Source organism: Pygocentrus nattereri, chromosome 23, assembly GCF_015220715.1.
Source record: "Pygocentrus nattereri isolate fPygNat1 chromosome 23, fPygNat1.pri, whole genome shotgun sequence".
In the NCBI taxonomy this organism is placed as follows: domain Eukaryota; kingdom Metazoa; phylum Chordata; class Actinopteri; order Characiformes; family Serrasalmidae; genus Pygocentrus; species Pygocentrus nattereri.
The window spans coordinates 25,633,224-25,705,312 of NC_051233.1; the positions used below are offsets into that span (position 1 = coordinate 25,633,224).

Genomic DNA, 72,089 nt, shown 5'->3' on the forward strand with positions numbered 1-72,089 from the left:
TATATATTCATTATTTATTTTTAGTTATTCCCTAATGACTGCCTGAGATGGTTGCCACATTTTATATACAAAATATTCTGTATGTTTATTTTATTACAGCTTCATTCTCAATGCTCTACAGCTTGCTCTGTTATGAAGGAGTCATCTACAGCCCTGTTCATCAACCTGCACACATCTAAAACTGATTTCTGAATTTTTTACAGCATCACAAAAATGAGAAATATGGAAGAAATTATTTCATTTGCATTTATTTGCAACATTTTAAAAATGATTACTTGAAAAAGTGATCTTAAATCTTTGCTCTGTGATTCCAAACTTTGAGATTCTCTTGTGCTTTTAAAGGGCCTACATCATACAAAAGCAACATTCCCTTGTTTATTTATTTATTCACTGGAATAAAACAGTAACTATAACATGTAAACACTGTTGAAGGATCAAAACATGCCTTTCACTGTCCAGACCATACAGAACATACATTTGGAAGCTAAGCTGCACAAACAGCCCATTATGAATTTTTCATTCGCAAAAATGATAAAGAGTGTTTCAGCTTGGACTGTTTTTCGAAAGAAGGGCCATACGGGGCAGCCGATACAGTACAATGTAACAGAAACAGTAATAACAATTCTAAAGCATAGAGAGAGATTGGGCATTTTAAAATGAATTCTGACTGTTTTTTTTTCGTAAATAAACCCACACATATGTCATAAATGGGCCTCAGGTGAAAAGAAATAAAGGAATAACGCAGGACAGAAACACATACACAAATCCAGGGAGTGACAGCAGACAAGTTTGGATTCACTAGCCATTTAAGCAACCGTTGTTATTTTATATAGAGTAATAATAATATAGATTGATTTTTATTATCAATGCAGATTGTTAATTTATGCAGATTTAAACATTACAGACTATTTAACAAGAGTTTTTTAATTGAATTATTTCAAGAAGTTTGTGAACAAGTTATTAATTATAAACACACACACACACACATTTTCTATATATATCTGGATAATATATATATATATATATATATATATATATATATATATATATATATATGGATAATATATATATATCTGGATAATAAGATATGTATTATTTATATATATCAGAAATCTCCTGTTAAAAGAAATGTGACATTTTTCGGCTTTGTGAATACCCCGTGTAGGCCCATGAGCCTAAGAACTGTCTCTTTTTTAGGTGTTATAATCCCTTGTGATGACCCATCTCTGTTCCATTAGCTATTTGTGTTACTGTCTCCAGCTTATACATTTATGTATGGGCATGAATCAACACAAGGACCGTTCGCTCCCTGTACAATGCTTGCTCTCAGCGCCTGTGTCCACTCACAACAAGAGGCCTTCTGTCCCTTTGGTATGATTCAGCAAGCACATTCTCACAGAGACAGAACAGCATGAACTGTATTTCCCAGCAAAGTTACATAATGCTCAGTGTGCTGTGGGGAACAACACTGCAGATGACACTGTATGTTTGCAAAATCAAATCATTTATTTCCTTCCTATCTCTAGATATACAAACCCAATTTCAAAAGTCAGGACAGGTAAAATGTAAGTAAACATAGAAAGCTGTGATTTAAGCATGTACATTGACCTGTATTTAAATTGAAAACAATACAACGACAAGACATGTAATATTTTACCTTATTCCAAAAAAAAGTTGGGAAAGGGCCATTTAAGACTAAGGAATCTGTGAAATGTTCAAAAAAGCATCTTTAATATGTGATGCAATCATGCATGGACATAAAACGAACATCCGGGAATGGCAGAGTCCTTTATCAGTGAGGACGGGTTGAGGCTCGCCACTTTGCCAAAAATGCATCAGCAAAAAATCTAGCAGTTTAAGAATAAAGTTCATTAGCTACGGACTTTAGGTATCTCACCCTGAACAGTGCATAATATCATCAAAATATTCAGCAAATGCAGAAATATCTGTATGTAAGAACAAGGCTGAAAACCACAAATGAGTGCCTACAAAATTTGACCACTTACTTTATTAAACCAGGCATGTTTCTGTGATGATCTCACCACATGGGCTCAGGATTACATTGTCAATAAACACCATCCATCGCTGCCTCCACAAATGCAAAGATGTACGGTGTGCAGTAGAAGCCATTTGTCTACAATGTCCAGAAATGCTGCCTATTTCTTTGGTCTCAAGCTCATCTGAAATTGACTAATGCACAACAGAAACATGTTTCGTAGTCTGACAAGTCAATCTTTCAGATTATTTTTGAAACAATGGACATCATGTTCTCTGGGCCAAAGAAGAAAAAGCCAATCAAAATTGGGATGGTAAGCTCAAAAGCCGGGTAAGCTCGAAAGCCAGTGTCGCTCATGGTATGGGGGAGTAGTTGTAGATAACCTGCACATCAAGGCATCATTAACACGGTGAACACATTTTGGAGCAACTTATGTTGCCTTCTAGATGACGTCTTTTTCACGGATGTCCATGCTTATTTCAACATGACAACACCAAGCGACATGCTGCACAAGTTACAAACAGAGAGTGCAGGCGCTAGACTGGCCTGTAGTTCAGACCTGTCTTCCGCTGAAAATGTGTGTTTTACTAATCGCAAGTTACGATAACAAAGGCCTGTAAAGTTGCACAGCAGATGACTAAGTAAAATTTCCGCTTTCAAAACCGGATCAGTTGGTGTTTTCAGCCCACAAAATATTATTAAGTGCTGTTAAAAGGCCAGAACTGTTTTAGAACGTGTTGCAGGAATCAAATTTGGAATGACCGAATATTTTACAAAAAAAAGCTTACATGGTAAAACAAAATATATGTGTTTTTATACCATTTTCAATTCAATACATGTCAAACCGAATGTATGAATCACTGCTTTGTGCTTTTAAGAGCACTTCACATACTAGCCTTTTTGATTAGAGTAAACAGATAAAGAGAACAAACCATGTTGTGGGTCTGAAGGATTAAAGAAGACAGAATGCAATTAAAAGTCTATTTATCAAGCATCCAGTCAAAGCAGCCATTAAGTACAAGTGATATTTTTTTCAGCATATATTTTCCATTCAAATGGCCATAAACCCCTTTTTCACAGTAGTCATTAAATGCCATTTCTGCATATTTTCTCTTTAAGAACATTGGTAGAATATATTGTGTTGTAAATGTGTATAATATACAGCACAAAACCACGAGTGAAGTGAACCTTTGTCTTCATAGGTGAGCAACCAAGTGAATAAATATAAAAGTGTGTAATTATGTTTGAATGCCTTTTTTGGCTGCAGTTAAAGCTGCAGTTGTGCTGTTTTATCTTGGTACAGGTGCCTTTGTGGAGATGTATGAACTGTTTTTTACAGCAGGGGGTTCTCTTTCACCCTTCAACACAAAGTCACATTTACAGCATTTGGCAGACGCTCTTATCCAGAGCAACTTATAATTTGATCAATTTACACAGGTAGCTGAAGGTGGTGTTAGGAGTCTTGCCCAAGGACTCTTATTGGTATAGTGCAGGGTGCTTGTCCAGGCAGGGGATTGAACCCCAGTCTACAGCATAGAAGACAGAGGTGTTACCCACTACACTAACCAACCATCAAGCACATAATTTCACACACACAGAGCCAACAGTGTCCTACTCAGTCAGATAGCATGAAAAAAAAACTATTAATTTGATTGTTGAATGCTTGTTAAAAATAAAACAATTTCCATTCCACCACTGGAATGGCCACTAGGGGGCCTGCAGAAAAAGTTTGAGTAAAAGTCAGTCATTTTTCTTTAGCATATTTAACAGATGTGTAAGAACATCTGGAGTTGGTGACTGGATTTTGATTAAAGGGAAATCATTCAACACCTTATGGAAAATGGTCGATTCAGGAAAATCTCATTTTACACCAAGCACACTGGTGAGAAGATCTAGACATTCTTATTGAACAAAGAAGCTGTTGGTGTTTTCAGAACAATGGACTGACCACTGCAGAGTCCAGGCATTCCTAAATGTGCTGATTGTTTGGACTGTGAAAGGCAGAAAATGCAACCAACTTCTAAGACTGAACTTTGGAGGTGTGCAAAAATGATAAGCATGTATCTTGAAAAGAACTGAAGCTGTGATAAAGGTAAAGTGGAGACACTTTCATGTGTGGTGTGTCATTTTCATGTTTTTCATGTGTGTCATTTTCAAATGAATGTCTTGTATTAAAGGCCACGTGGACTGGAATAAGTAAATGATGGCCGGTCTTTGACTTTTGCCCAGTGTTGTATCATTTTGATGGTAAATGAATAATGAAAATAATTACCATTTGATGGTAAATATTAGATAAACACTGTGTACTTTATAGGAAAAGGAAAACACATTCTTATAAAAACTAATAATGTAACAAGATTTCCAAGCATTTTTTCATCATTTCTATTGGTCCATTCATAATGAAATGTGCACACAGTATAAAGACCTGCGTTTAAAGTAACAAAACAGGGAGTTACAAGGTTTTGATATAATAGTGACAATAAGAATAACCTAAAATAAAAGGTACATTAAACATAAACAGAAGTTTAGTTTTTTTCTATACAGTTCCTTATTCTCTTCTTTCAATATGTGAACAAGTAAGAAAGAAAATAAAGAAACTGGCATGCAAAGGACAAAGCTTCAAAAGTTTTTTGTATATTTACATATTTACATCACATTACTTATCCCATAAACAAGTACAGACCTTGGAATAAACTAATGTATGTCACCGAATGATCATAAATAAATGAGCTAATTGGCAGCTGTTCTAACACATACATGGTGTATTTACAAATTTACATCTGTCCCATAAACTCAACTTGCCATTGGCAAAGTGCACTAAAACAAAAGAAGTATTTCTCACAGCCTACAGTTCATTATATTGCAGCAATTCTTTATAGAGCCTATTATTTCAATATGTGTGAAAAAAATGAAAAGAAATAAAGACATTGATGTGCGACTCAAGTATTTTTTGTATTTCCATATTTACATCTGTCCTGTAAATGAGTACTGAACTTGTTGCTAGCTCATTTTTGTCATCGTAGTCTTAAATAAACGAGCTACTCAACAAATGAAAGGGCCCATATGCGGGATAACCAATTACTACATTTCCTTCACTTTTTGTCCCATACATCCATACAGACCTCATACAGACACTGCACTGCAAAAACGGCTTGGTTTAGATTCACTGTTTTTGTGATGCCACAAAAATCACTACATTTACATTTACATCTACCCATTGGTTCAACTTGCAGCAGTTTCGCTCCATCCATTCGTGTTGATGTTAGAAGGAGCGTTTCAGCCCAGTGTACTTTTTAAACAAGGCACAATACAAGGCTCCCAATCAGAACAGAGGTCATTTACATACACAAGCTTTAAAGGCACAGTAACAAAAACAGCCTGTTCAATTTGAACAGTCATGCAAATGAATTATGACTCTTGTTCATGTATAAACCCACATGAATGTCCTCACTGGATCTCAGGTTAAAAAAAATACATCTAAGAAAAACGTAGGACATGGACCCTTTAAAGACGCTGTTGTGCATCTGAATGAAAACCCTATTTTTATTTTGTGTATCTACCTATCTACATCTGTAAAGTACCGAACTTGCTGCCAGCTCATTTATGTCACTATGGTCTTGAATAAATGAACTAATGAGGAACAGTTTGTACAACTCTCAATATTTCAATATGTGGAAAACATGAATGGGTCCATATCATGGAAAAGCAATTGTCCTTCACTTTCTTGTGCTACAATGACCTACGTAATTTAATAACATCCATATGATCCACACATGGGCCCTCCATGGTAAAGATGGCCTGTTTTGAATGAGCTGCTTTTGTGATGTCACAAAAATCAACGATTTTATGCATACCTGTCTAATTAGCCTACAGCACTTCAGCTTTGTCTCATTGACGTTGAATCTGTTTCAGCCTGTACTACTTTTTGAACCAGACACAACACAAAGCAGCCAATTAGGATAGAGGGCATTTACATATACCTGTTTAACAAGTGCAGTATTAAAAACTACCCCTTTAATTCTGAGGAAGACAGAAAGGTCAGAAAAGGGTCATGTGCAAATTAATTATGACTCTTGTTGGTAAATAAATCCACACAAGCGTCCTAAGTGGATCTCAGGTAAGCAAATAACATATAAGAAAAATGTGGATATAGGCCGGTCGTGTAAATAAAGATACTGCTCTGCGTCTGAAGGAAAAATCAATTTGTGTCTTGTGTATTTACATATTTACATCTGTCCTGTAAACAAGTCATTAGTTCATATGAAGGCTCTGTATCCTTATGAGCCTCGGCGGAGGTGGTCGGGATCAGAGGTTGTTCAGGTTTTAGGCGAGCCGCTGCTGCTGCGCTCTGATTCGGGGGTGGGCGGCCGCCGGAGGCTGGGAGGCGAGGGTGCAGGTGGTCGTGGGGAGGGACGACCGTTGCTGCGACTACGAGGTGGGGAGGGGGTGCTGGGGCTGCGGCTGCGGCTGCGGCCCTGCCTGCGGTGGTAATGGTGTACAGGTGGAGAGTTGGTGGGGGTGCGGGGGTAGCGGCGTGAAGAACGGGATGGAGGGTCTGGAGAGCGGGATGGAGGGGGAGCCGTGGAGCTGCTGTAGCTTGGGGGGCTTACACTGCTGCCACCGCCGCCGTTGGAGGTGCATGTTTTGCATATTGAAGCTCGTTCTTCGTCAGGAGGGTCCTAAGGGCAGACAGGACCACATTCACTCCCACAGCAAACACAGTCCATCCTTTAGGCTATTTTCATACAGTTGCTGCTTATGAGGAACAGCACTTGCAGGCTGAAGTTTATTCAATCACACAAAAATATACAATATCAATATTATGTGGGCATATTGCGTGTTCCCCGGTCGATGTTGCTTTTCAATGTCTATCAGCAGTATCTGTGTGGTTATTACTCAACCCTTAGGACCTTCTAGGCCTTACAGAAGATGTAAGGATTTGTGTGAAATACAAAAAATATATATGTGTAATTAATATAGTCTTCATGCTTTTTGCATTTAAATTCTTCATGTATTGTAGTGCTACTCTTATTTCATGATTGAAGCTGCACTATATAAGTTTTTATGATTGAGAGACCTCTCTGGTGGAATGTGTAATTGCCAAATCATGTGGAAGAGCAATTTATAATATCAGTTGTGCTTTGTACCCTTACCCGAACAGTGCATTGAAGGAGTATTCAAAGAAATGAACTTGATTAAAATAGAATTGATTACTATTAGACCATTATACCATTATACACTAATATACCATTAAAAATGACCATTTCAGGTTTTACAGGCGACTCACAGCTGCTTTTGCACCATATTTTAGCATGTTTTTTTCCTGACTCAGCAAAGCTACTTCTTTCAAATTTAAAAACAACAAAAAGCTTATATAGTGCAGCTTGAATTTTGGCTGAAAAAAAAAAGTTAATTTCTCAAAACATTTGCATTTCTGGCAAAGAACCACAGCAGGATGTAAACAGCTTTTCGTATAGAATTGGTTCTACCTAGCCCAAATGCAGATGTTCAGCCAAGACATCTTTGGTGTTTCAATTTTGCTTCTTAGATTAGCGCTGAGATTAGCTGCAAGGCATTCAAGCTACACAGTGAACACAGTTTTGTTCATTTTTATAGTTCACAGTGAGACATACTGTGCACTAAACTACACTGTCAAGTCTGCAAGACCTTAAAGAAAACCTGGATGTGGATGGTGAAAAATCTAGAGGATGTATTTATCTGTTGACGTCTAGCATTAACAATGTTAGCCTCATAGCATCAGAATCAAAGTAAAGGTGCAAAATGTTGACACCAAAAAGTCTTGGCTGAACAACTAAATCTGGGGTACGTGGACAACGGTGCAAAGGTGATTTTTCATTAACCATTGGTGGAAAGTGAAAAAGAAAACACACCCACATAAAAATGCTTTGAATTGTAACATATGATGCTGTGTCTTGGCTCGGAAGTGGAAGTTGGAGCCCAGACTTATGTCATTATTGACCTCTGCATGCTTGAGCCACAAAGCGGGGAAAAAACAAAACCCTCCATGAAAGCAAGTATTATTAGCAACAAGCTAGCCAGGTACCATTCGTGATATGAATGATCATTTTAATTTTAACAGTGTATGTCTTCTCAAATCAGTGAACTTTATAGTTAATGTTATAGATGTAACTAACTTCTGCGTCTGTATGTTGGTGGACCTATGACAAATTCTACAATGATCTACATCTATAATCCCATTTAAAAGAGGAATTGTGGCTCTTTATTCCTTCTGAATAACATAAGCAGCCACGCTAAATTGACATCGTATGCAAAGTTTGACAACAGCCCAACATTCTGAGAAGGAATTCCCAGTTAAGGGGGCAGTTTCTTTGGTTTTCCTAGCCAGAGAATTAAAATTCCGAGCTACAAGCTTCAGTCAAATGCAGTGTAAAACCTGTAAAACAATATGTATTAGCATCCATACCAGATGCATAAATGTGAAGTGAAAGCTCCTTTGTGAGAAATATGGTCCTCTACAGTTACAGAGATGCTGGCTGAATCACTAGCTGAATCATAAGTAGCCACCAGCAGCATTGAGGTAATGTGCCACTTATCCACTCCACCGGCTATTTCTGGACATAAGTGTGTTAAACTGAGAGGTGTTGACTTAATGAGTTTCATGGTGATGTCACAGTACCTTTTCTTTCAGGATGTAAAGTGATACTGGATTTCTGCGCTCATGGTCGGTCATTATTGGGATGACATCATCTAAAAAACATAATTGCACATCAATATATCTCAGAACAGTCTCAGTTCTTTGTGGCATGGATTCCACAAGATGTTGGACACATTGCTTCGAATTCTGATCCAAGTTCACATGATGCATCATGCATTATGCCGTTCCTGCAGATTTTTCAATTGTACTTTCATGCTGGAAATCTCCCATTTTACTGCATCTCAAAGATATTCTGTTGGATTCAGCTCTGGTGTGTGGAAAGGCCACCAATTACAATTAACCAGTTTGAGACGACTTCAGTTTTGTGGCATATCAAGCTGGAGGTGACCATTAAAAGATGGGTAAATTGTGGCCATGATAGGATCCTTGATTGGTATTAATGAGCCCAAAGCTTGCCAAGAAAACATCCCCCAGACCATTACACCACCCCACCAGCCAGGTTCATGCTGTTGGCACCAAACCAGACCAGGCTATGTTTTTCCAGTCTTCAACTGTCCAGTTTTGGTGAGCCTGTGCCCACCAAAGCCTCAGTTTTCTGTTCTTGGCTGACGGAAATAAGAGCTGACATGGTCTTCTGCTGTTGAAGCCCATCTGCCTCTAGATTTTGTATTCAGAGATGATTTTCTGCTCATCATAGTTGCACGCAGTGGCTTTGTGAGTTACTGTAGCCTTTCTGTCAGCTCGAAACAGTCTGGCCGTTCTCAGCTGACCTCTCTCATCAGCTCTCATTCCGTCTGCAGAACTGCTGCTCACTGGATGTTTTTTCTTTATTGCATTCTGAATAAACTCAGACCAGCCCGTCTGGCATCAACAATCATGCCAGGGTCAAAACCACTGAGATCACATTTTCCCCCCATTATTAGTTTATTAGTCATTTGCACAACATATCAGGACATTTACAGATCGAAATGCTTGTGGTAAGGCTCAGGTAATGGTTGTAATGGTCAATATGAACATCACCTGAAGCTTCCAGCTCATTTCTGCATTATTTTATACACTGCCACACGGTTGGCTGATTAGACTGAGTAGGTGTACAGAAGTTCCTAAGAAAGTGCCTGGTGAGCATATTTTAAAACATCACATTTATTGTGCATTACGCCTGCATGACAGGGCAAAGTAATTGGACATCATCAATGATGGTCAAGTAGCTCTTAATTTACTTTAGTGAATTGAATTGAAAGTAAATGTAGACATGCTTTGGAACTTCAGCCTCAAATTGACTCGTTGCAGTAAAAAACCTGAGTTAAAATGACTGATAGTTAGCACAGAGCAGCTAAGTTGACTAAGTAACGCTCAAAAGCACAGCTGGGGCGTATGAAAGGGCTTAGTTGATCTCTACATGCAATTCTTATGAGACTGTCAAAATAAAAGTCACAGATTAATTACTGCATCTAATAATGAACTGTTTTACATGAGCATATTAAAATGAGAGTGTGCTCTCACTCTAACTGCACCCCCACTAGCTTTCATTCATTTGTTAGCATTACTGGCTAAAGCATTTGTTTACATTTACGGCATTTGGCTGACACTCTTATCCAGAGCGACTTACAATTTGATTGTTTTATACAGGTAGGCGAAGGTGGTGTTAGGATTCTTGCCCAAGGACTCTTATTAGTATAGTGTAGGGTGTTTACCCAGGCGGGGGATTGAACCCCAGTCTACAGCGTAGAAGGCAAAGGTGTTAACCACTACACTACACCAACCACAATCTTTAATCTCCAGTTCATCTCTGTTACCTTCTGGCTTGTCCTCATGTATTATGTGATGGCTTTGAGGGACAGATCTCACGACTTTTGTTTTGGTCCTCTGTCTTTTCTGCCTGCAATATAGAACATATTCAGAATAATATTCTTAATATTAAATTCAGTTCATGACAACGCCCTGTAGACAAGGCAAACAAAGCCATGATTTCTTACTTTTTTTTTGTTGGTTTCCAGCATGCACACACAGTTACCAGTGTGATTAGGAGGAATATGCCCCCTGTGGATAGGATGATGTAAAGGGAGCTTCTTCCTGGAAACACATTGCAAGGATCTCAGTGAAGTCCCCAGTCAGATTCATGCATCAACCAAAGTAACTTCAAATTTTTGTTGTTTGGCGTTCATGGTGCCTTAAATCCACTTTATATTATGGACGAATGTTAACTTTTTACTTTTCTAAACTTCTGAAGTCATGCGTCATGACTGTCTGTATTAGGAACTCTGCGTCTGAACCTGATTTCTTAATGACAAAAATGAATGGGATTTTTGAAAATTCCCTATTGCACCCTGTGGTAAACAAAAAGGTACCAAACCTGAAACATTTGGCCTTTGCACATTTTTCCAGTGAATGATGCTGGATCCTTTGAATCACAGGAATGTTAAGGAGACTAAATGAATGATGCTGTGCATGAAAGTAAGTCTACTATTGAACTTCACCACAATTATATACTGACACCAGTCACTCCTAATGTGCTCTACTACTGCCAAAGCAAATGAACTATCAGTTCTGCTTTACTTGGTGTATGTTTTTGATGTCAATCTTATGGTGTCAAATCAATGTGCAGCAGTGTCAGCTTGCATATAGCAAAATTCATAATTTGGCTCCTTAATGACCTTGTTATTCAGATGGCTTTGAAGAAAAAATGAATCGAAGACAAAACAAATGGAGTTTGGAATCATTTTGTTAACCACAGATCCTGGTGGAGCCAACTTTCAAAAATACCTATCATTTTTACTGTCGAGAAATCCAATATGTACATGGCATTAAGTACAGAATGATGCACAACTTCAGTGATCTATTGCATTTGTTGCTTTGTTTAAGTTTGTCAGAGAGCCTGTTTAGCTGTTTCACCTTCAAACAGGTTTTTTAATTACGTATGAAGTGACTAGTATGATTACAAGAGGAATACATCCAGGTCTCGAGGGTCGCCGTGGCAGAAAGTCTATGATGTGACCTATATATTGATGCATACTATTTTCACAATATAGTTGACCTTTGGAGTTTACACTACAGACTTCTTATCTGTATAGTATAAATGATTATCAACACATTTGTCAAAAAAATGCCATAGCAGATCACAAATTGCATGGAAGTCACACTAAGTAAGAAAGTAAAGTATTTTCGATAAACAGATAAATATGTGCCCTGCGATGGACTGGCGACCTGTCCAGGGTGTATCCTGCCTTCTGCCTGATGACCACTGGGATAGGCTCCAGCACCCCCCCGCGACCCTGACAGAGAAGCGGCTTAGAAAATGGATGGATGGATGGATGGATGGATAAATATGTGTGGTCTGTTACCTCAGCCAAAGTAATAGGCTAGTCTTTTTAGTCAACAACTGACTGAAGTTATGATCAGGTAAATTTGGTGTGTCCCGTAAGATGTAAAACCAAGTTCACCACATGCATTCATTTTGTCAAAATAGGACCCTCAAGCTCCTTATGGGGACCCCAAGGACCCACAGTACCTCTTTAATTCAATCCCTGAATAAATCACAGTGTTGAAAATCAATCTGGATGAATTGCTCTTGTTGCTAATGATGGTCAACATGTACTATACGATGGGTATCAGATTGTATTCTGTGAATATAAAGGTAACTAAAGGTTGTCTTGGAAGGTTGGCACTTTTGGGGTTGTGATGAAAAATGAAATGCATCTCAGGATACGTGTGTAGACTCCCTTAAATCAAACTGAGGGTTAAAGTAGCTTCCTTCGACCCTTTTGAGAATTGGAATGCATTTCAAGATGGCGGTAAGGATTTCCCTCTCAGGAAGTGTAGGAGTCTCTTTCTTTTCTGAAATCATGCAGTGTTGTTCAACTTACTATAAACTGTGAGTTTGAGAGGGAGGCTCCTTATACTGCTAATAGGGTTCTCCACCAGGCAGTTGTAGACGTCATCATCCACCATTAGAACTCGCATAATAGTCAGGACCTTTTGGTCAGGAGAGAGCAGCAGGCGAGTGTCGTTTGTTAGTGGCTTGCCTCCTTTCGTCCAGCCGTAAGTGGTCTTGGTGCCCGAATCATGAGAGCAGTTCAGAGTGAAGTGCTCGGTCAGTTCCAGGACAGCAGAAGTGACTACGTCTATGTAGGGTCTGGATATTGGCTCTGGGGAAAAGTGAAAGGGAAAGTTTTGGCAGGGTCTGTGAAGTTGTAGCATATATTAAATGAAAACACAGAAAAAAGTACTGCTGGTTTACTCGTTAGCAGATTAATGCAGTACAGTAAAAACCCAGAGACCACCCTTCATCTATTCAATTTACAGTCAAAATAGCCATCAGGTACAAGTTGTTTGTTCAAAGGTCAAAGGAAAACAGAAGTTTCCTGAAGTAGAGTTTCAAAAATGATTAAAAGATACTAAGAAATGGGAGCCCTAACAAACACTTGCAAGACCTGGTAGACTGTGAGAAGACAACTCAACACCATGAATCTGAAAGGACGTGTAGCTGCCAAGAAGCCCTAATGAAAAAAAAGAAATAGATGGAGGCATGGAAAAATATCCTTGCAAATTTCTTCAAAAAACTGAAAGCAACACTGCTGAAATGAATGAAAACTGTAATAAAGCATATTTTCTGTAACGTGACAGTAGTGTATGCAAATGAACTCTGTTTTGATTGGCTGCCCTGTATTATACCTCATTCAAAAAGCAGCCTGGGCTGGAACACTCCTTACAGCATCAACATGATGGGGCGGAGCTGTAGGTTCAATAGGCAGCTCTATGGAAATGCACAGATTTTATGGCATCACAAACACAATGAATTCAAACCAACTTTTAAGACTGAACTTCGGAGGTGTGGAAAAATATCCCTGCAAATTACTTAGAAAAAAAAAAGCTCATAAAAGAAAACGGAAACTGGAATAAAAGGCAAAGTGTGTGAAGTACACACTAAAATGGAAAAAATTATATTCTATTTAGTTGTTGAGGCTTCTGTATAATTTTCGGTTAAATAAATGTTTTCAGGTTTTTTTTCCTGATGCTGAAAGATAAATAACATGTATATAATGGCTGTTTTGATGATAAATGAAATAGATGAAGGGTCTTTGACTTTTACACAGAACTATATTATCTTCAAAGAGATTACAATGCACTGTATGAAATACAATTAAGTTCAAGGACTTCACTCAAGATGCTATAATCCTAATTTTGCGCAAGTAGGGAATGGTTAGCATATGCAAATGAGGTTGTGATAACTGGTCCCTCTGCTTCCCTTGATTGTTTAACAACTTCAGGATTACTTGTGCAAGTAAGAGCAATCTAATCGGAGGCTTCTAAGCCTCATTCATCAATATCCATGTTAGGATCTTGGGGGAAACTATTAGTATAACCAAGCCGCAGTGTTACAGATGAGCAGAGTTATCCTTTTTGACAAGACATAAAATCCTACCATCCACAGTGAGGTCAATGCTGCCTTCTCCTGTGAAGGTATCATCAGTGATGGAGATCTCCACCTCATATGTTCCCTCATCGGAGAGCTTTAGGTTATGGAGCAGGAGTGTGCCATTCTCGAACACCAAGATGCGGTCTCGGTACTCTGGTCGCAGGTTACCGATGATCTCTGTGCCGATGGACTGAACCACAGTGACTGGTTTGTCTCTCTTCAGCTGCCATTTGATGACCGGTGGGTCCAGACTAGTGCTGGAGTATCGGACAGAGAGCAGGGCTTCCCCACCCACTGTTCCTCGGATCAGAGTCCCAAAAGTAGTGATGTTCACCCCTTTAACAAACCCTATACAAAAGACACAGTTAACTGTAGTGTGTTTTCAGTTGCTAATTAATTCTGATGCTATTTGTCAAATGCTTGGCAAAGGTTTAAAGGATCAGAGACCTCTTCAACAAAAGTGGTAAGGAGGCAAAGAACAGATCTGAAGGTGTTTCTACCATCGAACCTTTTCATTTACCCCTCTCATCTACCTCCCACACTGTGTGAAGACAGTACTTAACTTCTCTGTTTTAATAAGCATGCTGCTGACTCTGTCAAAGCCTCTCCTTGTCTACGCACAGGCTCAGCTGCAACCTTGGGCACTGCCACACTTATTAAGCCACAACAACGCTCGTGAGTTTGAACTGCGAGAGGCGGCCACAACGTTACCTTCAACATGAACTACATGTACATTCTAGTGTGCTACAGTGTAGAGAAATGGAAACAAAGGGGCTTCAAAACAAAGAGAACTGTCTGCTAAACATGTGGTACAACAGCATGTACGGTTAAGAGTGGGAAGAAATCTGTATAATACTAAATTGAGGGTTATATTCATAAATTTAAATGAAGAACAAGACAGAAATACAATAAAATATGGCTTAACTGTCTGGATGTGGTTCTAATTGCCTTCAGTCCAACACTCCTGGCCTGCTACACCACTGCAGCAGAACTAAACTGGGGAAATGAATGACATAGGCTCTATGTACGCAGGTGGCGCTGTAGACCCCAGGGTCCCAAGTTAAGTGCTGGCATCTTAAAGAAAGTAAGATTCTTATTCACTGTACTGGTTGAACAAACAAATGAACATACAGATGGACAACAGACTTAGACAGCACAGTTATACACGCTAGGTTAGCTTTCACTTGGTTGTTAGCTTTCTCTGGCCTTGTGCCTCAGCCTTGTGATTGTTGAGGGTAGTGCTTACGCATGAGGAACCGAAGATTACTGCCTAGTTTACACTGAAAGTGGACAATTTTGGCAAATACATTGGCCATTAAGTCTACACTGGGACATTATTTACAGGGCATATTTTGTGCATGTATGTTGTGTATCCACATACAACATTAACCGACTGGATTTGGGTTCTCTTTAAAAAGAGAACAGTCACAGTTGGTTATTATTTAATGTGGGAAGGTGCTGTGTCATGCCAGAGGTTTGGACACAATGTGGTCTTTATTGTCAAAGCCATTTCAGAGAACAAAAAAATGAGGAAAAACCGGACCATTTACATCACTGGTCCTGTATCAAACAGAGAGAGGGCTCAGCTCCCAAGAAACACCATGGCGGTATCACTTGGTTTGTCCACTCCCGTACATGATTTTAATCCCTTCAGATGCACTAACTATACACTCCCATCAGCTAGGTCATCATGTTTACAATCACAAGCAACACAACTGGCAGCCTGAACACTAAGCTGAAACAATGCAATGGAATTCTGGGAGATCTAGGTTCTAGAACAGTTTTTGTTCTGTATGTTTATTTAGAGTGCTGGAACATGGATCAAGACCTTGACAGCATGATTGGTCCCCCTTAATCATTAGAGGCTATTGAGGACCCCTACACTGACATTCCATAAACATCACAAATGCTTTGTGATGAACTGCAAAATGGGGACACCATCAAAACTATGTGCACAGTCCAAGTTCTGTGGAACACACTACGATTAAATGAAACAGAAGTTTCAAAACAAGGCAATTTGGCCGCTAACCACTTGGCAACAACAGCCTGTGCTGTCGAGACAAGGAGACCTTGGGACAAGCCCCCTTTCCTGAATTTGCCAAGTGAGTGAACTGTAAGGACTCTGAAGGTAATGAGAAACTTTACGCTGGTAATCTCTAAACATCATAACAGGGTTTAGTGTAGTAGACAAGGCCAGAGACATTGCCTCTTTTTCCTGTTGAAAGAACTTTTTGCGAGCCAGTGTGGAGGCTGCCCATCTCCCTGGCAACCACTCTTGGCGCGAGAGAGGACGATCTGGGATGTGGAGACAAAAGCTTGGATTGTTTGGCCTGGTTTCCTCCCTGGCCGCCCATGAAAAGCAGCCTCAGAGCGGAGCACAATCGGGGCGGCTGGAGGAACAGAAGCGCACAGGGGCTCCACTGATTCCACTAATGACAACACGGGACAACAATCCAACACAAACAGCTTCGGAAGCGGGCGCGGCATGGCATTTAGCAGGGGTCCGACCATGGACTACAAACTGTCACTGCTGTCTTAAGCAGGAATATGAAGTGCACTGTGAGAGCTGCTCTCTCTTCAGGCTTCTGTGGCATCGTCTCAGTGCTCAACTGTCCTCTGGTCATGTCTTGTTTACACAAAGCAAGGGCAACTCTGACTCCCCTCCAATGGTTAATTACAAAGGGGCAATTGAATGTTCACAAAATGGATTCTAGGTTCTTGTGGCTACAACGGGAACAGTCATAAAACAAGATAATAAATCTATTTGGCAAATTACATTTCTTTTGAAAAGCAAATTCATTTGAGCCTCATTCCTTTGAGCCTTATTCATCTTGTTTACAGATACTTACATTTAGATCTTTTTTAGATTAGCAAATAAGGCAATATAAGTAGATGGGTTGATTTACCACTGTCTTACAACTTGAAAGCCACAGAAATGAGCTTAAAATAAGATTAGACCACAAAATATGGTGCAATTCTATTCCTTAATAAACCAACAAAACGTATGAAAATTCTTATTTTTGATTTTTTTTTAAGTGACTTTTTTAAAATAGAAAAAATGGCAAATCACAATAGCAACAGAGGCTGAAGCATTATTTTTATGTAAAACAATATTTTAAATGCTTGTTTTTCATCTTAAATTGGAAAACTGCATTAAAGTGATGGTGATGCATTTAGATTATTTAAAATATATAAAGTCAGTGGTGTTATGCATACTTAAAATGTCATGAGAAAGGTCTTTTTAAGGTACTTCTTGTATTATTTTTTCAAAGGAAGATAGACTAATGGAAAGAAGCTGGTAAAATCTCTTTTCATATTTCTCCAAAGTTTGGCTAAAATACTGACAGTTTCATATGTCGCAGAAAGATTGTGTCAATGGTGTTACTGATAAATCATCAAGAGATTTTAAAACTGAAATCAAGTAATGTCCTACACACGTGATATTGAAACTAAGGTGGCAGTGCATTATATTTTGGAAAAGCTCAGATTTTGGTGATTTTGTCAGTCGTGTTACAGTCAGCGGTGTTTATTGACATTGTTCAGTAGAATAGCCTTCATTTTACACTTGAATTACATATCAACATTCAAATTCCATTTGCCACCACAACAGTACAATGACCCAGCTATTTCACATCCTACCAGGCCATTCTTTCTATAGCTAAATGGAAATCCAAGGAATATCCAATCACTCCACCAGTGTCAATGGTGTGACCATCTCTGTCAACCCTTAAAAAGGCCAGAGTTTTATTACACACTTCTATAACCTAAGAATAGCTTAATCAGCTTGCATTAAGTCCCTGTAGTTACTAAATAATAAGCCTTAGTATGTAATAAGACTGGAATTTTAAGGGGTTAAAGTATCTTCACCAAAATAACGTGAGAGGCTGGGAAAAGACTAAACTCACTAACGCTTTGTGCAACTTCTCACAATTCCAACTTCATAACTTCTGACTAAAATGTCTTGTTCTTGGCAGGAAAAAGGTGAGCTTTGCGCCTCTTACCTGATTGGAAAAGGAAGAGGAGGCAGCAGAGGTGCGGTAGAGCAGGAGAGGCTAGCGTCCTGGAACGAGCCTTCCTCCCTGCCTTCATCTTGGGTCTAACGCTCGCACTCTCCCCAAACAATTAGCATGATTTGTCCACTCTGAGCACGTCCCCCAAGCGAGAGCCCTGCCATTCCTCCTTAGGCTGGGCTATGCCAGGGCTTCACACGCCCACCCACCCATCCTCCCACATACCCTCATTGATGGAATGTGTGACTCATTGTATGTTTGTGTGCTGTGTGATTTAACACACACACACACTATAAATCAATCACATATGATGTGTGTGAATCACTGTACTGTACGTTTGTGTGCGCTTCTTTGTGCAAGGAAGGGGCAGTTGACCAGTAGTACTGACCATGGTCCATCAGAGGATTGGATAGTGTCAACAAATGGATTCAGTCTCAAAAACAAAAGCATGCCGTCCAGTGAATCAAATTAGATGGAAAACCTTCTGCCGGACAAACTGATTTAAAACGCCCCCAATCGTGAAAAGACTAATTTTCAAAAGTTTTGGGAAGCCCTTATGTAGAAATTCACCAAAACATGTCATTGTTTTTGTGATGTCACAAAACCAACATATTTACATACATCCAGCTATTCAGGTACAGCAGTTTTTTCTAAGGAAGCCAATTCCAGCAAGGTAGAGGAGAAAAAATGGCCACTTTTGGAAAATGACTTACTTATGCTTTTAAGCTCTTAAATATCCACTTTGACTCAGAAAGGGCTGCTAATTAGCTGCTTAGTTGGATCAGGTGTGTTGGGGCAGAGAAACTGCACGAAACTGTGCAGGGCAGGGGCACTCCAGGTATCTTGAAATAATTATTTCTTTAAATATTGACTAAGTAACTCTAAATAATGACTTTGGTATAAATATTGATTTATCAACTCTAAATAATGACATTTTCTTTAAATAATGACTTAGTAACTCTAATAATGAGTTACTTTCAAAGTAGTAAAACTCTAAATAATAACAATTTTTAAAAAAATATTGACTTAGTAACTCTAAGTGACCTATTTTCTTAAAATACCGACTTAGTAACACCAAATAATGACTTATACTCTTGAAATTTGGGGCAGTCGTGGGCTGGAGGTTAGGGATCTGGCCCTGTGACCGGAAGGTTGCCGGTTCAATCCCCAGGGCCGACAGTCCATGATTGAGGTGTCCTTGAGCAAGACACCTAACCCCCAACTGCTCCCCGGGCACCATGGATAGGGCTGCCCACCGCTCCGGGCAAGTGAGCTCACTGCCCCCTAGTGTGTGTGTTCACTAGTGTGTATGTGGTGTTTCACTTCATGGATGGGGTAAATGTGGAGGTGGGATTAGAAAAGTATCACTTAAATTTTGACTTACTGTCTCAAAATAATGACTTTTTCCAAATAACGACATACTTTCTCAAAATATTGACTTAGTAATTCTACGTAATGACTTCTGTTCAAAATATTGATTTGTGTCTTAAAATAATATATTAATAATACGTTGATATAATGAGAATTAACTAAGCCATTATTTTACACAGTAGGTCATCATTTCAACATAGTAACACAATATTTTGAGAAAATAGTTATTCATTTTAAGACGATGAGTCAATATTTTGAGATACTAAGTCAAAAAGTTTGACATACTGTAAGAAATGGAGAAGGAGAAAATGGATGTTTTTCATGAGAAAATGAATGTTTCCCCTACATGATGGGAATGAGCTTTCATATTAGCCGTTTTCACTGTTTTGAAATGAACGCATTTCATGTAGAAAGTAAACATAGCACTTTAACGTTTCATATAGTATTCAAAAACATCTCTGAACATCTCTGAAGACTCCCCTCCGCCCGAAAAAGTTTTGTTGATTTTCTAAGTGAAAATAAGCTGAAACATCCTCTACACAGAACACACTGCACATAGTAATGCATAATTTGCATTTATTTACTGAAGTTAACATATTGGACCAAACAAAAACGTAAAATATAATGTGCCATAAATATTGCACAAGCTGCATTTCATGCTCCCCCCACCTCAATATGTACGATTCAGCAAAAAGACAAACAAATTGCATTAAAATGTGCAGATGTGTGTACTCTGTAGAGGATCTGTTAAATTATTTACATTAAGAAAATGAACAAAACCTGTCATTTGACCAAGGGCGCCTAAACTTTTGCATTTGACTGTACCTTTAACCTCCCTGTCTGAACGACTGTAAACTAAGCTGCAAAAACAACTTTTCTCAGTGCACTGCTGCTTAGCTCTGCCCACTCATGCTGAGGGTATAAAGAGTATTTCAGTCTGGACTGAATTTGAAAGAAGCAGAATAGAGGACAGCCAATCAGAACAGAGGGTATTTATATACATCAGTCTTAAAGGCACAGTAACAAAGAGAGCCTGTTTAATTCTAAGGATTGAAGTGAATTCATGTAGACACGAATGACCAGGTAGATTTGAATTATGACTGCTTCCAATATATAAACCCATCTGAAAGTCATAAGTGGACCACAGGGGAAAAAATTTACAAGAAAAATGTAGGATATGGGATTTTACAAAATAAAGGTACTAAGCATGAGCATACACAGTAATAAAGCACAGTAATACAGGCACAACAGAGTGAAACAGATACTTTGGTTCCAACTAAAGAGGCTTAATAGCATGACATGAATTCCAAGGATACCACCAGCAGAAGTGCCTCCTTTCAGCCTTCATCCAGCTCTTCTCCAGCCCACTCATCCTATGTAAACAGTCCAATTTAGCAGACAATGCAGACAACGCCCGTTGGGCAGCACTTGAACCGTGGTTACTGTTGAGGACACTTGCTGCTGTTTCAGGAACCCCCCACTAGGCCATCATTCACAGCTTCAGCGGGAGGGGGAGATAAGCCAGGCCAAAAGAGGGGCCTGGGAAGATGATGTGTTTTAGTTCTGATCCCGATTCATCCTTCCTACCACCAAACCAATCCAAGATAGATGGCAAAACTGGTCTGAAAACAGCTTTTTATGACACTTTCTGCCCCCGTTGGTTGTTGTGACAAGGCCTGAATGGACTAATAGAATTTATTGCCGGCAGAATTCATTTGGAATGAAAGCCCAGTCATGCAAAAGAGGACGAAAGGGCCTGAACTTCCAAAAGAATCCAAACAACTCTCAACTTGGTTTGGAATTATTCACAAGGCTCTGGGCACCATGTATAAATACACTGTACATTAGTTGTGAAGGTTAATATTGCTCAAAAAGCCAGATGGAGACTAAAAAGAGTTTGCTTTTGGGTTCCTTTGGGCCTGAGTTACCCTCGTTCAACCTCTTACCAGGCCCATATCATAGAAAACTTCTTTTTTAAAAATAAAAGAGTTTAAAAGTTGTATTTTCTTTAAATAATGACTTAGTAACTCTAATAATACGTTATTTTTAAAAGATAGACTAAGTATAGAGCAAATAATGACTTATTCTCTTGAAATTATGACTTAGCATCTCAAAATGATGACTTATTTTCTCAAGATATTGACTCAGTAACTACATAATTATGTTTTCTGAAATATTGATTTGTGTCTTGAAATAATATATTAACAATATGTTGATATAATGAGAATTTCAAGAAAGTAAATCTTTTTTTTTCAGGATAATTAGACCATCCATCCATCCATCCATCCATCCATCCATCCATCATCTTCCGCTTCTCCGGGGTTCGGGTCGCGGGGGCAGCATCCTGAGCAACGAAGCCCAGACCTCCCTTTCACCAGCCACTTCCACTAGCTCCCTGGGAGGGATTCCGAGGCGCTCCCAGGCCAGCTGGGCGATACAGTCACGCCAGCGTGTCCTGGGTCTTCCCCGGGGTCTCCTCCCCGGTGGACTTGCCTGTGACACCTCCCAAGGGAGGCGTCCAGGAGGCATCCTAACAAGATGCCCGAACCACCTCAACTGGCTCCTCTCGACGTGAAGAAGCAGCGGCTCTACTCCGAGTCCCTCCCGGATGACCGAACTTCTCATCATTACTTAATTATTACGTAACTTAGCCATTATTTTAAACCGTAGTAGTCATCAATTCAACATACTAAGACAATATTTTGAGAAAATAGTCATTTAATTCAAGGCGATGAGTCAACATTTTCAGATACGAAGTCAAAACTCTGACATACTGTGAGAAACAGAGAAGGAGAAAATGAGTGTGGTTTTTTTCTCCTCTACTTGGTGGGAATGGACTTCCATATTAGCCGTTTTCACAGTTTTTAAATGATGTGTTTAATGTAGCAAGTAAACAATGTTTTAATGGTACATAATGTATGCAAAAACACCCCCAAAAACTCCAGAAAAATGATAAAAAAATATTTTTAAATTCATTTTTAGAGTCTATGTTTGTTATATGTATTTCTGCCTTAAAGGCCCAGTAAGAAAAACCAGCTTGCTCAGTTCTGAGTGATAAGGTTGGAAAATGATCATGTAAGAATGAATTAGAGCTGTTTTGATAATATCCAATGTAATGAATGTCACAAATACATCACACGGGCCTTTTAAGACCTTTTGTAATCAAACCCACTTTTATCAACAAGGCCTAAAGAGTGGTCAGAATCAACCCTTCCACCTCCCGCAGTCTTTCATGTTCTTGAAACAGCTCCTCTATTTTTGCACACAGAGAGAGAACGAGCAGCTGAGAGTGTGCTGTGTTTGTGGCAGAACTCCTGGGAGTGAACTGTCCCTTTAACTTCTGTCATCCATCCGCTGAAGCTGTCAGCTGAACACAGACTCAGCCTCCAGAGAATAACTGAGAATGCCACTTTTGTGGGCTTCATCTATTTATTGATGCAGTTATAAGGAAAAAAGGCCAGTGCCTGTTTGCGATGAGCTCCACCGCAGCTTGTTGTGAGTTGAAGATAAAAGCCCGGCATGTTTAATGTTCTCATGTTGCGTGATCCTGCGATTTTAAAGGGGATATGCGTCCTACACTGCCCCCTTCTGGGCTTTAGCTGTGGTCAAATGGCTTCTCAAGTGGACGGGTGTTGTTCAATAGGCAGACAAACTGTCATGGTCAAGCTCAGACACTAGAGACCACAAAAACAAAGGCAATGATATGCTTTAACCACAAACCACAAAGCTTGTTGTCTTGTAAAAGCCAAAGAAGCTGGAAAACAGTTGAATTCTTCTTCTTCCATGCTGTCGTAGCAGTCTGTGTAATGAATGGCTCAAGAGGGCTCAAATTCTATTAAATGAATTCTATGAATTTGGCCTGCCGATAGAAATGCGTAGTACAGTCCACATATACAGACATTTTATTGCTTTTTTGTTATTCCTCTGGCCCCACCACCAGGTCAGAGAACTCCAAGTTAAACAAGAACAAACAAAAAAACAGCAATGACAGCTGGAAAATTGGTAACACCTCAAACCAAGGGTACATGATCTGCCAGTAATTAAGGCATTAACTAATGAATAACTAATCAGAAAGTAATGAGCCATATATTAACAACCACAAGACTAAATTACTAACGCATGGACTAATGAATGAAGATGCCTAAATTTAATAGGAATTCATGTGTTAATTAATGTTCGTTGTCACAAGCTCCCCCTCAGACACAGCGCTCTGGATTATTAGTCAGCTGTGTTTTTCTGTAGCTCCATCCTCTCATCATCTTGACCTTCTTCATCATGCTGTAAGCATTTGCCTGTTTCTATCTGTCAGGTCTTAAGTTTATTGCTTTTGACTTCTTATGTTACCTCGTCTGTTTCTACCCACCGAGTGACTGTTCAATATCAATAAAAGCTTACACTGACATCATTTAGCAACGAGTCCTCATTTGTGACAGTTGCCATAGTTTTAATTCATCATGTTAATAATACGACATGTTTTATCTCCTATATTGATACACAGAGCCTCATGAGGGACTGGTTTACCCTGCAGTTACCACTGAGCTCAGAAATGAGCTCATTGTTGATAGGGAAAGTGCAGAGCCTTTCTCCTGGGGTCATAAGCATCCTTAAATGTATGCACACTTTTGTGCTTTCCCACATCTAGTACTCATGATTGAACTCAACCGCTAATTTACAGGCTCCTGTTGTGCTGGTTGAGGCGTGACAGAGCGAGAAAAATACAACACTATGCAGAGTCAATCCTCAATTCACTATGAAGAGAACATTACTGATAACTCATGATGAATTCATAATGTTTGTGCCCCTAAAGTGACCAACCAGTCACACTTTATTACATTACATTACATTTACATTACATTTATGGCATTTTGGCAGACGCTCTTACCCAGAGCCACTTACAATTTGATGATTTTACACAGGTAGGCGAAGGCAGTGTTAGGAGTCTTGCCCAAGTACTCTCATTGGTATAGTGTAGGGGGCTTACCAGGTGAGGACTGAACCCCAGTCTACAGAGTAGAAGGCAGAGGCGTTGCCCACTACACTAACCAACCATATTCAACCACATACCTACTTCAGTACAATTTAGCACACAACTATTATATTTGTATCCATGCACATTGCAAACAATTGCTGTAAGAACAAAACACTGTATTGCTGAAAAGACAACTTTATAGGAGAAGAAAAAACATTCTTCACTTTTTATTACTCATTAAATACCTCCGCTCCCGCACCAGCAGGCTTAGGAAAAGCTTTTTTCCTGAGGCGGTTATCCTGACGAACGCTACACAGTCACTTTAAAAAACTGCACTTCCTACACCTTCTGCACTGATGATATACTTCATTCATACAACTTTCATTTGTATTGCTGCTCCCTGATCTGTACAGTATCTATTACATCTACATGTCTATATTTGTATACGCATGTGTATATAATAACCTACATTCATATTACTGCATATCTCACTTTATGTATGTGTTATGTATATATGTATATTATATACTATATATTCAATATGTACATTCCTGTATATAAACTTAATACACAGATAGATAGATACATATAACACTGCATATATAACACTGTATATTTTATATTGTATGTCTCATATTTTATATTACATATTTCACATTTCACTTATACACACATGTATATAACAGTTATATTTATGCACTGGTCACTGTTACCACCGCACTTTATGTAAATAATGTTATATATTGCACTTCTGGTTAGATGCTAACTACATTTCATTGGCCCTGTACTTGTACTCTGCACAATGACAATAAAGTTGAATCTAATCTAATGTAATCTAATCTAATCTAATCTAATCTAATCTAATCTAATCTAATCTAATCTAATCTAATCTAATCTAATCTAATGTAATCTAATCTAATCTAAATACTGATCCTTCATGATGAATTCATGTTTGTGCCCCCTAAAGTAAAGTGATGAACCAGTCACACTTTATCACTCATTAAAAGCTGATAAAGTAGCAGAGGTTAACGTAATCAGTTTACTTTCCAAAATGACAGTCATTAGTTTGCCCATTTTGCCCTTTCGAGAACGCTAATGAAAGATAAGTACAATATGGCTCGTATAAAACATGACATGGACGGAACTCACATGAATGAAAAAGCAGATTTTATTATCTTATGACTTCTACACAATACAGAGAACCAGAGCATGTGAAGATGTCACTGTAGTACACAGAAAGGTTATTCATACTGCAGCGAGCGGTGTTTCCAAACAACTCAAGATCGAGTCTGTGACTCAGCTTTACTGAAAAACACAGAATGGCGAACAAAAGAAAAGGAGAATATCGCGCCAGGTCAGCGCTCATCTAAACACAGTTAGCCGCCTCTCTGTCTCAGCTCAGTCTCTTTACTGCCAGACCCTGGGAAGCTCTGCAAGCGCACACACAGCCCTTCAGAATAAGAGTCGCGTCAAAGGAGGAATAACAAGTGAACCAAGCAGCATAAAATCAACATGTGACATAATCGTGTCAGGGACGTGCCGGACGCCACATATTACTGCTAGAATCACACGGCGCTCGTGAGAAACACAAACACCTTAACACTACTGATAAAACCAAAATGGTTTACCGCAAATAAGTGAGCACCAAATCAAATATTTAAGCTACTTTACAACAAATTTACAAATAATAGCATCTGCAAATCCAGTCTATTTCATCACAGAAAAACAGCTGCATGTTTTACACGTTAGCACGGAGCCCTGCTGGTGACATCCTGTATAAATAAAAAAAATGCGTGGCCACACCTTATTAACACGTGGGAACAAGATCCTAATGTGTGGCCATGACTTAGTAAGGCATGGGAATGAAATGATCAAGTCATGGCCACGACTTAGTAAGGCGTGGGAACAGGATTGTGGCTTACTAAGTCGCGCCCACACGTTAGGATCTCGTTCCCACACGTTAATAAGGTGTGGCCACACGTTATTTTACTTATACAGGATGTTACCAGCGGGGCTCCATACGTTAGTCTAAAAAGACGTGAGGGATGAATATACATACTAGCACTCACAACAATCAGACAATACCACGTGTAAATATATCTGCGATGTAAATTGCGTATATAATATAGTACGCATATACATAACTCACCTTTAAAAGCAAAAAAAAAGCGAAATATTGCAAAAAGGCGAAAATAATTTTTTTAATTATTTCAATTATTTTCATTCGCGTCTCTTAAACAGTTTATGAGAGATGTTCACTCAAGACTCTGGCCGCTTGGCATATAGCATTTATCACAATTACTGCCATTTACTGGCGAAGAAAAATAGCAGTAATTTCCAGCTGCTGAAACAGTTGAAGTGTTACATTTCAGACTGTTGTGTTCCATTACTAAAACAATTAGATATAGCAATTTTTTAAAAAGAATAACAGAGGCATAATGGGAAACACATGTTCATTTTTCTAAATGTAGTATGTTTCAGAATAACTGTGGCCTATATTAAGATCATTCACAGTTGTAACAGCATGACATTGCGGTGCGACACAGGTAATAGGTAATAGAATGAAACTAACAGCTTCTAGCAGCTGTACTAACATTCTTTTTGTGTGATTACTTAACACATGAATTCCTAATAAAATCTGGCACTGAATAAAGCCTTTATTACCTTCATCCTCATTCATTAGTCCATGCGTTAGTAATTTAGTCTTGTGGTTGTTAATATATGGCTAATTCATTTGATCCTGATTAATGACTCATTACTTTCTGATTGGTTATTCCTCAGTAAATGCCTTAATTACTGGCAGATCATGTACCCTTAGTGTGGGGTGTTACCGGAAAGTTTATATGAACATGAAAAAACATGTAAATTGCACCTCGCAGAGGACTGTATATAGCGAGAATGACGCCGTATCAAAAATTATTTGGTTAATTAGAGGAGGACTTCATTGTGTTGGCCTCAGCTTTGATACTGAAATTGCTGTGTAACTGTCAAAGTATGTTTCACATGACTTACAACATGCAACTAGTTGCATGTAAGTTTTACCATGTAAAGCAAGGCATAGACCTCATTTTAATTCGTTTACATTTTAATTGAAAAGTGGAGATAATGTTAAAAACCAGCAGAATTCACCTTCAGTGCTTTTTATAGCATGGCCCAAATACTTTTTGGGGCCACTTTGTGTGGATGCACACCACTACAAGGCCAGAGGGCGCTGACCAGACAGACAAACGCTTACAGACACAAACAGAAACGTCCGATTGGTGTGCCATGGCTATGTTGGATTGCTAGGAGAAGTAGGATGTTCTCTCCTCCATTTGGCTTGCTGGTTCTTTTTCTTCATTTTTAAAACCGCTGCAAACAGAACGCCACTGACCAAATCTTCACTCATCAAGGTTCCCTGAAGTTTGTTGACCTTTTGCATGTGTTCTGGTTTTGATAGATGGCTATAATGTACATGCAGAACGTATAGAATGTGATGTGCTCACATAGCTGAAGGTCTGTTGAAGGTCATTGTTACTGTTCAGCATACCTGCTGTGATCAATCAGGGGTAACTTTACCAATCCCCTGATTTAGTCCTACAAGAAGATAAGAGGATTTACGGTGATTTAATTCTCCGAAGACCATTTATGATGATTTATTTTTCTCAAGCCAATGCAGAGCGCTGGCCACAATGCACGCTGTAATCTGACTGAAACTACAGCAGCGAAAAGGTTATTTTTGTGATTTTTGAGCTAAAAAGGGGGTATGTGGAAATTCCTCTTCATAGTGGGGTGTATAGAACCATTTTTATGAAGAACAATATGCAACAAGTTTTGATATGTATGATTATAATAAAAATCTATGATAATATTAGGCCTAATAATGTTTGGTGCAGTAGAAGATTTTGCAATAACTATCACTATCAACACTATCATGAGCTTCACTCCTAAAAATAAAGATGCTAAGAAGTGTTCTTTGCATGATGGCACATAATAACCATTGTTGGTTCCTTTGAAAGTCTTTTAGTGGATGGTTCTTTAGAGAAACATTTTTGTAGTGTGCTGTGCTTATGAGGAATGTTTTTATGTACTTTTATGTTTGTTTTGTTCTTTTTTTTGCCAGTGATGAAATCCTAGGAAAAAGAGCTTGAACAATTTGACTGACCACATTGGAACAGAGTATGGCCAAACCTCTCACATACATCCAGTATACCAACTAATCAATGATACATTATTCATATTCATGGACATTTACATGCTACACCTTACAGATGTGATAAAAGATGCTTAACTTTTAATTAGCATTGCCATTTCTGGTCTCTCAATGACCCTCAGTATATTTTCGCATATGTTTTGGGACTTTCCTTTTATTTCAGAATGATTTTTCAAATCTCTATCAGCTTTAAATGGGATCCAAATCCACACCAGGTGAATCGCCAAACTGTGCTGGACACCAGCCCTCCAGGACCGGAGTTGTGCACCCCTGTTCTAGAAACTGCTATGGAACCTTTACATTATGTGAAGGTTCTTGAAACTCTGCAAAGGTTCTTCACACTCACAAATCTCCTTTTTAAACATGGTACATTAGAGAAGTGGTTCCCCACCCTGGTCCTGGGGGGAACCCTGGCCCTGCACATTTTTTGTGTTTTCCTGCCAAAACAGACTCACTTCAACTCAGGAATGGCTTGTTAATTAGCAAAGTAGGGAAATAAAAGTGGTTCTACTTTGGAATTTCTCTAAGAACCCTTTGGGGCACCATGAGAAGCAAACATAAGAACCGTGTTCTGAGCCACATAGTATCAGTTAAGTATTTGAGCACATTTTTTGTTGTCATGGCTCTATGTAGAACCAATGACTTTACTAAAGAACCCCTAAAGCACTTATTTTTAAGAGTGCAGGACATCTGTTATAGCATTGGTTTTAAAAGCTCTACTGTTTAGCACTTGAACATATAATTCTGCTGGAAGTGTCATAACAGATGATGTTCCAAATTGGGTTTTTAAATAATCTAGCGCTGGCATAGCTCGCTGAACTTGGCATGAAGAAAAATATAAGATAGGAAAAGTGGTGAACGCTTGGGAATCAGACACGTTCCACTAGCTGAAGTTTATTGGACCCTTCTTATTTCCTCTTATCACTCTGACTGCGGGTTATGTATTATATCTTCCATTGTTCCTTATTGTATTTACTGTAGCCTTTATTGTTTCTTTTGATAAGACACTGTGTCTATTGAGGGCTGTCTCTTATTGTTTCTTTTGATAAGGCTTATTATTACTTTTATTGTATCCTTTATTATTTCTGTTACCCGTGTCTTGTTTGTCATTTTTTTGCAGAGAGGCTTTAGTTCCAGCTTATTGTCTGAAAGGTACAAAGCAAAGTTTTTTTTTAAACTGAGAGAGAGGGCAAGATTGATAGATGCCTAGACGTGTGCGGCTTACTCCAGCTGTCACTGAATATAATAATAATTTCATCATCCCGCCACATAAAAGGCAGCGTAGGAGTGGGTGGCTTGCTGATGGCGACCCCCCTCATATATGTCTCTCAATTAAAGCACGTTTTACAGTAGTGGAGCGCGAAAAAAAGCAGAGATTAAAGCCGACCAGCCTGGAGAGAGACACACATACAGGACCGAGAAAGCACAAGCAGCTCTGCCTTTCTGGTTGCTACGGGAGACGGAGTGAGTGAGATTCATATTTCATAACTCTCTCTCTCCCGCCCCCACCCGCGTCCCTGGGACGTGTCAGCGCGAGTGGGAGCCCGCGGAGGCGTAAAGTGGGCTCCGAGGCTCCACAGCAACTCAAGGCCCTCGTTTCACAGCCTGGTTCGGCTTAGCTCAGCTCAGAGCTGGAAAAAACAATGAAAAAGAGGACTTTAGCTCTGCTCGAGCTGGATTAAGCCCTATTTAACCTGGATTGGTTGGAGAGAAATTATAATTTAAGTGATTACCGATGAGATCCATGATTTTAATCCAGTAGCATCCAGAAAGACAATGGCCATAGTTTTTACACTCTAACAGTAATAATTTCGGAGCAGATTGCCTTCTGCATTTCGCCGAATCCCTTAGCAATAGCAGTCTTTTTATAATAGATGTTCTGTCTCAATATTGCTTTTAACATTTAGCCCCAATTTACGTACAGGCCATTACTGTATTAACTCAAGTAAAGTTTGTTAGAGGGAATGAGGCAACATAATCGCAGAACTTGCCCAGAAACCATTGTGATCTGATGTGATTTCCTTATCTGAAAAAACGGCAGATGAAGCCGATTATGACCAAGAAAAACAAACCACTCAAAGGTCAATGTGAATCAGAAGTTCTAACTCATTTTTTTTCCATACGATGATGTATTTCCGAGTGAAACATTAGGGAGGGTCTCTGAGCTCCCTCCTGAATACTGGTGCAGGTAGGGAGGGGAGGGGAAACTTTATATTATTTCTTGTAAATGGATTTTTAGTCACTCGCTTAACTATTTAGCTTCAATATTAGCCTAGACCTGAGATCTAGTGAACAACACATCTTCTCCTCTTGCTCCCTTGTATATTATAGCTGTAATGCTGTTCAAAGTTGTGAAGTAAAGTTGACAATGGTGTGTTGTTATTGTTATTGAATGTTATTGCATATTGCTCACAAGCACATCCAGGCTATGCGTGAATGCTGTCAATCTGTGGTAAAACTGATTTTATCCCAGTGAATTCCCTTTCAAATTACACTGAAGAACTAGTAAATACTTCAGCTCAAACAGTGCTTACAACAACCTTTGGGCTCCGAGTTGGGACATTCCTTGCGTTGTGTTTCACTTTGATTTGTGTGCTCAGACTCTGACTACAAGTCTATTTTTGAGCCTGGCTCTTGAAGAGTATTTTTAGGCCTTTAAATGCATCAGCTGACATGTTCTTAGGAGAAAAGCTGTAGGCAGAAGATGAGCAGAAATCAAATATGCAAGGCCCAGTCTATACTCAAACTAGAAATAAGTTACCATGAAACCACGTAGACACATCCTCACATCACATTGGTCTCTCGTATAGATAGTGACCTCGTGTTTTGTTGTATTTTTTCAACAGGAATGCTTTTTGCCAGCCACGGTTAAATATGATTACAAGGGAAAACAGAGTGGATGTGTTAAAAGTGTGTGGGGGAAAATGAAGGAAGGGCTAATTACTGTATGCTCTACTTTCTCCTGTCCATTGTGATTTAGTGTACTGTAATTAAAACATGAGCTGTGGAGCTCTTGTGGCCTGGTGAAAAAAGCACACCAGTGGGAAAGCGACGATGAAGATAACAAAGAATGAAGAAAACTGAGAAACAGAGGGAACTGCTAGGGAGGAAAGCGGTAACAAAGAGAGATGCCCACCCAAAGTGGTTTGTCAATAATTAATAAATAACTGGAGTGTGGTTTTCAAGACAGCTGCCGGCAAGATGTGTGTTGTCATACCTATGCAATCTTGACCTCAGTTTTTCTCCATTTTATGCGGAAGCGTAAGAGGCAGCTGAGTGGCACACGGGTTAAATTGACAATCCGTGTTCCCTGAACATTTGATCGGATCCAAGTGGATGAGCACCAACACGTGCGAGCGGCAAGAAAAGACATTTGTAGAGCCAAGGCTGGACTCGATGAGTGCATTCTACCCAATCCATTTTTAATGCAGATCTGTGCTAGTTGGGAGCCTGAGTCACTCCCTCTTCAAAGATTGATTAGGCAGTGGGAAAACCTCGCTACACGCAGACTGAGGAACCATCGTCTGCTCTCTTTGCACACTTGGCTTTATTATGGTGGCCTCTTTACTGGCATTAGCAAAGCAATATGAAACATAATTATTGCAAGTAGCTTACACTGGACCTACCTAAGCTCTGCCCATTTCTCTTTATGCTCTTTCTACTTTTGCAAGGTTGGGCAAGCTTTATGGAATACAGTTAAATATCCCTTTCAACCCAATGAGCAGTTGCGGGGAACAGGTTAGTTGTTGAAAGGCCTAAATTCGGAGTGTTTTCTTGATTTCAAATGACTTTTATTTTGAAAAGCTCAAGCTGAAATGTGTAACAAAACCATGCTGTAATAAATGCTTTTTAATGCAACAAAAAGTGCCATAGTTTTCAACTTTTTTCTCATATTTGTAAACCCCTGGCCATCAAATTCAAAACTTTCAGTATTATGTTTATTTCCCTACCAGCAGGACTTTTATTTTGTTTCAGAGGTCAAATATGACAATAGGGCAAATACGACAATGAGAAAGTTATTTGACAAGTCCCTTAGAGTAATTTAAGCTGTGCTGCAGTAGCTAGTGGTCTAGGCCACATATGCTAATATGTTAATAGATCACTTAACTTCACACAGCTGGTTAAGATGGTCTTTCGCCGCTGTTGAAGACGCTTAAGCGTTCACACTGTAATTGTTCTGTGATCATATGCGTCCCTGACCACCTCCAGAGCTGGTTTGAGTGATCAGATCACAATGCGTCTCCAAGACGCGCTGCACCTCGTTCACTCCAGCATTTAACGCTCTCCACTTATGTTTACTTCACCCAGGACACATGTTAATGCCAAATGTTGATAGGGCCTAATGTTTGTTTACTTGAGCTCAAACTGTCTTCACGTGCGAGCTACTAAGTATCGACACTTAGGAAAAGAGACAATTAAATTAGTAATTGCAATTATTTAATATGAGAATTGATCCTAAAATGTCATTATTGTCACTGAGTCCTATTAATAATGCAATCTAAACTGAGGTATTCTGTGAAGAAATGGGTTATAATCACAGTTTCTGAGGATAATTTATATTAGCTTGTACTGTTTATATCTGTTTAAAATGAATTTTATCTAAAATTCATTTTTTAAAAATATTTGTCTGGATTAATTCATGCTTGATGTGGATGTTTTTTTTGACGATAGAAAATTCTTGTGTTTCTTGTCTCAAAACGCACCTAAGAACATCTCTGGATGTAAGATTTCTTGGAAAGTAGCAGCAAATCTGAGCAAATCTGAAAATGCTGACTTATTCAGTGTCCTTGCTGGCCAGTAGGACTGAATGATTAATCTTTTTTCAAAATTGAAACCACGATGTGAGAACCACCTGTAGATGAGTGAGACCAATCAGAAGCCACCAAAAACATGTGATATGACATCACAACCACAACTAACTGGCAGTCTGGTGCAGCACGTTCAGCGTTCAAGCTTTAAGTCAGAAAAAGTTGGTATGCTAGGCTTTTCTGACATAATAACAGGTCTGGACATCAATTTCTACAAAATAACCGCAATTTAAATCATAATTAATGCAATTAGATATTTTCCCTAAATGATTCAGCCCTAATGTCCAGCTACTGAAACAGCGTGCCCTTGAATTAGAGTGGTCCAAGGAACTTTCAAACAAACAACACCTAAAAGCACTGAATCCAACCCATTTTGCTTTATTAAACAGGCAGAAACAAAGTCACACTAGAAAAGGCGATGGCCTGTCTTGTAATAAATGCACACTTCCACATTGTAAGAATACAGCCAGGGAAGTGAGCACAAAAACAGAAAAGAAAAGAATGAACAAATTCCCTCACTTTTTGGCTTGTTCTGCTAGCAGCCACAGAGAACATGCCTTTCACTACAAATAAACTGATTTATTGATTGATTGTCTAAAAAAAAGAAAAAAAATGAAACCGACTTTCCACAGAAGCTATATAACATGCTGAGAGGCTATTGTGTGCCACAGACTAACGTCCAGACTTTATCGGAAGCAGAGGAGGAGTGAAAGGCCGTTGATCTGAGGGCAGACTCCGGACCTAGTTTTTTTCTTCTAAGTTTACACTTGTATATATTTTACACTGAAGGTTTCTCTTCGACAAAAGACCTCTGGTTATTGCAGTGATGTGTGTGCTCCGCCATACTCAGGGAAAGTAAAACCGTCAGGGCTGTGGCGGCGGCGGGACGTCCTCTGAAGCTACTTCTGCTCTCGTTGTTTCTGCAACAGACAAAGGACCATACGAATGTGTGAATTCTTGCATAAAACTGTGCAAAAGAAAAGCTACAAATGAGCAAAGTAAATTCATATAATTACATTTTCTATGTTACTACATTGTGCTGTCATATCAAATCAGAAAACGCTGGCTGTTCTTTACATTGTGTGAAGATTTCATGGTGATTGGACCAACAGAAGTGGTCCCCTAGTGCCTGGAATGAAGTATGGATACATGAAAGGTTAAGAATATTTCTTCCTTCTTTAATACAATTACAATGTCAGAAAAACTCATTTTGTTACAACGGCAATGTTCTGTTCGAGCAGGCAAATAGCCCACATAATAGACCATAAGTAAACATGATGTGCAAATATTACTTTTAATTTTCAGTGTTTCCACCCTTTGCCCTTACCACAGCTTCTATTCTTTTCAGGAAACTTGCTTTCATTTTTTCAAAGAAATCTGGAGGGATATTTTTCCACAAATCCAAAGCTCAGTCTTATAAATTGGTTGCATGTTCTGCTTCTTACACTCCAAATAATCCCAGGCACATTCAGTGATGCTGAGGTCTGGACTCTGAGAACACCAGCAGCTTCTTTGTTTGTTTCACAGGTATCTTTTCTCAGTAATGGCTTCTTGCCGGCTCCACATCCTTTCAGACTCGTAGTGTTGAGTTGTTTTCTCTCAGTGGGAGGATGGACAGAAACACCGGATCTGAAGCAAGAGTGGAGCTCGATTTTCTCTCACAAAGATGAACACTGTAAATACTGTTTACCGCATGGTGACTCTTCTGGTGATTTACCAGGTCTTGCATGGTTGTTGCCCCATTTTCTCTGTAAGAATGATTTTTGACTTTCTTCTTCCTTACCCTTATCTAATCTAATCTGGAATAACTCCTGAAGGATGAACAACTTGTACTTAGTGGTCTTTTTGACTGGAAATTGAATAAATGTAGAGGGGAGGTCTCTGATTTTTGCACCATACTGTATATGTAATAAATTACATTAAAGCAAAGGCACATTGGAGTATTATAAACGCTAAGCATGGGTAAATAAAACAACATCATAAACCATAATCCATTCCAAATATCTGGAATTCCTATTAAATTTCAGATATTTGTCATTGAACATAATACATTTGATAAATTATTTTGAAGCAAAGATGTGATGGAGCATTAACAATATCTACAGTACAAAAAATAAGAACTGAGACTTTAACTGTGTTAGTAAACACTGTGTTAATATCAATTGGGTGGCATTTTTAGCAAGTAACACATAAAATACATGTAAAATACACAGAGTTAAGGAAAAGCTGCATTGTACGTATTTACAATGCATAAATAAAATGGGTGAGATGCTGCTCCCATGACATTAACTGGGTACCATCTGTATTATTGCCTAGCAACAAGTAATTAAGGCAGCATTGCTAGGATACCGTTTCAGCCACAGTGAGGTCCATGGGGGAGATATTGATTCCAGGCAGAATATTCTCTATAGAGTTTTATTAAAGCCTTTCCTAAAGAATCCCAAACGCCCCTCTTATAGAAATCTGTGTCACGGAGAAACTTTCTTCTGTCAGCTTTGTGTTCACCGCGAATGGAGCCGTCAGAAGTAAATGAGAAGAAAGCCTCAGTGTTCTTCAGCCATAGAGCACCTACGGTACCAAAGCTAATGTAGAACAAATGAACACTGCTCTGCCTCAATAAACCAACAGCAAACCATTCTGAAGGTCTCAGGAAGAAAATTACGCAAGTGTAAATGAGGTGACATTATGGACTGTAACTCATTTTCAAAGTGTGAAAATGTGACAAATGTTAGTTTTCTAAGTGCTTCAACACAGTTTTCTTAGAGTTGTCTACATTTCTAATTAACACCAATATAAACTTGCTCAATGATCACATTTGATGATGATATTTTATGTTTCTCAGGATGAATATTACAATATTCGAAAACCAAAACAGCAATTTTGCTCACACTATCACTCTAGCACACTAGGACAAGGTGTGGAATTAAGGCAGACTATATCATAATTACTGCGGTCGGAACAAAACCTCCCTGGTATCGATGTTTCTGCTGTTTTTTGTCTTTTTTGCATGATTTAAAATGCCAGCTGGCTTTCACTGTGTCTATTATGTCGAAATTTCAAAGCAAATGGACCAATAAAAACTGTACAAAATGACTTAGAATTAAATCTTGACACAATAGCTTTCATTTAAGAAAGTTGGGAATGTTTAAAGTTACTTTAATAATTATATAAACTAGAGAAGGAATATTGGTATCGATAAGTATTACTATCAGGCTAACATCCACAGAAAATCCTGGAATGTGTATTGGAAGGTGAAAAAGGATGAAACCTGTGAGGAGGAGTGTTTAGGCATGACAGACTACTTTTAGTAAAGTGCTTCATTTAAAAAACAGCTAATTTTAAAGATGAGTTGTTATAAAAAAAAGATCGGATCTGTAACAGTGTACTACTGAAAAAGTGGTATCATACACCATATACAAATATACGTTTGGATGTTCACAATCTGCTCCTCAAGAGAATCTAAGGCAAATTTCTAGGATTGTTATTGCACCACTTATTCTAAATCACCAGCCCTTGTAAAAAGCACCTTGTATTAGATCTACCCCCTCCAGGGTTTGGCAACACTAATCCACTACACCTGATGACTGTCTTCAGAAGTCACGATCAGGTGTGTTGGATGGTATGTAGTGAAGGTAGACCTCTAAGAGAGCAGCGGCCATCACTCATCTGTAAACTCTTTTTCCTCCAAGCTACTGAAATTGAAACTTAATATTAAAATACTGTAAGAAAAACACTATATTGGTTGGGCTGTGGAGTTAACAGCAGGTTGTTATCTTTCATATCATCTAATCTGCAGGTTGATATTTTCCATTTTTGTAAATTTTAAATATAATTGATCTTACCAGGAAATTTTTATGCTGCAACAATACTGATGTGTCATATCAGTGCTACTAGGGTACGTTCATTTTGATGATTTCTGCTAATTTTATTGCACAGTTTATTTATTTTCTTAGTTTTAAGGTTATTGAGACAAAAAGACAAGAAATAAATAGAAATAAGTCTTTTCTAAAAAAAGATTTTTGTACACAGATTTTCTGTTTTTTTTTATGTTAAATAAAATAATAAAAATAAGCAGCAATTGTGCATTAAATATGTGAAAAAATACGTGACAAAGTGTGTTCTCTGAAGAAAATCAACAAAAATGTCACTTGACTGGGGTGCTTAAACGTTTCCATACGTCTGTATGTGTGATGCTAGGAGACGCTGTAAAGCTTTTCTCAGCCTATGATTAAAGAAATTTCATTGCAAAATGTCCAGTGTTGAACTAACACCTACACAGCCAGTTTCCCAGAGCCATGTTAACTTTAAGTGTAGACTAAAAATGATTTTCAGTGGTGAATCATCACTGGCATTGCAATAAAGACTAGACTTAATCCATGTCCAGGAAACAGCCCATAATGTTGCATTAACATCTACTGAGTCAATGTAGTCTTAATACCCACAGTGTTCGTTTAAGTTCACTCGGAGCAGATCACATCTTATCGCACATTATTTACCCTTGTTTAAGAAAAATGTTTATGAAGAAAACGGTAGACTGTATATTACTGTGTAACATTTCTACAGCTGCACTGTACTGCTTGGGTTGACTGTTTGCTTCTGAAAGTTGTATAAAGCACTCTGGGCATTTTCTAGTGCCTACTGGACAAGGGTGCTTCTGTTGGAAGCCAAGTCTTACAGAATGAAAACATGTTTGGGGGTGTGAGTCAGCTGTTTAGAGAATATAATCCCATTTGTGTGAAAATGGTTCCAGAATTTCCAGACTTTTTGCAATCGTGAAACCGCAGAAGCAGAAGATGTAAAAAGGGTTAAAAAAAAGCTAAAACTACTATGACATTTATGACATTTATGATGTTTATTTTAAATATTCTTTGTTAAATAATAGGAAGCATGTCATGAGATCATATTACGAAACATTTCCATGTTATAAGTGTAACTCATTTTGCTTAATCTTAGTTCAGCTGTGGTAATACTAGCTAGGGCTAGTACCTTTACTTTCTTGTTGACTTTCTAGTCAAAAAACACGAACCCCAAGGGACTTTAGGGCCACAGGTGTGTACGAGTCAAAAATCAGTGGGCAGCTGATTCCCACGAGGCCAAAGGTGTTTGAAAACAGCAAACAAGTTCTGGGCAGGATGTTGTTTTCATGAAGAAAACTAGATGCTATGTAATTTGCCAATTAGACATGGAAAGTTCCATTTAAAAGACCAGCATCAAAGGTACAGGTACTCAAAAAAACATGTGATATAGAACAGAGAAGAAACAAGATTGGTGAGGCAAGTAATTGTCTTTGAAGGGAAGTTCCATTTGTCACTGGTACAGAATTGAAGGTGCTAAAAATTAAGATGACCAGTATATAAGCTGATATAATTTAAAACGCTAAAAGATTAAACAGACTTCAATCAAAAAAGCTGTGTTAATGTTACTTTACATTTACATCATTCAAATGTGCTCAGCACGAATGAAATATGTTACGTCACCACTATTACTATGTTAAAGTGCTTAATTTCACTTAAGTTGATGTAACACATTTGATTAGTGTGGAACTGATGTACACACTAGAACCATGTAAATTTAACAAGTTTTTTAGTGTAGTTTTAATGAAACATCGATTTACTGACTGGTATGATTGTCAGTGGTCGAGTGTGAATTGCCAAATATATGCCTGTCAGTTCTCAATGTGCTTACAGTTGTATAAAAGAGTTTAAATAAACAGAAATCAGATAAACAGCAGAAAATCTCAAATGATATAAATATTGCATCATAGGCGTGGCGCTGATTCCCAGGAGTTTTATTGGTTTCGGTTATTTATTTCTTGTTTTCCTTATTTTTAAACAATTTTCATCATTAAAAAAGTTTTTTGTGTGTTTGTTATTATATATTCTCATGCTAATATTTAGGTTTGGATCCAGTTTGCACACAATTGTCACTTCAATCATGATATCGTTTTGTGTCCACATTGAATAGCTCAGCTTGTATTGCTACGATACAGTTAAACAAGGAGGAGAGGTCTGATTGGCACCACCTGTGTTTAAATCCCAGCAGTGTGACAACAGCAACAAAAAATACTAACACTAATGCAATTCATTATTTTTAGTATTTTTTACAGACAAAGATGCATCAGCATCCCGGGGGCAGTCATGGGCTGGAGGTTAGGGAACCAACCCTGTGACTGGAAAATCGCTGGTTTGATCCCTTCGGCTGACAGCACATGACTGAAGTGCCCTTGTGCAAGACACCTAACCCCCAATTGCTCCCCAGGCACTGTGGACAGGGCTGCCCACCAATCCGGGCAAGTGTGCTGTGTCCCCTAGTGTGTGTGTGTGTTCATTAGTGTGCATGTATGTGGGTGTTTCACTGCATAGATGAGTTAATTGCGGCGGCCTACTTCCACAGTGTGCAAAACACAGTTGGCTGATAATTCAATTCAATTCAATATAAGTGTCCAACTGATACACCAGTTGGGTTGGTTTTAAATAATATATATAATTTTAGTTAATTAGTACTTATTTTTATCATTTTTTTCAACAGTTCTCTTGATGGAAAGCTTTTTTGTGTTAGAAAGGTTTGGATGCATTTTGCATGTTTTTGTTATTTTAGCCATGTTATGGTTTTGTGTTCAAATTGACCAGTTCAGCTTGTATTTATACAAGAGAAGAGAGCAGATGATAGCTGTCAGTTTGGTAGTTGATCCCCTGCCCAGGTAACCACAACATGATAAACCAATATGAGCAAGACTCCTACCACTACCTTTACCTACCCCTCACTGTAGAGTTTGGCAGAGTCTGATTTGCTCCTGCTTTATCTGTGAGATTTGATGACCCTGATAACTACATGGGACCTAAATGTCAGCCAGTCTCATATATCTCAACTCTTCCGTAGTTGTAAGCCAAGTGTTTCAAAACATCTCAAAGTGTTGAAAATGGGCAGCTGACTGTTTTTCTCTACTGAGTCTCCAACAGTGGTGCTTACCTCTTCTCTGGGCTTGTCGTCCTTCATCTTCTTCCTTGTCATGTGGCCTCGAAAGCCGGCTTGAATCTTAGTAGCAGCCTTGTTAGCGGCCGGGTCATCGAGTGGGATGTCCATGATATCTTCGTCCTGTGGCTGACTGCACCCCTCCTAAAGGAAGTAACAACGCATAAGGACGAGCACAGAGTTTATGAGTGTGGACAGGAATGAAATCTGTCACATGACAGATTAGAAGTCTGCTTTCTGGCACAACAGTATGTCATCTCTTTCTAACCCATCTGGTGTAAACATTCGAACAGTGAAAGCTGAAATGAAGATGACATTTAGGGTGAAATCGCATTACTTGGTGTTCAGTGAAATTCACCACCTGACCGTACAGCACTAGTTATTTCATAATTTCAATCATTTTCATAGACTCACCATTCCAGCATTTGAGTGTACGGCTATCATGACAGAACGAATGGTTAAGATTTAGCTAAAACTTCCTACTAATATCTTGCCAGGTGGACACATTTGTTTATATGTATGTTTTTATATTACTATATATTTGATAAAAGATTAAAAATCTTTGAAAAATGCTTTCTAGTTTCGACCAGTTTGCTCGATTCATCGTCAAAACAATCCTTAGATTGCTCGATTACTAATAAAATCAATAGGGTCTTTTCTTCAGTGATGAACCTGATGTCACAAATACTGCAATACTTTTCCACAGACCATGAAATTCCATGAAATCCCTTTAGGTTTATCTCCTCTAATGAGCCAGCAAGGATGCTAAAATCACACTTCCTCCCTGATGGCTTTCTATGAACCTTTTCTTCTGCCTTCCCATTGGGGTAGGCCTTGTCATAGGTCCCTGCCGAGGCTCAAGTTTCCGACAGCTCATCTAATTTGGCTTGCCCACTGGGGGTGTGCCACTGTTAGGGGACCTGGCATGTGCGTAGCCTGAGCTTCTCAGACGAACTTTGCGAGGAACCAACTGAGCGAGAAGTAAGCACGACACTCCTCAGAGGCTCCGCTGCTGTTATGGAGGGATAAACACTGATCTATTATACAACAAACAAGGTCTCGTGGGCCTCCTGTATTCTTTCTTGTCTCAGGCCTTTCAAGTGGCAAAGACACGCCAACATCAATATAGCAAATACACATAATTTGCAAATGTTCGTCAAAATTACCTGAACATACATGAGACTACATGACACCTATATAAGCCTTTCATGACAGCTGACATGATCCTACACAGACATTTATAATGGTGACACTTGCTGGAGTAAGCCTTTCCAAAAGCTTATGTAGGTTTATGTCAGATGTCATGAAAGGCTTATGCAGCCTTACGAATGCTGCCCTTCAGTATAGTGTTACCTGTTTTCATTTGGAGATGCTCAACACAGTGGCTTCCTCATTCATAACAAACAGTTAGGTAAAGAAATCTGCATAGCAACCAGCCTATCTAGAACCTTCTGACCACTGGAACTGAGACCAATCAAGAAGGATCTTGTGTGAACTGAACTTGTGAGCGTGTGTCATTAGAAGCGGCAGCCCATTGGCTTGGAACATGCAGATGGCCATCTGTCTCATCAGTCACAAGGCACGTCTTCGGATTATACACAGATAATTGCTGTTTCTGGAAAGTTCTGCGCCCTCCTACAAACACTCAAGTCAGAACCCACGCAGAGGACGCCTTGTGTAACATCCCTGACTGCTTGTGTCCCTGCCACTGGAGAGCATTAAACAAAGAGAACAAAGACGCTTCTTTGAAAGCTCTGCATGCTTTGTGTCGGTGGACCTGGACGATGGTTCTGTCAGTCGACAGTTTGGGGGAGTTTTGTTCAATTTCTACCAAACATTGTGACAGATGAACAAAGGCGATTAAGCAGCAGAAGCTGTCATGCCAGCCAAGGCGACTCTTCTGAGAAAATGTGGTTTCCAGCATGCCTCCACGCACCAGACCTCAGCTCATCCTGAACCTTCTCAACCCTGCAACCACAAATCCCTGGTCAGTTTACCAATGAAGAACATATATCAGCCATTACAATTCAAATCCATTGCTCTCAGACAGGAAGACTCAAGCTGTTTCCATATGCAAACGGGTCGGAGTTTTCCTTCCTCATCCAAAAGGAAAGAACATTAATTTGAACATGAGTTCACTTGTTCCTGACCGTCTTTGGGGCCCATGCAGAACAAATGACAGATAATCGAGGCATGGCCTCTCAGGGGTCAAGAAAAAACAGAAATACATTCTGCCATCCAATATCAGACGGAAGAAGGTGGGTTCCCCTTTGAAAGTTGGTTCCTCTCAGCATTTCTTCTTCAGGGCGTTTCTGTCCAGCTTGATCATTAGAGCTTTCATAAAACTGGAACATGCTATACAAACAGAAGTGAATTAAATACATTCAGAAGAGTGTCTATGTCAATGGTTTTAACCAGCTGGAGTCAGCAAACCACCGACATCTCACTGAAGAACATTACAGTTCAATTCACCTATCAGTCAGAATTGATTGGTAATACCTACTGTTAAATGACATAGGATAATACCCTCTCTCACATCTAATATACTCTCCCACCATCATACACTCTTAAAAAGACTGTTCAAGGTTTCCTCAGTAAAGGTAATGCTTCTGTTTAGAACCATGAGTTCTATAAAGAACCATTTCATGCTTAAACGTTTCTTTGCATGGTGAAATTGCTCTTCAGATTGATGGGGAAGGTGTTGTATAAGGTTTGATATAGAATTGTTTTGGTGAATGGTTCTATATAACACCAAAAAGCCATACACAACAATGTAGAGCCACACACAACACATTCTCCACCAATCCGAACAACGATTTCACCATGCAGAGAACCATTTAAGCCTATATAGAAGAAAAGGGTCAAAACAGAACCAACCCCTTTACTGAAGAGCCCTCGAAGAGCATCTTTTTAAGAGTGCAGGTACGAGAAACATCAAACAAGAAGCAAGTTCTGAAGAAGTGATGCTCTACTTTCCACTTCAGCATTTTCCAGATCACTGTAAGCAAATTCGCAGTCATCCCAATGGAGCACATATTACCCAAAGCCAGCTCTTCACTCAGTGTTATGTAACGGCTCAGCATTTGCAGGTGTATGAATACACATATTTATCATTTTCTAATGTTTGCTTTCTAACACTGGCACGCATATGCTTCACTTCAAGGCAGTAAACCGACCGAAGGCTTCGTTCGCAGTAACTCTCAATAAATCAATGCAATAAAGAAACTATTCACAGCTCGAGCTCTGAAGCACAAGCCACACTAACAAAGCCAATGAAAGTTTTCTGGGCTTTTCTTTGAAGAAAAACAAACGCTCCTTACTTTTCGACAGTCCATAGCGACGTGGGGAGATGTGCTGAAGATGTGGGAGAAGCAGCTGAACTTGTCCTCAGGTGATAACAGGAGCGAGTCTCTCTGCTCTCTCGGCTCTGCTGGCTCCGTTCTCCTCCCTCCCTCGTTCTCCACCTCTACGAGAACAAGCGCTGCGATCTCACTGACCAATCAGATTCGGCGACAACACAGCCGGCAGCCAATAGCGTTACAGGAACGGCCACTTCTGCTGCCACCAGACAGATTAGCGATACTAGCTACCGAACTTCTGCAACGTTACCGTCGTGCTCGACAGCCTCTTATTCGATTTTTCCGCTCCACCTTAAACGGTACAGGCGCCAGAGCGTTACTGCTGCTCAATTTAAGGTGGAATTAAGGGAAAACTGAAGTAAAACCCTGAGCCAGCCAGCCAGCTTCAGCCTTGTGTTGTCTGAGGCGTTTGGTCAAGTCAGGACTACAAGTGGGATAAACATTCAAGATATTTCGCTTTAATATGGCAGAAATAGTGATATTTCACTGTATAATAGGTTTAATTCCTGTATGACAGGTTTAATTCCAAAGGTGGTTCCTAAATCCGAGTTTTAGTCAGTCTCTCTCTCTCTCTCTCTCTCTCTCTATATATATATATGTATAATATAGAGTTAGTATGTAGTCAGTAGTCAGTATGTAGGGCACTGACTTTTTTTGTTGTTTAATGTAAGGAATGAAATGGTAGCTACATCGCTTCCAACATAACAACATAAACTACTCTCTAGCTTCTCTACGGATTAAAAGGAACCAAATCCATGTTCTTTAGAAAAACGAACCAATTCTGCTCACAGGATGAACCATTTCAGTGAACTGGGGCAGGTAGTTAAAGGACAATTCCACCAAACCTTTCAAAATTTTAGCCATTTCAAGTCGTTTAATGTACAATAACTCATTGTAGAGAAATCTGCAGACTGTCATGGTAATATTGTCATCACACCACCAGTGTGAACAATTATGACCCGGTAAGTTTCTCGATCACAAAATAAGCGGTTTACATCAAACCACTCTGGATGACCTTGTTTACATGTTATCAATTTTATTATCAAGAAAATGAGAACAATCGGTGGGGTTCCCCTTTAAAAAGCGATTGGCTGTTCGCGCTCACTGATGTCATGGATGTACATGAGGCGCCGTTTTAAACTCCTATAGCTCAAGTTTAAAAGCTCTTAAAATATCACGTCAGTGTTAAAATGTCTGTGTTCAGGAAATGATTGTATGTTTTTTACATTAAAAATGTTATATATATTTATTAAATATGGTTTTGTTCAAATGCTCCATATCAACCCATTGGCATTGCACAGTGGTAATTCTCCTCTCTACAAGTTCTCTGATAATGGCAACATTTTTAAGGGGGGAATTTTCAAAATTTCTGCAAGCGTTGAGATGTGAACAGTCTTTCAGAGAGGTTTGATATGAACTGGTGCACTTTAGTGAGACTTATGGCAGAAACCCAGAAGTCTATAAGCAAACAAAACCCCAAAGTTACTGTAAAAGAGTATCAGGCAGTGCTTTCATGACAATTCAATGGAGATGTAATGTTAAGTGTTTCAGACGACTGGTTCCTATCACCAGCACTGTGAACAATGAACAATTGGTAGTGGCTGAATTTTGCAGAAAAGGTGAAAATATTCACATGTGTTCTCTGTAAAGGAAGTGTAAACATATTCTCAACAAAACTTGTAAACTAGTGCCAAAACTTTTACATACGATTGTACAGATATCCACCAACAACGGTTTAGCTCCCCCCATTCATGCTGAAGTTATAAGGAACGTTTCAGAGGCACACAGGACAGCCAATCAGAACAGAGAGCATTTACATATATCAGACTTAAAGGCACAGTAAGAAAAACAGCCTGTTTAATTGTAAGGGATAAATAAAGGTTGAAAATGTAATGTAAACATGAATTATGATTGTTTTTGGTGCGTAAAATCACACTAATGTCATAAGTGGATATTAAATACAAAAAAATTGTTATGAACCCTTTAACATGCAGCACCAAATGTTGTTCCTTTGTAACGCACCTTATTCAGCTTATAAAGGGCGTAACAATTTACTCTTGAGGTGAATTATGTAACAACAGTGGCCACTTTACTGTGAACAGCTGGAGCTACTTCTATTGGCAGAAGCAATTGCCTATATTAAAATATACATTTGTTTTTTTTGCTTTTCTGTTTACTTTAGATACGCTGTTGTATACAAGCAATAGAATCCTCAAGGTTGTGTATTACAATATTGGTCACAAAACACAGCCGTGATATTATTGACAGTGACATACGCTCTATTATGTTCTGTCGCTTAACTACAAACTGCCTCTTGTGGTTTAGTGTTCTGTATTCCTTTATCTGCCTCTGTTCTCCTCCAGAGGGCTCCATTAAAGTCATTCTGAAATCCATCTGAAGTTTCGGCTCCATGACATTGAACTGCCTTATCAATGATGATTAGACAGTTGTGGTAGACTAGAGAACCAAAAGCATTTATGCATGTGATGCTGCATTATAATAATACTTCATAGTTGGTACAGTATGTGAAATGCTAAAAAAAACTGTAAGCAGTCATAATTAAAATTTTTGACCTTTATTAAATTGAAAGCAATACAAACACACAATAGACTGGTACTTTACCTTAAGAACTTCATTGTTTATTGTGTAAATATGTACTCAATTCCAAAGTAAAAAGCACTGTGTTACATCGCCTTTCCTTTAAACAACTCTTAATAATTCAGTTTTAAAAGTGTTTTATTTATATTCTTCCATTATAAATGTCTTTAGCTCTGCAGGGCCTTTGTTGTATTTTGCAATTTTCAATGGAAGACAGGTCTAGACTGCAGGTAGGCCAGTCTAGTACCTGCACTCTCTGATTACACAGCCATGCTGTTGTAACATGTGTAGAATGTAGCTTAGCATTATCAAGTGGAAATAAGCACGGATGTCCCTGAAAAAGACGGCATCTAAAAGGCAGCATATGTTGCTCTGAAAGGTGTATGTGCTCTTTAGTATTAATGGTGCCTTCATGGATGCTGCTGATACTAATACCCATCATACCATGAGAGACTCTGCTTTGTGAACTTTATGCTGGCAACATTCTGAATCTTTGGCCTTGAGACCACAGCGTCCATTGTTTCTGAATGCAGTCTGAAAGTTGGACTTGTCAGACAATGCATCACTCCATTTCAGACGAGCTTGAGACCAGAGAAGTCGGTGGTGTTCCTGGATGTTGTTGATATATAGCTTATGGGTTTGTGCGTATTACTTTCTTAACTTGCACTTGTGGATGCAGTGGCAAACAATGTTTTCTGACCACAGTTTGTCAAAATGTTCCTGAGCCCATGCGACGACACCCATCACAAAAGTGTATTTTTAAAACAGCGTCTTCAGAGGGATCTACAGTTTATTTGCCTTTCGAAAACTGTCCAAGCATTTTTTCTGTAATTGAGGTTTGTACACTAGATGAGTGCTTTTTTTTTCATATGAAGTATAGATCCATTTTTTTAAATGAAAGCATCAAAGTATCTGTCAGCGGGTGTTCTAATGTGGTGTGCATGGATGCACATGCAGGCTTGTCCCTTTTTACAAATCCTAGCTTGAAGAGTTTGATGTGTTACGCAAATCACAGACTTCCTTCTTTTTTCTTAAAATAAGCTGACAGGCATAAAATCTATCTAGAATGAACAATAAAAACATCACACTGTAGGATCTGGGCCTGAATTCAACCTTTAAAGCCTTTCATTAAAGGGCCCATATGATGGAAAAACAAATCCATCCTTCCACATCTTTTAAAGGGCCTGTATCATGAAAAACCAAGCTTTGAATGAAAGAGTGTGATGTAGTTTGCTAACACTGCTAACATTTTAAAACATACCTTTTGCTCCCCAGTACAAACAGTCCACATATGGAATCTAAGCTGTGTAATCAGCCTAGGTTGAATGATTTGTTCTAGTGATGTCGCACATCTGCGTATTCTGCCTACAGCACTTTGGCCCTGCCCATTCACAAAGAAGTTATAAGGAATGTTTCTGCAGTACAGGGCAGTGAATCAGACAAGGGCTTGTTTACATGTTTCAGTTTTAAAGGCACAGTAACCGAAACAGCTGGTATAATCCTAAGGCATAAAGAGAGGGTGGAAAATGGTCATGCTAAAATGAATTATGTCTGTTTTTGGAACATAAAACCACATGAACATCATTAATGGACCTCAAGGAAGCTAAAATAAAAGAAAGATGAGCCCTTTAAATAATAGAGTTTGATGTGGTGTGTAAACATTGATACAGTTTAAAAATGTCCTCTTCCCTTTCCAGTACATATGAAAATAATCTGTAAAAACAGAATTTTTTTAGTGCCATGAAAACTTGCATTACCATACTGTACATCTGCATATTCAGCCTATAGCGGTTTAGCTCCGCCCATTCTAACTGAAGTTGTAAGCAGTGTTTCCACCTGGCCTGCTTTTTATATGAGGCACAAAACAGGGCAGCTAATCAGAACAAATGTCATTTACATGTATGAATTTTAAAGATATAGTAACAAAAACAACCTCTTTAATAGGGGATAAAGAGAGGAAGGAAAACTGGGAAAAAATTGATTATGACTTTTGTGCTGCCTAAACTCACACAAGTATCAAAAGTGAACCTTGATAGAAAAATAAAACAGAAAAAATATAAGATATGAATCCTTTAAAATGAATTCCAGGAATATTGACAGGAGTAATGTAATGTAAATGGACATGCTGCCATCTAGTGACCAACCAGCATGAACACAGTAATTAGTGAAAAGTGGTAATAAAACAATGTTGGGTTTCAGCTCCGGTCATAAAGTGTGACTAAATTAAATGGGATATTTGAAACTTTTATTTGAAGGCTTTCATCACAAAATCACACTGGTCAGGAATTCCATAGTAGTTTCTATAGTGATGGTCATATTGTCTTCTCAGCAGCCAAAGATAGACACAAACAGACTGCAACCGAGAAGGAAAAGACGGTCTTGTGCATAAGCTTAAGGAAAACAAAAGAACAAATCTCAGCATCCCTTGCAGCAAAAATACATTGTTTACATATGGCAGGTGGCCTCTTTATTAGAAACACCTATCTCGCAGCTCCATCTTGCTTGTCTACAGTTAGAGACTGTAGCCTGTAGATGCTTGTGTTAGTTATCCTTCATCTGTGGCCAGTTTCTGACCGCAGACCTACTCTTGTCTGGATATTTTTCGGTGGTGGAGCTCTCTCAACCCAACAGTGACCAGTGGTGTACAGTAAGGAAGTAAATTAAATTTGTTACTCTACTTAACTTTTTTTTGTGTATCTTTACTTTACTTAAGTATTTTAAGTATTTTCATTTTGGGTGACTTTTTACTTTCACTCCACTACATTTCATAGTCAAATGTCTTACTTTTTACTCCACTACATTATGTGATTATGTGACACTAGATTATTTTCACCTAAAGCGGGATAATGAAGCAAGAGTCTTGTTACAAAATGTTAATAGGACATGAAAGGCATAATTCATCTTTAAGTACTTTTACTTTCGATACCTAAGTACATTTGAAGGCAAATACTTTTGTACTTTTACTCAAATGGAGGTTTAAAGGGAGGACTTTTACTTTTACTGAAGTACGTGATTTGTGTACTTTGTCCACCACTGGCAGTGACACTGACATGTGTAAAAACCCCGTCATCACTGCTGTGACACTTGTGATACACTTGTACCAGCTCCACACACACTACCATGTCAGTCTCTGTTGTGCTGAGAATGGACCACCACTAGAATAATATCAGGTCAGCAGCAACCCTGTGGTCAGAAATCTACTAATGACATAACAAATGGGCTATGGTCTATAATTGTACTCCAACATTGTGGACCTATAAAGCAGATGAAGTTTCCAGTAAGTGGAAGTGCAAGGTAGGTGTTTCTAATAAAGTGGAATGTGAATGTACAATACTGTCCAAAAGTCAGAGGACACCCTGCATTTATTGAATTAAGTGTGAATGAAGTTATTAATTTTTCAGGAGAGCTACAAAGAAAATTGTACTTCTAACAGCCGTGCCAACCTGCTAGACCACCAATATTTCCATCAGATAAGCAGAGGAGAGCTTCCAATCTGAAAACATCCACAGATGTTTCTGCCCATCCACAACACTATGCGTCTGAAAGGATGTGTAGCTGTCAAGTAGCCACCACAGAGAGAAAATTAAATGGACCAAAAAGAAGTAAAGATGCAAATCAGTGATCAAAGAAGCTGCTGGTGTCCTCAGAACAATGGACTGGCCACCCCAGAGTCTAAATTTCAACATCACGGAATGTGTTTTGAATTATTTGGATTGGGAGAAGCAGAAATTGCAACCAACTTTTAAGACTGAACTCTGGCCGTGTTAACTAGAAATGAAATAAATGAAGGGTGGTCTCTGACTTTTGCACAGTACAGTGTGAGACCTAGATTAACTGTTCAATTTTGCTTTTACCAACTGATTCAATAAAGGACCTATCAATGGATTTTTATTATGTAATAGATGAAATGAAACATTATTGCTTAGCTCTAGATAATAAGAATCATCGAAAGGCTAGTGTCTCAAAACATGAAATCATACCTGAGTGATCCTCCCTGTCCGTTGGCGGAATGGTTGAAGATTCTGAACGGATTTAAACAAGATGTATTAACAATAACTCAAGTATATCTGTAAGAAAACTTACGCAATTGCATGCAATTGTAGCCAGTCTTGTTTAACCACTACTGATGCAATGCCAGAAGGCCTGACTCGCAATTGAGGTTCCAGTGCATCATAAAGGTGTTCAACAAAGTTGATGTCAGGGCTCTGTGGAGGCCACTCTGAAGCTCTATGAGCCACACTCATAGTGCCAGCAAAACGTTTGGTAGAGGAGGGATAATGGTCTGGGGCTGTTTTTCATGGTTTGGGCATGGCCCCTTAGTTCCAGTGAAGGGTAACATTAATTGTACAGCATACAAAGGCAATTATATGCTTGCATCTTTGTAGCAACAGTTTGAGGAAGACCCTTTCCTGTTCCAGCATGACTGTGCCCCTGTGTGGTCCAAAAAACACATTTTAACAAGTTTGGTGTGGAGGAACTCCAGTGGGGCCTGCACAGAGCCCTGACCTCAATCCCGCTAAACACCTTTAGGCGGACTGGAACACTGATTGTGAGCCAGGTCCTCTCGTCTAACAACAGTGTCTGACCTCAAAAGTGCTCTGTTGACTGAATGGGCACAAATTCCCATAGATGCACAAAATCTTGAGGAAAAACTTTATAGAAGAGTGGAGGCTTTTATAGTCACCAAGGGCAAAGGGGTGTGTGTGTGTGGCAGGGGGTGTTTGGTGTCCTCATACTGTTGGCCATAAGCTTAATGTTCCTCACGTTAAATATAGTAATCCCTGTTGGTCATTGCTGATTTTGTGTCAAAGCTTAATGGCACAGTCCTTCAGTTTTTCAAAAGTAAACAACTATTGCCCACTAATGTTTCTTTTGGAAATAACTGAGATAAGGGAAAGGTATATTAAGTTATATTAACTATTAACTAGTTATTCTGGTAAACAAGATGGCATAGGCCAATATGACCTATGAACAATACATTTATTGCCAGCAGCGAACAGAATACAATAGCTAAGTGCATTACACAAGCCAGAAAAGTGATTGTTTAGCAATGGCATCAGCATAAGTGCGTTATGTGCATCAGAAGCTTCATTTGGAAAAGTGCACTGTGGAGCAATGTTAGGATAGTTCCATACTATTATTATTTCATCACTTTAATTATGTCTAAAAACAGACGTAAAGCAATATCATTAATAAACAGCCTGTTCATTGCCAGAAAGTGAAATCATCAGACATGCTTGGTGTTGATGGGTGACAGTTATTGTAGTTCACTACTTAACCAGTGAACTTCACACACCACACATGTTGTGTCTGCCTTGACTTAGAATAATGGATAAATTGCTTTAAAAGAGAGTGAATAGGCCATCATTGAATTCAGGCAATCACTTTGACCATCAATGTTTTGCTGATTCTTCAACAAAGGTTTGATTTCGCTGAGTCATCAGTTTGACTGATCGATTGAAAGCATCCTTACACACCCACCTGTCCCCCGCACAAGCTCGATGGTGTAGTCGATGAAATCATGGCGCTTGCTGATGGAGCACACGTGCCGCCCGAAATCCTCCTCTTTCACTTTATCGATGACGAGGGTGACGTTCCCCGGCACGTAGAGCACAGAGTAGCCGGCTGTGCAGTTCCTGTAGGCTTTGTGTTTGATGAAGTGGCAGAGCAGCTGCTTGCTGGGGCTCCTCCACTGTAGCGACAGCTGGGGGATGCTTCCTTGGGCCTCATAGTCATACCGGCAGGGCAAGGCGAGGGTCTGGGCTGGAAAGGAGTGGAGCTGGATTGCTGTGACTATGGGATATGGGAACCCCAGTTAGCAGTTGTACTTTTGGTCACTGTATGACATACTGTCATTAAAAATAGATGCTTGTGATGTCATTCTGTATTCGGCTTCAGGCCCATATTAGGAACTCTGGGTCTAAGCTGTTTTCTTTATGACAAAAATAAATGGGGTTTTCAAAATTTGCTGCTGTTGTGCCTGGTTTTAAACAAAAACGATCCAAACCCATTACGTCTCGCTGTACAGACATTTTTACTCATTATGAGGTCACTAAAGAGGACTACACCAAAAAAGGACTATTGCTACATACAAGCAAACAAGGCAATGTGCTAAATTGACACTGTAAGACTGGGAACCTCACAAAAATACCCCAGACAATCTAGCAAGCTTTCTCAAACTATGACAGGTAACTTGTTTTGGCAGTTTAAGCTACAGTTTGAGGAGTGCAGTAGTGTTGAAGTTTAACAGTAGACTTACTTTCATGCAATGTTAATTCACTGAGCAGATGCATTAGCATTAGCTTGCTTGTAGCAGGTATGCAACAATAGTCTTATTTTGAATGCTAAACTAAATTTTATCCCATGAAAAGCACTGGATTCAGAGGATAAAGATTAGTTTAGCATTCAAATAATGGCAAAGTACTCTGCTTAGCTAAAACTGTAGCAGCAGCTTTCCTAAAGAATGGGGGATGTGCTTTTTTATGCTAGCTAGCATATTTGCGTGTATGTAAGGAAGAATAGAATGTACAGCAATTATGTACTTTGAAGTGAGTTCTGACTGCAGTGGTTTAAGGTGTAACGACTGGACAGCTGAATATCTCAGTACTAGAAATGAAGCTCTAATTCACTCGAGCCAGTGTTCCTGCTGAAAATGTGCTAACCCAGAGTATAAATGCTGAGTGCTACAAAATATATAGCATGCTTGCTGCATAATGTTTTTGTTCAAAACTAACAACTACAGACGTGTGCAAAAGTTTGGGCATCCTTGTCAAATGGCATTGTGTTGATTTTCGAAGTGTTAATAATTTAACACACCCTCCACAGGGAAGACACTGCCACACAGTTTAGTGCATAATTGCTGTTTATTTGCTGAATTTAACATATTGTTAAAAAAAAAAAACATAAAATGTGGCCTTTGGAAAAATTTCACATTGTACAACCCCATTTCCAAAAAATCGGGACGCTGTGCAAAGTCTAGAAATTAAACAAAATGCAATGATGTGCAAATAATGGAAACCATATATTTCATAGTTCAAAGACAACATAACAAATGTTGAAACAGAAATTTATTGTTTTTTTTGGAAAAATATTTGTCCATTTTCAATTTGATGCCAAAAACATATTTCATAAAAATTGGGACAGGGGCAACAAAAGGCTGCTAAATTTGTCTAATGTTAAAAAAACACCTGGTGGTTAATTGGCAAAAGAGCATCCCAGAGAGGCTGAGAGTTTCAGAAGTAAAGATGAAGGGTTTCACCACTCCGTGAAAGACTGCACGATCAAATAGTTAGTTTAGATTTTCTCTTGTTTTTTTTATTTTAGTTTAGTGTCAGTGAGTATTAAGGGTGCATTAGTTTTATTTTAGTATTGGTTTGGTTTTAGCTTTTAGAATGATGTATTTGTAATATTATGATGAATGTTATGATAGTAGGTATTTGATAAGGGTAGAATAAAACACAACAGTAGCTCCAGGTTTCCTTAAAAATGGTCAAAGACAGAATGGATCCACTCTTATACTCTGTCATGCACTGAAAAACCCAAAACTCTATAATCCTGTCTTGTATTAATTAGTTTTGCGATGGACATTATAGTTTTTTGTTGTTTATATTTTTCCTATAGTTACTGCGCAAATGTTTTCACTGCTAGTTTTCATCATCATTGCATGTGTCCTGTCTTTTCATTATACATTATAATGATGTTATGACTGAGAATCTCTTTGTTTTTCCAGCTTCAGAGTACAAGTTTTATTTGAAAATCTCATATGTGGCCTTTTCCATGTAGCATCCACACAAGCCATGACAGTTATGTGTCCAACAAGCCTCCTCCACTATCGTGATGTCTCACTGTATTGGAAATAGTCCGAATTCACTTCTACATGGCAACTTTGTGTAAAACCTCTCTTCATCCCTTAGAATTAAGCTGGATGTTTGTTGCTGTGCCTTTAAGACTGATATATGTAAATGAACCATGTTCTGACGGACTGATTTGTATTGAGTCTAACTCAAAAAGCAGCTCAGGCTGAAACACTGCTTAACTTGTTGTAAACAGGGTCATTCAGAGGGGTTTGATGTGAAATGCTCTGTTCTAGAAAAACAACCCATATCAGAATTGTTCACAGTGGTAGTGATAGGAACAAGATGCCTCTAAAAGCTCCCTCAAAGGAAGTTATTATTCATATGAATATATTGCATAAATGAATGCAATGAATACACTGCCTAATTCCTGAGACATTGTTTTGTTTTCACTTTTACTGTTATTGTACCATCATCAACATTAAATATGAAAGCTCAGAAGACACACATAGGTTCACCTGTTGTTGTATATAAATACCAAGGCTATATTTGCATTAGAACAACAACTGGTTCCAAATATATTTGACTGGCTGAGTCTCTTTACAGTGAGCCATTTCACATCAAACCACCCTGAATGACTTGGTTACTTCTCAATCACTGAATTATGTATAGATTTAATGAAATCACAGGAATTCCCCTTAAATTAGTTTATTTCTGTACATAGAAAAGACACTGGCAAAGCGACACATGGCTACATGGTTCTTTGGAAAATGGACAGTACTTAACAAATGATGCAAAAATACAAGAAGAACAATGTCTTACCTTCTAGAGCAAAACACAGCAGAACTAATCTCAGCATCAAGCCTGTCATATCCATGGAATTTCCAAACAGATGTAAATGTTAGTACACTTAATGAAATGCAAATAAATACTGTTTATTTCGATTACTAATTCTAGAATAGCTGTTAATCAGCTAATGAGTCCTAATGAGTCAATTCAGCTGCCTGGAAGACCCTCATCTTTTCATGTTTGCTTGGATGTCCAAGCATGCCACTTCAAATCTAGGTTTCATTTTCTCAAACCTGCCTCAACAGGATGGATTTGATCCAGGTTATTCCCATTATATCATGTTCCCAGTGGGCCCGTTATATGAGTCATAAGTTCATTAAGTATTGGTGGGGCTTCATGCTCTGGTGCCCTTGGGAAAGCAGGAGTGTTTAATGCATTCAGCTCCTGACATTTTTGAGAAAGGTGTAACATCCACCCTCTCCCTCTGTAGACATAAATAAAACATTCAGAGATTCTTTCGCTGCGGAGTCCATTCGTCTCTATCTATCTCCCTCGCTCCGTCTCGCTTCTTCGCCTGGAAAGGCCCTGCTGACACGCAGAGATTTCACTTCGGCTTGTTCTTCTGTTTTAAATGCTGATTTCCCTTCTTTGCAGAAAGTGAAAGGGCAGAGAAAGTCACACCACAACAATATCTAGCACACAGTAGTCCTTCCAGCTGACATCCAAAGAGTGACTCAGTTTCTATTATGCAAAGCTGTGGCCTGAAACTGAGTGCTCAAACACGCGTACAGGCACGTGCACATGTCTGCCCACCTGCCCACTAATGGGCACATAAACTGTGCTCTCTTGGAGTTATATGACCACACACACTGAATCTTTATTGTGTTCTATGGTGAGAATTCAGACACTTTTGTTTTTTGTTATTTAATACACTTAAAATGTACACAGAGTGGTTTTTGACCCCTGCGATGGACTGGCGACCTGTCCAGGGTGTATCCTGCCTTTCGCGCCCAAGACTGCCGGGATAGGCTCCAGCACCCCCCCGCGACCCTGACGGAGAAGCGGCTTAGAAAATGGATGGATGGGTGGATGGTTTTTGACTTTACACTTAGAAATATGAACAAAATATATGTTCATGAGCATAAGCATAGATTTTCTGGAGCAAGTAGCAATCATGCACTGTTAGAAGTAAAGGTTCTGTGCAGGAACGCTTTGCGTCCATCAAGGTATAAACAATGTATATGTTCTCTCAAAGATACAACAGAGGTTTTAAGGTCCGATTGTGAAGCTTAAATACGTTTTTCCAGGTGAAAAGTTCATATCTGTACCTTTTCATAACCTAATGTTTTAAAACAGAACAATGAAATAAAAGGCCTGGAGATGAGCCGGGGTTTGTAGAGTCAGTACAGCTCAGAAAATATCATTTCAATGGATTATGGTACGGTTATGTTCCTGACTGAAGGTACTGAGATGGACCCTTGAGGGTCTCACCCCAGTGACAAGAAGGGTACTGCCCCAGTGACAGTTTAGTACATTTATTTCTGAGAATGTTGTGAAGGTGAAGTTTCCAGGGACAACTCTAGTAAGTCGCACTTTAATGAAAAAAAATTGAGTCCTAGCAAAGACCTTAAACTCTTAGTGAAATTGGTTCAATGATGCAAGTGGAAAGTTCACTGAAACACAACTAACTGTCCTGCTGATTAGGAAGGTAAAAGAGAAGCCAGCAATCCATCACAAAGAGGTGTAGGAAAACCTGAAAGCAGAAAGAACAGTTATACAGTAAGCAATAAACCATGAACAGTTTTACTTTAAGCTATTTAAAGCCACAAAGTAGCCCTACTGAAGTGAGTGAACCATTAATGGCCCATCCCTGAAAAACCCACTCGCTGGATCACTGAAAGCATTAGCCCCAAGGTGGCTAATAAAGAGAAACAAAGAACAAAAGGCTCCAGCTCATCATACTGGAAAGCTTTTTAAAGAGACCCAAACACCTGCATGTTGATGTGTCTCAGGAGCTAATTAGGTCCAAGCTCCATCTCACAATTTCACCTGCAACACACTCAATGCAAAACAAACCAGATGGCCTAGAGCAGGGGTGGCCAACCTTTCAGACTCCAAGAGCCAGAAAAAATGCTCATTACTACCAGGAGCCACAGGCTATATATTTACACAGACATTTATAGTTTTTAAACCCATTTTCCTACCTGTAATGTAGATGAGTTTAGTTGGAACTTCTGACATTTTTTGTTTTCCACAATCCGTTTCAAATCTGGCTTGTATTGAGTTGTTGCTACTCGAAGCAGTTCTTTCACATGTGTATCAGTAAGAACAGAGCGATGCTTTGATTTCACATGTTTCAGGGTGGAAAATACTGATTCACAAACAAAGGTTGAGCCGAACATTGCCAGGAGCTTCAGTGCAGCTTGTTTTACATTGGGATACTTCTCCACAGGCATGATTTTCCAAAATTCCAGGGTTCCCTCACTCAGAACAGACCTGAGTCTGTCATCTTCAAAAAGTTAAATCATCTCCATTTGAGATGTAGCTTCATCTGTCACCAATGGGGGTTTCAAACAGTCTGAATCAGCAAAGTTGTTGCATAGTGATCAGAAGTGTTGCATAGTGTGCAGTTCTCCCTTTTAGGGCCTTAGCTGCTTGGACACTTGCATTTGATACAGACTGGAAATGTGTTAGTTCTCCCTTTTTAAGATGAGTTTTAAACAGCATGGGTTTGTTTACAAATGCAAATACTGACTGCACTAGATCAGGTAGCATCTTAAATTTTCCCTGTAGATCAAGGTTCAGTCTGTCCAAATGGTGCAGCATGTCCACCACGTTGGCGTGCAGTGAGGTAAAGTGGCGCTGAAGATTGGAATCTTTAAAATTGGATAACAAAGTTTGGCGTATCAAACAGAACGTCTTTCCTTTCCGCTCAATAAAAAAATACAAATCCTCCCACTCTGGTAAGAATCTTCTCATCTTCATATTTTCGTTTGGCTTTACATTTGCACGACGCTGCCATGTTTCGGCGGTGGATAGCTAGTAGCCTGGCTCAGCGTGTGGTTCTGCTGCGACGTTCTCCTTGCAGGGGGAGGTGCGTGGGTGTAGCATCACCGAGGCAACAGACTTTGGCTTCTTGGCTTCTTCAGCGTGGTTAATATGCCAACGTATGCTACAAGTGGGCAACAAAAGTAAATATATATATATATATATATATATATATATATATATATATATATATATATATATATAATTGTAAATGGAAGAGCTGCACATGTGCAGGCAAAGAGCCGCATGCCGCTCGCGAGCCACGGGTTGGCCACCCAATAAAATATAAGAGAAGTAGGACTGTATAAAGAAGACCATGGCATTGGTATGCAGACAGTACCAAAGAATGTAAGCATAACTTGAAGCATCTCATCAAGATCAAAGAAGGAACTCTCAAAATGGGCCTGCATGGGAGAACATGGAGAAGTTCGACCAGTGAATTATATAACTTCACATTTGATGGAGACGAAATCTAGCTAGTTGACACCTTCAGCATACTAGGATCAGTAATAAATAACGGGATGACAAGCAGTCAGGACAGCTACTTTAAGAAGAACCGCCATGAAGAAGCTAGACAAGGTAATCAAAGGTAATCAGGGTAACTTGAGCATGAAGATCGGATTTGTTCAAGACATGGTTTTCTCTTTAATGTCATACAGATGTGAAAGCTGGACAATGAGGAAACAAGACAGGAGAAAAAAGAATGTTGAATTATGGTGCTGTTGAAGGATGTTGTGGGAGCCATACGTAGCTTGAAGAACAGTACTGGACGAGATCAAACATAAGCTTTTATTAGAGGCTTAGATGGCAAGACTACCACTTTCTTTCTATGGACACATCATATGAAGAGAAAGTTCATCAGCAAAAGTTGATGCAAAATGAGGAAGACCTTTGATGCATTAGATGGATACAGTAACCACAGATGCCCCTCTATCAGCTGTCAGTTGTCTGGTAGAAGACAGCCCAGTTCAGGGCATCTATCCATAGTCATGAGCCAACATCAACCTGCGGCGGCACATAACAACGAATGAGTGGCACTTAGTGGCATACTGACATATTGCGGGAGCCCAGTCTAAACAGATTACTGTGATTTTGTAAAGACTGCTGGAAGCAAGACCTAAATCTAACAAGTCAATAGAATAGAGTTGCATACTCAGCTATTGCCTACAGGACCCTCGTCAGTGAAACTCATAAAACAACCATGTGTTGAAGCCAAATGAGGTCTTGGATGAGGTCTAATATACTCCAACCCAGCAATTCCATTTATTAAACAATAACTCAGCATTATGAATCACATGAATCTTCACAAACCACAAGCATTCAGGAGCACTGAAATTAAAGCTGTCAGAATCATTAATGAATGGCATTATCTTTCCACCAGCCATCCAGGCCATTGGATTAAGAAAATCATGAGCAAATGCTAATCTAATGTGTGAGATTAATTGGATTTGACAGGCAATCAATCTTCCCCACACTTCCAGCTAAGGTTACTAGAGGTGCTTTTGAAAACACAACAATGAAACAATATTTTGACATGGTATGAACTTAAAGAGCAATGCTAACAACCTTTCAACATCCCTTCCCTATTTACCTTCAGAATTCTGGGCTAATGGCTAATACATTACATCTACGGCATTTGGCTGACGCTCTTATCCAGAGTGACTTACAATCTGATCATTTTACACAGGTAGGCGAAGGGAGTGTTAGGAGTCTTGCCCAAGGACTCTTATTGGTATGGTGTAGGGTGCTTGTCCAAGCCAGGGATTGAACCCCCGTCTACAGCATAGACGTTACCCACTACACTATGCAACCACTACTTATAATTGTTATGACGTAATCATGAGTAGAAATATGAAAAGACACTGTCTGAACATCTGTGTCATTAGTTAGATCAACTTCATGATAAACACTAGCTACAATTATTAGCTAGCAACAATGATTAGCTAGAAGAACAAAACTAGTGCCTAAGAAGAATTAATGAGTTAGCTAATGCTATGGTTAAAGTTAGCAGACCTACTGCTGCCTTAACTGTATTTGCCTAAATTTCCTTCGGGATCAATAAAGTATCTATCTATCTATCTATCTATCTATCTATCTATCTATCTATCTATCTATCTATCTATCTATCTATCTATCTATCTATCTATCTAATCACAGAAAACCTGGCAAGATGACTCCCATCGTAAAATAAGTAGCAATGTTTTAATACTAGCAATGGGCATGTTAACTATTCTTAATGTCCAAATTTTGAAACAGATTCAGGGTTCCAGGCTAAGAGCCACTTGTTGTGTTGACGTAATCAGGGATTGGTCAACCATGGAAAGACACTGTCTGAACAACTGCAACATTAGCTAGGTTAGCACTGTTGTTAGCCATGTGACCAACAGCATGCTAGAAATAATAGCTAGCTGAGTACAGTTATTAGCTAATGTTATCTAATGTACTGTAGTGGTTGGTTAGTGTAGTGGTTAACACCTCTGCCTTCTACACTGTAGACTGGGGTTCAATCCCCTACCTGGGTAAATGCCCTACACTATACCAATAAGAGTCCTTGGGTAAGACTCCCAACACTACCTTCGCCTACCTGTGTAAAAAAAAATGCTCAAATTGTAAGTCGTTCTGGATAAGAGCGTCAGCCAAAATGCAATGAATGAATAATGAAAATATATTAGCAGACGTGGCTTGGCACCTTCAATGTTACTGCTAATTTTTATCAGAAATAAGCTGACATGTCAAGCTAGCATCAGTCATGTTAGCACCAAGCTAACTGTGGTATATTTTCACTTTCATACACTGAGTTTAGCTTGAACATGATCATTTGAGGCTTGTAAGACATTTAAGTAATATATTTGATATGTTGCAATTTTAAATTTTTACAGTTTAACTGCCAGCTCCTGCTATAGATAATTCTTATAGAAAGAAGGGGACGACGAGCTGATGGAAGGCATCAGTCAGCCTTAGTCAGTGCTCTTTTTTTCTCATCAGCTTGGTGGGTTTAGGCCTTATAAATGGCCATCATTCATTTTTATACCCTGTTCTGCGTATGTTAAAAATCTTGTTGCAGGGGAACATGAAGGAAATTCCAAATGCCATAGCTATATCACGTGATGTCATACATTCTGGCTCATTTTCTTTACCCCGTCATTAGGCCTCACCTCTGTGCACCATCAGCAAGTGACCCCTGACTGAGAGCCTGACAGAGAGACAGCCTCACACACTCGTCATTAGACATGCTGGGTTGAGCAACGGATCATGGCCGGCTGTCACTTTGACACCATTAGCTTGCCTGACTGCATTTCTACGGCTTCATTTCTCCACCTACAAGCAACATAGCAGAGAGTGGCCATGACCTGTAACATAAAGCCATCGCTCATTCAGCTCACTCCATATATTATAAATCAACCACCTGCTGTTCCGCCTACCCTTCAATACATCCTCCTTCCCACTGGAGGGCAAAATCCTCCCACAAATCCTGCAGCTATTGACAACTGTATTATTCCCCCAAGAGGTCGTTCTCTGAACCAGTGTTGCGAGATGTACTGTTCGATAATGGCTGTTAATGTGATTTTCCTCGAGCCCTCGCCCTGAATTATTGAGTTTATCACGGAATTGTGGATTTTCTAAAGTATCCTGCTTAGCGGTATTCATTTTAGAGCTCTTCATCCTCTTCTAGAATGGATAAATAGAGAATCAGAAAAGGCTTACATTTACAAAGTAAGCTGGTGGTCAGCAGTAGTTGAGGAAAACAGATTTGCTAATTAGATTTATTTCCTATTAGATCCATATTTATTCCTTCATTTTCAGTTATCCTTGGGTTCTGTGCAACTCCGCTGTAGTCAGTTTCCAGACATAGCTGGAGACAAACACTAAGTTCTTTCTTCACATCCAATCAACAGGCCTGAGTAGTTAGAACACATCATGGCAGTTCTCCACCCCCAAATGCTTAGCAGTCGTTGCAAGGTTGGTTAAGATTTCATTGGGAATAATTGCACACAACCAAAGTTCTGCCAAATATGAAATTGTAGCACTTTGTTTTTATTAAGATAATGTTACAGATTTCACATGATATATTTTGATTTATTTTGTATGCATGTGTCAGGTTTGCTTGGATGTAGTTTGTGTTCTTGAGCTACAATTAGCATTATAGCAAATTCACTGCCTTTTCCAACCTGTATAGTTACGATTAGCTACAACAACATAGTTAAGCTCAGAAGTGTAACATGGTACCTTACTGTAGGGCAGTGCTCATAAGGTTACATGCAGGGTTCGGCACAATATTTTGATTGTTGTGATGGCTGAATACTGAATACACTGTCCTAAACATTCAGTAATGTATTCTATTCCAAGACATAAAGTCATTGTAACTGGAAGAGTTCAGCAGGAGTCAGACGAATGCAGATCTAAGTGAAAACAATGGTTTTATTTACGTGAGACAGTGGAGAAGTCCAAAGGCAGGTGTGGTTCGAAACCAGAACAGCATAGATGATCACTATGATCATTTCACCAGGCAAACAGGTGCTAGAGGGTAATCCATCCATCCATCCATCCATCCATCCATCCATCCATCCATCCATCCATCCATCCATCCATCCATTTTCTAAGCTGCTTCTCCATCAGGGTCACGGGGGGGTGCTGGAGCCTATCCCAGCAGTCTTCGGGCGGAAGGCAAAGGGTAATCCAATACTCATAATAAACAAAACAAGCAGTAAGGTCAAATCCAGTAATCCAAGATCAGGTAGGGCAAGGCAAAAATCAAAGTCGAGAATAACAGGCAAAGGGTCAGACATGAGTACATGAACAGGCCATCAAAGAAACCACTCAGTAAGTTCATAAATGAAACAATACCTCACAAAGAAAGCTAGCTAAAGCCCGGGCTTAAGAACTAAACTGACCAAGTCATATGATCACCTAGCACAGGTGTAGAGAGTAATCCAGTGATTGTGATTGGAGAAAGGTGCGTGGCCGATTGTCACCAGACTTGTGATCTCCCAGAGTCTCCTGGGAAATGGAGTCTGCTATGGACTCCGAAGCTGTCAAAAAGTCAGAAGTCGCGTGTTGATACACCCAGTGTTGATAAAAAAATGATGCCAGCTGACACAGGTGCCGTAGGTGCTATGCCAGTATATATAATTTATATAGGTTTATATTAGTTTCATTATGGTTGTATGCACGCTATAAAGAAAAAGAAAGTCCGAGAAAAAATCAGCTGCAGGGTTCCAGAAAACCAGTTAATTAATAGTATAATTTATAGTAAAAGTATTTTTTTTCAATAATGGAAAAAATCTGTAAAATTACAGACTTGCAATTCATTTCTTAAATGAAATACTGCCTTCTTCTGTAATTCTGTAACGCATTACTGTCAGGATGCACGAGCAGTTTAAACAAACTCCAACTAGTCCAAAACGCCGCAGCCAGGGTCCTCACTAAAACTAGAAAATTTGAGCATATTAGTCCAGTGCTATCATCACTTCATTGGCTACCTATTAAATTCCGTATTGATTATAAAATCCTTTTATAGACGTATAAAGCCCTACATGGGCTCGCTCCTGAGTACCTGCAAGACCTTATTTCTCATTATGAGCCATCACGACCACTCAGATCACAGAGTGCTGGCTTATTAATAGTCCCCATTCAGAAGGTTTCAGCTGGGGGAAGAGCTTTTTCTTATAAAGCCCCCAAACTCTGGAATGATCTTCCAGAAACTGTTCGGGACTCAGACACAGTCTCAATCTTTAAGACTAGGCTGAAAACTCACTTGTTCAGTTTAGCTTTTGGTAGCTAATGTTCCCCCTTAGATAAAGGCAGCAGGTCCAGGGGTCCATGGACACAAGGAATTATAGTAAACTGAGACGCTGGTGCTGTCGTCCCGCTGCTCGCACGCGGTCACTCAAGTTTGTGGACGGTGGAGCGGAGGGATGCCAAACTGTTTCAGAGTGCTGCCGTGTCTGTGTGTCCTTCTGGTTCTCTCCTTTTAGTTAAGCTGTCATAGTCGGATCTGCCGGAGTCGTTAGCCAGACTCTGGAAATGTTTACATTCCCTGTTTATGTACAAACGGATAGAACAAAATTAATTCCCTCTCCCTGCTTTCTTTCCGAGTATACAATCACCCATATGTCCGGCTGGACACTGAAGGACGACTGACTGCTGAGCCGTCCTGCTACCCACGTCAGACCAGCTGCCCATGCCCCAGCTGCCACCACCTGCCTTGGACGAGCTGCCCACCCTACGCTGATGTTCTCATAGACTCCTAGTTATTCCTAATACCAATATTACTGCTATTAATATTAGGAGGATGGGTCCCCCCTGGTGAGCCTGGTTCCTCCCAAGGTTTCTTCCTCAGTTCTGAGGGAGTTTTTCCTTGGCACTGTTGCCCCTGGCTTGCTCACCGGGGGGGGGCTATACAAATAAATTTGATTTGATTTGATTTAATTCAACAGGTTCAGTAGTTCAGCTAGTTGTTCTGACATAAATTATATTCCCATGCCAATAACTATTTATGTAAATTAAAAACAGCAGTTAAAATACAGTATATATAGTTTATTTATATGCATAACCTTTTTTAGTGATGTTATGTGACCTTATGAACTCTGACCTAAAGTTATCCATTATATTTTAAACAGGAAACTCAACATTACATAGCTAATTTAGATTCTCAGGACATCTGCCAGCGTTCTGCAAAGCTCGTCTGCCCTTGCAGCAGTATTTGTGGCTGGAGCATAAATAGATCAATTCAAACCAACCTCTGGGCAGCTAAGCAGGACACTAATGTGATGACAGGCCTTGGGGACCAAGCATTAACATACCTTACATACACATATCCTGAAGAAAGCACAAGTAATGCCACACTAACAGTGTCCCTGCGCATACGGTTGAAAACACACATCCAGCATCTGTCAATGATCATGACTTGAACACTGTGAAATGTCAAGGGTCCAAGCCTATGATGTAGAGGACAAGAGCAATTCACATCATGAAACACTCATAGCAGATCAAAGCCTTAACCCAGGCATGCTAATTGTACCAAGGGACTCCATTATTTCATGGAGTTCGGAGAAGACATTTTGATGGAGTTGAAGGCAGGAACACAGCGAGGTGTTTTAAGTTGGGGCTGCTGAAATATTAAGCCTGGCTTTACAAAGTGAAGCTTTCATGCAACTATTAATGACAAAGAAACCACTGATGTAAACCCTGTTAGCTATCCTTTATATGGGCTGAATTTCATGCAAGTGAAATGTCAATAAATAGTTTGTTGATAAGAGGTGCAGAACCTGCACGTGTTATGTCCATAGTCAAACTCATAGGGAGATTCTTATAATGTAATTGGCTGCCAGCTATGTTGGGTGCAAATTTTAATTTAAAAAAATGTTTAGCTGTGTTTGGAGAAAGAAATAGCTTTTAACTTCTGCTTGTGTTTTAGAGACATACCCCCAAAGACGAAAGCTACCAAGGGAACCCTAAAGACAGCGTAACTTAAACAGTGCATGTGTACTGCAGATTTTAAACATACATTATATAACCAAAGCTACACTATATGGTCAGATGTATGTGGACACCCCTCCTAACTATTTTACCAATTTAGGTGTTACAGCCAGAGAACTTGTAGAGAGGAGAGTTACCACTCTGCAATGTCTTCCTGGTTTCTCAAACACTAGAGGGCGCTCCCGAGCGAGTTCAAAATGACTGGGTTGATTTGGAGCATTTGAGCAAAATCATAGTTTAAAAATGCTTAAACATTTTTAATGTAAAAGAATACAATAATTTCCTGAACAGCATAAAACATTTGAACACTGCTGTTATATTTTTAAGAGCTTTTAAACTCGAGATGTCCATGATATCTGTGAATACGAACAGCCAATGAACTGCTCTGCTCACCAATCAATCATCACTCTCTAGCAGTAATGCTCGCCTCCTGCTGTCCAAAACCTGTTTCTTGTAGAAAAAATGAAATATATAGGTAAGATTTCTTTGTTTTTTTAGTGAAATCCATCCTTCTACTTTCTAAAATTTAAGGAAAGTTCTAGTCAAACGATTAGGAACTATTTTAACTTTTCATTTTCAGTCATTGAGTGCCATTTACTCCCATTCATTGAGGACTTGCTCGTGGGCGCCATCTGCTGTTTAGCAGTCCTGTATTTGATATAAGAGGGGGAATAGGAAGTGGCCAAGGTCCTCATAAACCGACTCTATTACAGCCTCACGTGTACAAGGTGTATACTGGGTCATACTGAAGAGCCTGGTGACTGTAAATGTGTCATAGTATGCCACCTCTGTCACAGGTCAATTTGTGAAGTTTCTGCCCTGCTAGATCTACCCTAGCCAACTGTAAGTGCTATTATTGTGAAACTCAAGGTTTGACTGGTTTTGGTGTAGAGGAGCTCCAGTGCCCTGCACAGAGCCCTGACCTCTTGGACACATTTTGAATTAATTGCAATGTTGATTGTGAGTCACGCCTTTTCATGCAACATCAGTGCCTGACCTCAGAAATGCTTTTTTGACTAAATGGGTACAAATTCTCACAGACTGACTCCAAAATCTTGTGTCAAGCCTTTCTAGAAGAGTGCAGGTCGTTATAGCAGCAACAGGGGGTGAGTGGGGATGGCGGCTCCATATTAATATCCATGGTTTTGGAATGAGATAGCAAATAAGCTCAAATAAGCTAAAGTGCAGTTCAGTTATTAGTCAGTTGCCCACATACTTTTGGCCATATAGTGTACATAGCAGAACAATAATAATACAAACTTCACCCTACAAAAATCACACGTGGGTTTTTATTTTGCTTAAAGTATTTCATTCATTTTTCTGGTATTGTTTTCAGCAGTTTGCAGTTCAACAGTACTGATCACTACAGATGCTGTGGCGCCTTCAGCACCCCTACTTCCTGCCTCCCTGGTTGAAGGTATGAGGAGAAGGATCCTGGTACGTTCTTTGTTAGTCCAGAAGAAGCAATCTCTACCGCTTACCTAAATAAAACTGATCTCACTTACAGGCCATAACTCCATAGCAGAGCCAAGCATTTTCCTAGAACTTGAAATTGGCTATTGGCATTTCTTACATTCATAACAATGAAGGACAGCTTCGCTGACAAGGACAAGCTATGATGGAACCTGAATTTCAAGAATGCCTCTCCATTTCCAGGAAGGTCATATGTGAGAGCATGCCAGGGAGACTAGAAACACAACTGGACTCATTGCACGATTAGTTACTGTAGCTGCTAGCTGATTGCACGTCTTAAGCCAAATGACTCATTGCTTGACACTCTGGAACTCCAAGGGGACTTAACTGATGCCACTCTAGATAAGGCTCCTTGCAATATATTGACAGCAGTACTGTGGGGGAAAATCCATTCCAGTGTACCAAAAGTGTGCTACCCAATTGCACCTTTACTGAACAGTTAGCATTTAGTTGCAGTTTTCAAAGCTACAGAAAATTGCCCTGGAAAAAAATGTGGTTACTTATAAAACCCAGATGCTGTTTGCGGTCAGAAGTTACAATCTGAAGAATATACAACTTTTGACCTTTTAGCCTTTTAACTGAAATGAACCTGATAGCATGGCCATTGACACTTGAATTGCCTGACATGGAGAACTGATTGCCTGAAATGAAAGGGTAGATTTGCTTTAGCACAGTGTTTCAAAAGGGCATTTAGTGGAGGCACTTCTGGAAGAGTTCATATCAGAATTTTCATCAGTATTTGTAGTGTAAGGTAGTGTAATATTGTGCTATAGACCACTCTAGTCATGCTCTTGTTTTGTAGTCACTGACATGCTCTTATGCCCATATTAGGAATTCTGGGTCTAAGCTTGATTTCTTCATTGCCTCTATAGCACCCTGTGCTTAATAAAAAGTTCAGAAACTGATAAGTTTTGTCCTGTGAACATTCTTTTCTCAAATATCACTGGATCTTCTGAATTACGAGATCAGAAAAGAGGCAAAATATGAACAGTGGAGGACAGTAGCTAAGTAAATGTAATTTGTTACTGTACTTAAGTAGTAATTTCTTGTATCTGTACTTTACTGAAGTTTTTCCATTTTGGACATTATTCAAAATCTGTCATTCCTTTTAGTTTGTGTATATAAAAAGGTAACTTGTCAAAACAAAAGAAGCGTGAAGGAAGAGCACCAATCAGGGCGCAGCAGTCACTTTGTTTAGAGCTGGTTTTGACCTGTTGGACATACCGACCCAGTGCAGCACGCGGTTCAACGTCAGTGCAGCAGCGTAAAGTTTTGGGCGAGTCTATTCAACATAAATGATGAACTAACCTAACTTTGTGTAAATAGACCACAATATAGAAATATGTCCACATATGCAGTCGTGACTGATGCGTCTTTTTCCTTAATTTAAACAAACACTTTCATTTTATAGAAAATTCGTTTTGGCTAGTTTATGTTTATGAACAGAGGCCTACAGATCAATACAGTAAAGGAAACTCATTTGTGATCCTGAGTTTAAAACAAGTTTTTATTAAACTTGGAACTAAGTTGCAAATAAATCTTAAACTGAAACTTTGCTTGTTTGCAAAAAGTGATTTCAGAGCCACTCGGTTCTCCCTAATGGAAATTGTTTGCCTGTGTTTTGTGCTTATGATCATTTTAATAGACATCACCATCACTAATTAATGACATTATATTAAAAGACTGGTTTACCAAAAGAGACACTGGAGGATTCTCACCTAAAATGAGTTCATGAAGCAACAGTCTTGCTATAAAAATGATAACAGGACATTAGTCATAATTACTCTTTTAGTACTTTTACTTTTGAAACTTAAGTACATCTGAAGGCAAATACTTTTGTACTTTTACTCAAGTGGGGGTCTAAAGGGAGGAACTTCTACTTTTACTGGAGTAATATTTTACCTTGGGTATCTCTACTTTAACTCAAGTACAGGATTTGCGTACTTCGTCCACCTCTGAATATGAATATTAGCTACTGCTGTAAGCTAAAGCTACTGCACTAAGAATTCACGTCATAAGACTGGCAGCCTCCTTGACCAGACTTTGGCAGTATGGTAGCACATATCCATGTGCAGACTGAAGGCAGATGAAAAGTCTGAAGTTTTCCCTGCTGTTCTCTGTTCTTCATCTGATTCTCACTGAAATACTTTCCATTCTGTACATAGCTTGATTTGAAAAGCTCTACAAACTTACCTGCATTTTCCTGTTCCACCTTAAATTGTACAGCAGTTACATTCTGAACTGCTGTGCCATTTAAGGTGGAATGGGAAAATTTGAACAAGAAGCCGGCAAAAAAAAAAGCATTTCTTATAAGGAGTTTTAGGCTATTGATATATCCTATCTAGAGGTTTTATTTAATGGTATACCTGTAAATATGCACTACAGTAGAACATTCCGACGAGGTAGCACTTTCTAGCACAGGAACTTTTCAGCCAAACTTGGGTATAAGACTAATTTAAAATGCCTCAGAACTTAATCAGTTTTCATAAACACAGAGTGTCAAACAGTATTGTCTTGATATTAGTGGCAAATCACATTGCTTGTATAGTGTAAATGTTTCATTATAGCATATGGCATGTTATTGGCATACATTACAAGTAAGAGTGATGTAGTTTTCACCCTTGTTTTCAAGTGTCACCTTGCACCCTGGGAACTGAGTTACAAGGTGTAGTGCTTGAAATATTTCCTATGAAATGGGAAAAGAAAAAGTAAAGAAGAACATTACTTCATTAACAGGCTATAGCACTGCTCTGTAGGCAACCATGCCACTATGCATTGATAACAGAGGAGGGTAAAGTTCAGCTGCTGGGCTTCAGTTATATTTAGGGCGTCAGATGTTTTAAAGAGGGGGGGTGTGACAGTTATTTATTATCGCCCACCGCTAATTCTTCAGTGACATGAAACTGCCATAAGCCATTCGCCAGCTTCTTATTTGAATTTTCCAGTTCCACCTTAAATAGAGCAGCAGTTACATTATGGTGCTTTAGGCATCAATACTGCTGGACTATTTAAGGTGGAACGGGAGATTTAGCTAGCTAGCTTGCTGCTGAGACATTAGAGTACTATTGGCGGTTTTTTATGCTTGTTATGAGGAAAACGACCATAATACATTTAAACGACATTAAACTAAGACAATACAATAATCGTCGTCCTTTTTCATACAAATATTTTCACCCTACTCCTCTATCTCAACAAAAATCAGGACCCCCTACCCCTAGATGTGAACGCACAACATGGAGGGCTAAGGGCTCAGTGGTAGGGGCAAGGGGTAAAATGAGATTGGGCCTTACGATAAGTTACTGTGTGTTTTGAAGTTGGGAATATTCGCTGGCAGGCAAAACAATGATCAGCAGCACTGTGTGATCAGGCTGGAGTTTAAAGCTCTTTTTGTTAGTTTTACAGAGGTTTAGCAGAATCTGCAGCAATTAGGGCTCGTCAGAAGAAGTGCTGTTCATTTTAAGACAAAAGGACAAAAGGGGCAGGGGCTCAAGCTGCGGTACCTCAGCCACCCCAGCCAGCCACCCCCGCCCACCCCTCGGCTTTGCAATAACCTCTAATCAAGCGTGCTAAACGTGAAAATGTAAGATGCATTGAAACAGATTAACCAGCCGCCGTTTGCACAAGGACAGATGCTTTTGCCTTCCAAAGGTATGAGCTTGGAGCCAAGGCCCACCGCTGCCCGCACCTCATCCTCCAGCAAAGCCATTCATCTTTTCTGTAGACTGCAATAGAAAACACTTTGGTCATTCTGCATTCACTGTAATAACAATGGCAATTTCCAAGGCCAAAATATTCTCCTCAGTCTAATAGTTCTGCACTGTTGAAGTTACTGAATCACCTGAATGTTTGAGTTCCTGGAATTTCAGGCCTGTATGAGATTAATAGAAAGTGGCAGCTTTTATTTACAGATGAAAATGGGCTTTAATTACAGATCATGCACTTGCATGCGAGCCTTGCAAGACAGCAGGGTGGGAACAGTGCTGTTTGCTGAAGGCACACACACACACACCCACACACACACACACACACACACACACACACACACACACACACACACACACACACACACAGAGAAACATATGCACTGAAAAATACGTAAACACACATTCTTACGAATGCATACACGCAAAATTTGTATGAAATATACAATTTATATGGAATTTACATTAAAATTTACATAAAACGTTTAGACTGGGCCAAAAACTGAGACCACCCTTTTGTTTATTACATTTTTCATCAAATGGATGTTATAGTTAGTAATTTTTCACTGTCAGGAGAAAAACATGAAGCACCTAGGCAGCTAAGCATTGATCCAAAACCATCACCAGTGTCTGTTTTTGCCATTTATCATTAGAACACAATTACAAATAAACATAAAGTTTTGGTACTTTATAATAACTAAATTTAGCAAAACATTAAAGGGGATCTCCACTTTTTTTTTTTTTTTTTTACAAAATGACTTACCAATTCTGGGGTTTAGATGTAAACAAAATCATTCAGAGTGGTCTATTGTGAAATGTGCCTTTCTAGATAAGTTTAAAGAGTAAAGATTGGTTACCACTGTAGTACTAGGAACCAGACATTGTTATGTCTACACTACAAAAACAATCTCCATTTTATCTGCTGTCCAACATGACCAGTGAATTTACATGTGTCCCATATGTTTTATATGCTGATATAGTTGCTGATAGTTGTGGCTAATTGCTTTGAAACTACACACAAATACGAAAGTCGAACAACTCTTCAAACTTGGGGCTTGTAGTGACCGTTTCACCGATGAAGACGACTCAAGACCAGTGAAAAAAAGCAAAGTGGATTTCTTCGAATGCCGGCTGCTAAAGAAACTGCTGTTCCCTCTGTTGTATTTTCCACCACGGAAACTGGAATCAAGGTAAGAAACATTTATGAGTGAAATAAATTAGTCATTGTTAGCCACCGTACATATATCAGTGTTAGCTGTTAGCTTACAGATTGTCTAAAGTGGGCCACACAATAAATAACTCTGCCTCACTGTCCTGCTGTACCTCGTAAGCTGGTATTCAGAGCAACAATTACTTTGTAGTTGCCACCACCAATTTCCATTCACCCTGGGTTGTTCTGCGTTGACATATTTAACATCTCTCTCTCCCTTTCGACTCTCTCTTCTTTAAAACGCTGCAGCTTATTCATGGGTCTGGCT

At 39.2% G+C, this 72,089-nt stretch overlaps 2 protein-coding genes across 2 annotated transcripts; both read right to left on the minus strand.

The window, feature by feature from the left end:
- Positions 1 to 4,284: 4,284 nt before the first annotated feature.
- Positions 4,285 to 18,196, minus strand: hepacamb (hepatic and glial cell adhesion molecule b). The gene is made up of 7 exons (XM_017699836.2): positions 18,051 to 18,196; positions 14,056 to 14,397; positions 12,497 to 12,778; positions 10,610 to 10,706; positions 10,430 to 10,512; positions 8,655 to 8,725; positions 4,285 to 6,675 (listed from the first exon to the last, which is right to left on the minus strand). Exons 1-7 carry the CDS (start codon positions 18,136 to 18,138, stop codon positions 6,313 to 6,315), a joined length of 1,326 nt encoding a protein of 441 aa, XP_017555325.1. The 5' UTR covers positions 18,139 to 18,196; the 3' UTR covers positions 4,285 to 6,312.
- A 15,561-nt stretch (positions 18,197 to 33,757) lies between these two features.
- On the minus strand, positions 33,758 to 43,849 carry nrgna (neurogranin (protein kinase C substrate, RC3) a). The gene is made up of 3 exons (XM_017697421.2): positions 43,692 to 43,849; positions 40,369 to 40,515; positions 33,758 to 34,319 (listed from the first exon to the last, which is right to left on the minus strand). Exons 1-3 carry the CDS (start codon positions 43,704 to 43,706, stop codon positions 34,299 to 34,301), a joined length of 183 nt encoding a protein of 60 aa, XP_017552910.1. The 5' UTR covers positions 43,707 to 43,849; the 3' UTR covers positions 33,758 to 34,298.
- Between the last annotated feature and the right edge of the window lie 28,240 nt (positions 43,850 to 72,089).

Bases quoted from the DNA above. Each gene is read 5' to 3' on its own strand.
- hepacamb (XM_017699836.2), bottom strand. From the start codon at position 18,138: ATGAAGGCAGGGAGGAAGGCTCGTTCCAGGACGCTAGCCTCTCCTGCT. The intron at 10,513-10,609 runs GTAAGAAATCAT...TCTATATTGCAG, and splicing joins TGGAAACCAACAAAAAAAAA to GCAGAAAAGACAGAGGACCA. The intron at 6,676-8,654 runs GTACTGTGACAT...GTCTGCCCTTAG, and splicing joins TTTACATCCTGAAAGAAAAG to GACCCTCCTGACGAAGAACG.
- nrgna (XM_017697421.2), bottom strand. The intron at 34,320-40,368 runs GTAAGCACCACT...TGTCTGTTGCAG, and splicing joins ACGACAAGCCCAGAGAAGAG to AAACAACGAGAGCAGAAGTA.